The 52461-nt window shown below is 35.4% G+C and overlaps 2 protein-coding genes across 2 annotated transcripts; both read left to right on the top strand.

Annotated features, from left to right (window-relative positions):
* Positions 1–6514: 6514 nt before the first annotated feature.
* LOC132544061 (growth hormone secretagogue receptor type 1-like) lies at positions 6515–42428 on the top strand. Its single transcript, XM_060207627.1, has 3 exons — positions 6515–6854; positions 31074–31877; positions 42247–42428. Exons 1-3 carry the CDS (start codon positions 6515–6517, stop codon positions 42426–42428), a joined length of 1326 nt encoding a protein of 441 aa, XP_060063610.1.
* A 5722-nt stretch (positions 42429–48150) lies between these two features.
* On the top strand, positions 48151–51233 carry LOC132544060 (methyltransferase-like protein 27). Its single transcript, XM_060207626.1, has 5 exons — positions 48151–48276; positions 48983–49114; positions 49356–49494; positions 49971–50063; positions 51052–51233. The coding sequence occupies exons 1-5, from the start codon at positions 48151–48153 to the stop codon at positions 51231–51233; spliced, it is 672 nt and encodes a 223-aa protein (XP_060063609.1).
* The last annotated feature ends 1228 nt before the right edge of the window (positions 51234–52461 follow it).

The raw sequence follows: 52461 nt of genomic DNA, 5'->3' as shown, positions 1-52461 counted from the left end.
CCCTTCAAAAAGGCTAGCTCCTATATATAACCCCTACCAAATGGCTAGCTCCTATATATAACCCTACCAAATGGCTTGATCCTATATAAAAAACCCCTACTAAATGACTAGATCCTATATATAACACTACCAAAAGGCTTAATCCTATATATAACCCCTACCAAATGGCTTGATCCTATATATAACCCCTACCAAATGGCTAGCTCCTATATATAACACCTACCAAATGGCTAGCTCCTATATATAACACCTACCAAATGGCTAGATCCTATATATAACCCTACCAAATGGCTAGCTCCTATATATAACCCCTACCAAATGGCTAGATCCTATATATAACCCCTACCAAATGGCTAGATCCTATATATAACACTACCAAATTGCTAGCTCCTATATATAACACCTACCTAAAGCCTTGATCCTATATATAACCCCTACCAAATGGCTTGATCCTATATATAACCCCTACCAAATGACTAACTCCTATGTATAACACCTACCAAATGGCTACCTCCTATGTATTACACCTACCAAATGGCTAGATCCTATATATAACCCCTACCAAATGGCTAGATCCTATATATAACCCCCACCAAATGGCTAGCTCCTATATATAACCCCTACCAAATGGCTAGCTCTTATATATAACCCCTAGCAAATTGCTAGCTCCTATATATATATAAAACCCCTACCAAATGGCTAGATCCTATATATAACCCCCACCAAATGGCTAGCTCTTATATATAACCCCTACCAAATTGCTAGCTCCTATATATATATATAAAACCCCTACCAAATGGCTAGATCCTATATATAACCCCCACCAAATGGCTAGCTCCTATATATAACCCCTACCAAATGGCTAGCTCCTATATATAACCCCTACCAAATGGCTAGATCCTATATATAACCCCTACCAAATGGCTAGCTCCTATATATAACCCCTACCAAATGGCTAGATCCTATATATAACCCCTACAAAAAGGCTAGTTCCTATATATAACCCCTACCAAATGGCTAGATCCTATATATAAAACCTACAAAAAGGCTAGCTCCTATACAAAACACTACCAAATGGCTAGATCCTATATATAACACTACCAAATTGCTAGCTCCTATATATAACACCTACCTAAAGCCTTGATCCTATATATAACCCCTACCAAATGGCTTCATCCTATATATAACCCCTACCAAATGGCTAACTCGTATGTATAACACCTACCAAATGACTATATCCTATATATAACCCTACCCAATGGCTAGCTCCTATATATAACACCTACCAAATGGCTAGCTCCTATATATAACACCTACCAAATGGCTAGATCCTTTATATAACCCCCACCAAATGGCTAGCTCCTATATATAACCCCTACCAAATGGCTAGCTCCTATATATAACACCTACCAAATGGTTAGCTCCTATATATAACCCTACCAAATGGCTAGCTCCTATATATAACACCTACCAAATGGCTAGATCCTATATATCACCCCTACCAAATGGCTAGATCCTATATATAACACTACCACATTGCTAGCTCCTATATATCACACCTACCTAAAGCCTTGATCCTACATATAACCCCTACCAAATGGCTTGATCCTATATATAACCCCTACCAAATGGCTAGCTCCTATGTATTACACCTACCAAATGGCTAGATCCTATATATAACCCCTTCAAAAAGGCTAGCTCCTATATATAACCCCAACCAAATGGCTAGCTCCTATATATAACCCTACCAAATGGCTTGATCCTATATAAAAACCCCTACTAAATGACTAGCTCCTATATATAACACCTACCAAATGGCTAGATCCTATATATAACCCCTACCAAATGGCTAGATCCTATATATAACACAACCAAATTGCTAGCTCCTATATATAACACCTACCTAAAGCCTTGATCCTATATATAACCCCTACCAAATGGCTTGATCCTATATATAACCCCTACCAAATGACTAACTCCTATGTATAACACCTACCAAATGGCTACCTCCTATATTATACCAAATGGCTAGATCCTATATATAACCCCTACCAAATGGCTAGATCCTATATATAACCCCCACCAAATGGCTAGCTCCTATATATAACCCCTACCAAATGGCTAGCTCTTATATATAACCCCTACCAAATTGCTAGCTCCTATATCTATATAAAACTACCAAATGGCTGGCTAGCTCCTATATATAATATAACCCCTACCAAATGGCTAGCTCCTATATATATAACCCCTACCAAATGGCTAGATCCTATATATAACCCCTACCAAATGGCTAGCTCCTATACATCACACTACCAAATGGCTAGATCCTATATATAACACAACCAAATTGCTAGCTCCTATATATAACACCTACCTAAAGCTTGCCTATATATAACCCCTACCAAATGGCTTGATATATATAAACCCCTACCAAATGGCTAGATCCTATATATAACCCCTACCAAATGGCTATATATATAACCCCCACCAAATGGCTAGCTCCTATATATAACCCCTACCAAATGGCTAGCTCTTATATATAACCCCTACCAAATTGCTAGCTCCTATATATATATAAAACCCCTACCAAATGGCTAGATCCTATATATAACCCCTACCAAATGGCTAGCTCCTATATATAACCCCTACCAAATGGCTAGATCCTATATATAACCCCTACCAAATTGCTAGCTCCTATATCTATATAAAACCCCTACCAAATGGCTAGATCCTATATATAACCCCTACCAAATGGCTAGCTCCTATACATCACACTACCAAATGGCTAGATCCTATATATAACACTACCAAATGGCTAGCTCTTATATATAACCCCTTCCAAATGGCTAGCTCTTATATATAACCCCTACCAAATTGCTAGCTCCTATATATATATGTAACACTACTAAATGGCTAGATCCTATATATAACCCCTACCAAATGGCTAGCTCTTATATATAACCCCTACCAAATTGCTAGCTCCTATATATATATAAAACCCCTACCAAATGGCTAGATCCTATATATAACTCCTACCAAATGGCTAGCTCCTATACAGCACACTACCAAATGGCTAGATCCTATATATAACACTACCAAATGGCTAGCTCCTATATATAACCCCTTCCAAATGGCTAGCTCTTATATATAACCCCTACCAAATTGCTAGCTCCTATATATATATAACACTACCAAATTGCTAGCTCCTATATATAACACCTACCTAAAGCCTTGATCCTATATATAACCCCTACCAAATGGCGTGATCCTATATATAACCCCTACCAAATGGCTAGATCCTTTATATAACCCCCACCGAATGGCTAGCTCTTATATATAGGCCTAACCCCTACCAAATGGCTTGCTCCTATATATAACCCCTACCAAATGGCTAGATCCTATATATAACACTACCAAATGGCTTGATCCTATATATAACCCCTACCAAATGGCTAGATCCTATATATAACACTACCAAATGGCTAGCTCCTATATATAACACCTATCTAAAGCCTTGATCCTATATATAACCCCTACCAAATGGCTTGATCCTATATATAACCCCTACCAAATGGCTAGCTCCTATATATAACACCTACCAAATGGCTAGATCCTATATATAACACTACCAAATTGCTAGCTCCTATATATAACACCTACCTAAAGCCTTGATCCTATATATAACCCCTACCAAATATATATATACCCCTACCAAATGGCTAACTCCTATATATAACCCCTACCAAATGGCTAGCTCCTATATATAACACCTACCAAATGGCTAGATCCTATATATAACCCCTTCCAAATGGCTAGCTCCTATATATAACCCTACCAAATGGCTAACTCGTATGTATAACACCTACCAAATGGTTAGCTCCTATTTTTAACCCTACCAAATGGCTAGCTCCTATATATAACACCTACCAAATGGCTAGATCCTATATATAACACTACCAAATGGCTAGCTCCTATATATAACCCCTACCAAATGGCTAGATCCTATATATAACCCCCACCAAATGGCTAGCTCCTATATATAACCCCTACCAAATGGTTAGCTCCTATATATAACCCTACCAAATGGCTAGCTCCTATATATAACCCCCACCAAATGGCTAGATCCTATATATAACACTACCAAATTGCTAGCTCCTATATATAACACCTACCTAAAGCCTTGATCCTATATATAACCCCTACCAAATGGCTTCATCCTATATATAACCCCTACCAAATGGCTAGCTCCTATATATAACACCTACCAAATGGCTAGATCCTATATATAACCCCTTCAAAAAGGCTAGCTCCTATATATAACCCCTACCAAATGGCTAGATCCTATATATAACCCCCACCAAATGGCTAGCTCCTATATATAACCCCTACCAAATGGCTAGCTCCTATATATAACCCCTACCAAATGGCTTGATCCTATATATAACCCCTGCCACATGGCTACCTCCTATATATAACACTACCAAATGACTTGCTCCTATGTATAACCCCTACGAAATGGCTTGATCCTATATATAACCCCTACCAAATGGCTAGCTCCTATATATAACACTACCAAATGACTAGATCCTATATATAACCCCTACCAAATGGCTAGCTCCTATATATAACCTGGCTAGATCCTATATATAACCAAATGGCTAGCTCCTCCACTATATATATAACACTACCAAATTGCTAGCTCCTATATATAACACCTACCAAATGGCCTTGATCCTATATATAACCCCTACCAAATGGCTAGCTCCTATATATAACCCCTACCAAATGGCTTGATCCTATATATACCAAATTGCTAGCTCCTACCAACACCTACCTAAAGCCCCCTAACCTCCTATATGACTTGCTCCTATGTAACCCTACCAAATGGCTATATATAACTCCTATATATAACCCCTACCAAATGGCTAGCTCCTATATATAACACCTACCAAATGGCTAGCTCCTATATATAACACCTACGAAATGGTTAGCTCCTATATATAACACTACCAAATTGTTAGATCCTATATATAACACCACCAAATGGCTAGATCCTATATATTACACCTACGAAATGGTTAGCTCCTATATATAACACCTACCAAATGATTACATCCGTACAACCAATCAAAACGCTGTTCATTTGAAACTTCAAAACTCTGCTTCTTCAGTGCAAACTTACAACCAAATTGAACTCTGCTCGGTGTAGACTTACAACCAATAACAAAATCACAAATGTGATTGGTGTAAACATACAACCAATTGTATTTGTGCTCAGTGTTTGCTTACGACCAATTACAGCTCACAAGGTCATTTTATGATCATAAAACGTGGGTATTTCTTGGAGGATGTTCAGTTCAATCATAATTTTATTTCCTCAACAATTTAATCATGTAATTCCAGTATGACACAATAATTGTCTACTCTGCACATTCTTCAGCAACACTTTATGAAAGAAAACACAAATCAAGTGAAATTCTATAAGAAATGTTCCAGTTGATGAACTTGATTTTATCCCCATCTCGTCCATCATAGTGTGCCACCACAGTACAGATAGATTGGCTGTTGGTGAGTTGGTACCGCGGCAGTAAAGCACTGAGGAACTGTAGGATGGACCTCGGCGCTGGTGCCGTACAATGAACATTTGCTATGTGTTAGATAGGTTGGATTTACTTGGTGTCGTGCTGTGTAAATGCATCTTATTAATTAATTAGGAGAAATATGAATACTAACCACATCCAGCACAATCATGACTTGGATTATGTACTAAAGGAGAACGTGAGGCTTTCCTTGTTAAATGTTTGGCGTCATTGCAAAGCTTGTGTTAATTAGCTGATATTGTCATACCGGCCGCTTGATCATTGGAACTATGTAAATCACTAATATAATGTAACAAACTACAGTACTTGTGTGGATGGTATTACATTTCCAGAAGAATTACGTGTTTTGTTTTGTGGAAGTTCCATTCAGCTGGATTTCATCTCCATTACATATATTTCTAAATCTCGGAGACATATTCCACTTAACAGTGCTACCGTGTCTTCACGAAGTGAATTTCTTTGATTTTTCCATTACAGTATGTTCTTGGAGTATATCTTCACAACCATTTATATCGCGTTACAATGTGTTTGTGAACCAAACGTCCAGTCCATTGTCTGCTATATTGAGATATAGCGTGTTCTTCCTATCGCTTACTTTGTGTAAGAATATTCATGGAGGAATGTCCAATAAGGTAGGAGAGTTCGTTATTTCAAGGCTTAAGTAAAGGCATACTGATACGTGCAACCTTGATAGCGTTCTTAATAAGAGCTGTACAATTTGGGAGAGTTGAAATCCAAATAAAACCAGCGATATTTGCCAAAGAAGTTTTAAAGAGAGAGGTTATGGAAGGTCAGTGGGGAGCTACAATGAATTGATCGATCAATATCTAAATTGTGCTAAAGTGTAATTATGAAAAAAACAACTTTTGTTTAACAGGTGACATCTGATTAACAAAAATTGTTATATCAAGATCATGAATCAGAGTCTGAACTGGCAGAGGAACATTGATAGTCCAGTGGCCGCTACTGTGCTCACTGAAGCGGCCAGCAACTTGAGTGGAGCGGCATTTGTGGAAACGTCCATGTATATATATATTTGGGTAACAATAGTCAACGGTATCATCTTCCTTACTGGAGTCATCGGCAATGCAATGGTTATTGTCGTGGTCGTTAAGGTCCGGGACATGCGCACAACGACAAACTACTTTCTCGTGAACCTGAGTATAGCGGATTTGTTAGTCCTCCTTATCTGTCAACCGTCCGCACTACTCGAGTTTTACGCCAAGGACCGATGGTACATTGGGAAGGCGCTCTGTAAGTACTCTCGTTATATACAAAATTATAAACGTTTTCGTCCTAAAAGGACCTCTGTTCTGTCCGAATATTGTCAATAACTTGAATCAATTCATTCTTTTCTGTTGATCAAAACTAAATCAATGAATTATTGGTTTTGAATTAATTTTATGTGTGTGGGTTTTTTTTTTTTTTTTCTTTTTTATTATTTTATTTATTTATTTATTATTATTATTATTTTGTGTATATTTTGTGGGGATTTTTCGTTTGTTTGTATGTGGGAGTTGGGTTGGGAGTTGGGGTGGGGGTTTGGGAGTAGGGAGGGAATTGCGAGTGTTTGGAAAGGAGAAAATGGCGAGGGTTAGGGAAGAGGAAGACGGCGAGAGTTACGAAAGACCATGACGAAAAACGGCGTGGATTAGTGTAGACAAAGACGAAGACGATGATGGTTAGATAAGGCCATGACGAGGATTGCAAGGGTTATGAAAGACGATGATGGTGGGGTAAGGCCATGGCGAGGACTGTGAGGGTTAGGAAAGCCAAAGACGGCGAGCATTTAACTGGGTGAAACTTTAATTTTTGCAGTAAATACTCACATTGATGACACTTAAACACACATATTTATGAATATGAAGTATTACCATCGTTTACAGATTCTTAGTGGCACTGCAATAAACATTATTGCACCTCGGACTAGAATGCATTGATCTGATTGGACGTTGCTTGCCCCCTATAAATCTATAGGGGGCAGCTGAATATATAGGGGGCAATGGCCGCCATCCATTATCTCTGAAAGGCGTCACTTCGTAATTTCAAATCACAGATTGGCGATATTCACATTCTGTTCCGTGTCGGAATATTGGCTAGAGTGAATCCTAGAAGTTGCTATTATCTAGTACGAGTTGTTTCCCCTACACGAAGCACCTATTTGACTCGGATCAAAAATGGCTGGGCGGTTCGGGCAGACGACAGCTGCAGACAAGGAAAAAAAAACGCCTGGCACTTAACGCTGATAAGACGTTAAAAGCTAATAAGTTGGCCGCTAAAGTGTTCAAAGATTATTTGGTGGAAAAGCAGCAAAACCCAGATTTTGAAGATTACGATGTAGTCCGACTGGACGAATGTCTTGGCCATTTTTACATGGATGCCAGGAAATGTGATGGGACGTATTATACATATATTTAAATGGGTCCTTGGTGCAATAAATTCGTTATGTAGTTTGCTAGTGAAGCCCGAATCCCCCTACCAATCTGACTGAACCCCTATATTCCTGTAGGGGGTCACTAGCAAACTACATAACTAATAATAAACGTTTCAACAAAGATGCGAGGTTGAAATGGCGACAAAACTGTAACACTATACACCAGTAAAATAGAAATACAATAGAAGGGAAGGCGGTACGAGAAAATACGAGGAGAGAGAGAGAAAGAGAGAAAGGAAGGCAATACGAGAAAATACGAGGAGAGAGGGAGAAGGGAAGGCGGTACTAGAGAATACGAGGAGAGAGGGGGGGAGGTGGTACTTAAGAATACGAGGAGAGAGAGAGAAGGGAAGGCGGTAAGAGAAATAGAGAGAGAGAGAAGGGAAGGCGGTAAGAGAGAGAGAGAGAAGGGAAGGCGGTACTAGAGAATACGAGGAGAGAGGGAGAAGGGAAGGTGGTACTAGAGAATACGAGGAGAGGGAGAGAGAAAAGGGAAGGTGGTACTAGAGAATACGAGGAGAGAGAGAGAAGGGAAGGCGGTACTAAATACGAGGAGAGAGAAGGGAAGGCGTTACTAGAGAATACGATAAGAGAGAGAGAGAGAGGAAAACGGTATTACCTATAACCTGACTTTGTGTGTAGTAAGTATTAGGACACTATTACATACGACAGGCGAAGTCGTCAAATACCGACAGCAGAAAGCAACAAAATTACTTGATTTGTCGCCGTTACCTCGGGATATTGATTCCAAATATTTGTTTGCGAGAATAACTTTAATGGTATAACTATCAACGTCAATGTTTTCCTGCAGGCAACCCATTAGGATTATCTAGCTATTCATTGTGATTTAAGCGCTGAATATTACATCATTTCTGCTTTGTCGACTTATACTGCAATCTGGTCTCACTTTATCGAGGCGTTCCTTTCGGAGGTTTAATTAAAACATTTAAGACACAAAAGTGAAAACACCTATACCACAAAATTTTAGAAATAAAACCAGTAGTGCCAAATAATAAACTTAATCCCTCACAGCTGTATGAATTTCTAGGACTCGTCAGTGATGCTAAATACCTAAATGTTAAACCTAGCTAGAGACTGATGAAAACCGAAACTGATGTCAAAAAAGGTACACAAACCCAAAAATTTTGTAAATTTCATAACTTTAAACATATGCTTGTGTTGTAATGAAAACATGACGGGACAGGTTACGAAAAACCTCTAGGATAAAAGCCTTACTACAGAGTCTACCAACTGCCATCTCAAAGAATTGTACAAAAGATAGCGTTCAAAGAGTATCTATACATTGTACTTCAGATACCATATCTATCGCATACGAAATATATAAGGTATTTCATTGAGAAATCTGTACAGAATGTATTGATATTATATTACAAGAGATAAATAAAGCCATTAAAATATATGTAAAAGTGCAATCGAAATATAAATATATAAAGTTTTTAAAAAAGCAAAGAATATATAATGTTATTTTAGACAACAATAAAGCAATAAAGATGTTTAGATACAAAAGTACAATCAAGAAAAAGAGATATTTAGATACAAAAGTACAACCAAGAAAAAAGAGATATTTAGATACAAAAGTACAACCAAGAAAAAGAGACATTTAGATACAAAAGTATAACCAAGAAAAAGAGATATTTAGATACAAAAGTACAACCAAGAAAAAGAGACATTTAGATACAAAAGTACAACCAAGAAAAAGAGATATTTAGATACAAAAGTACAACCAAGAAAAAGAGACATTTAGATACAAAAGTACAACCAAGAAAAAGATATTTAGATACAAAAGTACAACCAAGAAAAAGAGATATTTAGATACAAAAGTACAACCAAGAAAAAGAGACATTTAGATACAAAAGTACAACCAAGAAAAAGAGATATTTAGATACAAAAGTACAACCAAGAAAAAGAGATATTTAGATACAAAAGTACAACCAAGAAAAAGAGACATTTAGATACAAAAGTACAACCAAGAAAAGGAGATATTTAGATATAAAATTACAATCGCATAATCAAGAAATATCGAGATAAAGTAAAACAAAAGGTAATCAAGATTTAAGTGAAAGGTATCTTTTGAAGCGGTCACAATCGACAATATGTGTCATTGACTATGATATAAATATTACGCTGTACTTTATGTAATACACAATCGACAGTATGTGTCATTGACTATAATAGAAATATTACGCTGTACTTTATGTAATACACAATCGACAATATGTGTCATTGACTATGATAGAAATATTACGCTGTACTTTATGTAATACACAATCGACAGTATGTGTCATTGACTGTAATAGAAATATTACGGTGTACTTTATGTAATATACAATCGACAGTGTTTCTCATTGCTGACTGAGTTTTTTATATACATGTTTTATATGTATATAAAAACATGATGTAAACAAACAATGCATAAAAGACCCATAATTATACAGTTAACAAAGGTCAGGTATTGCCAAAGTAAATATTTAGACTTTGACCTTGAAGAATTACATGATTAAATAAGACCAGATGGCGAGGGTCTAATCGCTTTATTGTCCCTAATCTTGTGGAGTGGCGTTCATAAAATCGGTTCAGAAGTGACGACTGGGCTAATGGCGCTGTCATTGTATTTCGTATATTTCAACAATCCGTCCGTGGTACCCCTAACCGTGAATTCAAATGATCACGTGTTGTTGGAATTAATACCAGCAGATCAATCGCGCTATATATTTTCACGAAACTAATTGTCCAAGAAATAGTACAAGTTTAAAAAAAAAACTACGAAAATTGATCCTCACAAAAATAGATGTGACAGAAATATATTACCAAGATAAAATAATGATCTGGTTATTTACACTCGGTCAATACCAACAAAAATAATTCCTGTCGTTCACGCTCCATGTACAGATCTACAATGTTCTTTGTTGATCATACTCTCTGGAGCTCCTTAAACACAGTCGACAAGACCAAACTGCATTAACTCCACACAAATGACTCGCTGGTTCCAAACTATCACTGGCTCAGCAATTCTGATTGAAATACGAAACGACATTTTATAGTCGGTCTCTTTATATTTGACAAGACTGTTAACATTAGCATACCGTATTTAATTCCTCGTTTAGTATTAGTTTAAATCTGTACAGAAGGTCAGATAGGTTAATTTGCAATAGAAAAGATGTCCATTACATATTGATTGAGAAGGATTAATGTTCCATCTCTGAAATCTAGTAGCATGAAAGTTCTTATAAATGTCCTGCAAATCATTGATAATATAGTCTGTCATAGGAGGCAGGGTCAGAGGTCATACCGACAAGGAGGCATTCATTTTTTTCAGAAGTTTTCGTAGAACAATATATCAATGCATGTTGCTGACGTATCTGTAGTGTTAATTTTGCACTAATGTTAAATCAACATAGGAAAAGTATTACATGTACTGTATTACCGAATTACCCGAATCCTTTATTACATTTTAACATGAAAAAACTCCCACCGTTTTGCAATAAAATCGTACTCCAAACTCAAAATCGATGGAACCGGAGTTAACTGAGAAAAACACCCACAAAATACAAAATAAAAAATTATTTACACAGAAAAAAGAAAAAAGTAAGAAGGAAAATAAGACCATGGCAACAACCTCTCCCTGTCTGACAGGTAGTCTTAATTAGGATTGATGTCATCACAAGAAAATTACTGTTAACAACTACAGGAATATCATCATGTCTGTAATTCTGTTCCTGTATTTGTAACTGCCATGTCTGTAATTTTATTTCTGTATTTGTAACTTCCATGTCTGTAATTCTGTTCCTGTATTTGTAACTTCCATGTCTGTAATTTTGTTTCTGTATTTGTAACTTCCATGTCTGTAATTCTGTTCCTGTATTTGTAACTTCCATGTCTGTAATTCTGTTCCTGTATTTGTAACTTCCATGTCTGTAATTTTATTTCTGTATTTGTAACTTCCATGTCTGTAATTTTATTTCTGTATTTGTAACTTCCATGTCTGTAATTTTATTTCTGTATTTGTAACTTCCATGTCTGTAATTTTGTTACTGTATTTGTAACTGCCATGTCTGTAATTTTATTTCTGTATTTGTAACTTCCATGTCTGTAATTTTATTTCTGTATTTGTAACTTCCATGTCTGTAATTTTATTTCTGTATTTGTAACTTCCATGTCTGTAATTTTATTTCTGTATTTGTAACTTCCATGTCTGTAATTTTGTTCCTGTATTTGTAACTGCCATGTCTGTAATTTTGTCCCTGTATTTTTAACTGCCATGTCTGTAATCTTATTTCTGTATTTGTAACTGCCATGTCTGTAATCTTATTTCTGTATTTGTAACTGCCATGTCTGTAATTTTGTTTCTGTATTTGTAACTGATATGCCTGTAATTTTGTTCCTGTATTTGAAACTGCCATGTCTGTAATTTTGTTTCTGTATTTGTAACTGCTATGCCTGTAATCACCCCTATGGGAAATCGAATAAATCGGTTGCTCGCAGCTGAATTTTCAAATGGAATTATAATGATGAATACAGAGACATAGTACACACTTTAGGGCGATGGTTGATGACAATATCAGAGATAGCTTACGACCTCTAGTTACTACACCACGTGGAACCTCTGGTAATAACCAATAAAACAGACATCTTTCCTTGTTTATCCGCTGGTTAACAAACTGTTATCATTGGTGGAGTTGAGATAGGTGGTTCTCTTACCCTGCTCATGTGTGTTTTTCTTATCTCAATTCTTCGAATTGTTGACGTGATTCGATTGTTCTGACATGGAAATCCCCGTCTCAACCCTAGGCTGAGATAATGAAATACCATAGCAGTAAAAAGCACGGATTTACCTGTCTAGGGTAAGAGACAGATATATCTATTGATGTCTACCAAAACAATTAATTAATGCTTAACAATGAAGTAAATTTATAAAACTCATTACGGTGAAAAATTAGGAAGAAAATAGTGACCAGGATTTAAGAGCATAGACATAATAACAATATCCTAATTCTAGTCCAGAAACGATAAGACGATATCACCAAGACTCTTGAAATAGAAGGTCAGGAAGTAGCTTCTGGTTCATTAACGACACCTACCATGTCTACTCACTCAGTGTCACGTAAAACCATTAACTAGTTCTAAACGTCAGAATTTTCAGTAAAGAAATCAAATTTCCCTGTGATAATGAGGAAGACCATGCATCATGCTTATGACTTTCGTGAACCCAAATCTGCTTGAACGTTGCGTTAGAGTATGTCTATCAGCTACAAACGTCTAGGACAGGAATCGTGACGTCACAAGTCATTAATGTTAGCTGGTGTGATTTGAGGTTTATAGATGGCGCTTGTCATCAGTTAGTTGGTGTGATGTGAGGTTTATCGATGACGCTTCTCGACAGTGAGATGGTGTGATGTGAGATTTATAGATGACGCTTGTCGTCAGTTAGTTGGTGTAATGTGATGTTTGCAGATGGTGCTTGTCGTCAGTTAGTTGGTGTGATGGTATGTTTATAGATGGCGCTTGTCGTCAGTTAGTTGGTGTGATATGAAGTTAATAGATGACGCTTGTTTTCAGATAGCTGGTGTGATGTGAGGTTTATAGATTGACGCTTGTCGTTAGTTTGTTGGTGTGATATGATGTTTATAGATGGCGCTTGTCTTCAGTTAGCTGGTGTGATGTGAGGTTTATAGATGGCGCATGTCGACAGTAAGTTGGTGTGATGTGAGGCTTATAGATGACGCTTGTCTTTAGTTAGCTTGTGTGATGTGAGGTTTATAGATGACGCTTGTCAGTTAGCTGGTGTGATGTGAGGTTTATAGATGACGCTTGTCGACAGTAAGTTGGTGTGATGTGAGGTTTATAGATGGCGCTTGTCGTCAGTTAGTTGGTGTGATGTGAGGTTTATAGATGACGCTTGTCGTCAGTTAGTTGGTGTAATGTGGGGTTTATCGATGACGCTTGTCGTCAGTTAGTTGGTGTGATGTGAGGTTTATAGATGACGCTTGTCGTCAGTTAGTTGGTGTGATGTGAGGTTTATAGATGTCGCTTGTCGTCAGTTAGTTGGTGTGATGTGAGGTTTATAGATGGCGCTTGTCGTCAGTTAGTTGGTGTGATGTGAGGTTTATAGATGGCGCTTGTCGTCAGTTAGTTGGTGTGATGTGAGGTTTATAGATGGCGCTTGTCGTCAGTTAGTTGGTGTGATGTGAGGTTTATAGATGGCGCTTGTCGTCAGTTAGCTGGTGTGATGTGAGGTTTATAGATGGCGCTTGTCGTCAGTTAGCTGGTGTGATGTGAGGTTTATAGATGGCGTTTGTCGTCAGTTAGTGATGTGAGGTTTATAGATGGCGCTTGTCGTCAGTTAGCTGGTGTGATGTGAGGTTTATAGATGGCGTTTGTCGTCAGTTAGTTGGTGTGATGTGAGGTTTATAGATGGCGCTTGTCGTCAGTTAGCTGGTGTGATGTGAGGTTTATAGATGGCGCTTGTGATGTGAGGTTTATAGATGGCGCTTGTCGTCAGTTAGCTGGTGTGATGTGAGGTTTATAGATGGCGCTTGTCGTCAGTTAGCTGGTGTGATGTGAGGTTTATAGATGGCGCTTGTCGTCAGTTAGCTGGTGTGATGTGAGGTTTATAGATGGCGCTTGTCGTCAGTTAGCTGGTGTGATGTGAGGTTTATAGATGACGCTTGTCGTCAGTTAGTTGGTGTGATGTGAGGTTTATAGATGGCGCTTGTCGTCAGTTAGCTGGTGTGATGTGAGGTTTATAGATGGCGTTTGTCATCAGTTAGTTGGTGTGATGTGAGGTTTATAGATGACGCTTGTCGTCAGTTAGTTGGTGTGATGTGAGGTTTATAGATGGCGCTTGTCGTCAGTTAGTTGGTGTGATGTGAGGTTTATAGATGGCGCTTGTCGTCAGTTAGTTGGTGTGATGTGAGGTTTATAGATGGCGCTTGTCGTCAGTTAGTTGGTGTGATGTGAGGTTTATAGATGACGCTTGTCGTCAGTTAGTTGGTGTGATGTGAGGTTTATAGATGGCGCTTGTCGTCAGTTAGCTGGTGTGATGTGAGGTTTATAGATGGCGCTTGTCTTTAGTTAGCTTGTGTGATGTGAGGTTTATAGATGACGCTTGTCGTCAGTTAGCTGGTGTGATGTGAGGTTTATAGATGGCGCTTGTCATCAGTTCGTTGGTGTAATATGAGGTTGATAGATGGCGCTTGTCGTCAGTTAGTTGGTGTGATGTGAGGTTTATAGATGGCGTTTGTCATCAGTTAGTTGGTGTGATGTGAGGTTTATAGATGGCGCTTGTCGTCAGTTAGTTGGTGTGATGTGAGGTTTATAGATGGCGTTTGTCGTCAGTTAGCTTGTGTGATGTGAGGTTTATAGATGGCGCTTGTCTTTAGTTAGCTTGTGTGATGTGAGGTTTATAGATGACGCTTGTCGTCAGTTAGCTGGTGTGATGTGAGGTTTATAGATGACGCTTGTCGTCAGTTAGCTGGTGTGATGTGAGGTTTATAGATGGCGCTTGTCGTCAGTTAGCTGGTGTGATGTGAGGTTTATAGATGGCGCTTGTCTTTAGTTAGCTTGTGTGATGTGAGGTTTATAGATGACGCTTGTCGTCAGTTAGCTGGTGTGATGTGAGGTTTATAGATGGCGCTTGTCGTCAGTTAGTTGGTGTGATGTGAGGTTTATAGATGGCGCTTGTCGTCAGTTAGCTGGTGTGATGTGAGGTTTATAGATGGCGTTTGTCATCAGTTAGTTGGTGTGATGTGAGGTTTATAGATGGCGCTTGTCGTCAGTTAGTTGGTGTGATGTGAGTAGGCGCTTGTCGTCATGGCGCTTGTCGTCAGTTAGTTGGTGTGATGTGAGGTTTATAGATGTCGCTTGTCGTCAGTTAGTTGGTGTGATGTGAGGTTTATAGATGACGCTTGTCGTCAGTTAGCTGGTGTGATGTGAGGTTTATAGATGGCGCTTGTCGTCAGTTAGCTGGTGTGATGTGAGGTTTATAGATGGCGCTTGTCGTCAGTTAGCTTGGTGTGATGTGATGTTTATAGATGGCGCTTGTCGTCAGTTAGCTGGTGCGCTTGTCGTCAGTTAGCTGGTGTAATGTGAGGTTTATAGATGGCGTTTGTCGTCAGTTAACTGGTGTGATGTGAGGTTTATAGAATAGATGGCGCTTGTCGTCAGTTAGCTGGTGTGATGTGAGGTTTATAGATGGCGTTTGTCATCAGTTAGTTGGTGTGATGTGAGGTTTATAGATGGCGCTTGTCGTCAGTTAGTTGGTGTGATGTGAGGTTTATAGATGGCGCTTGTCGCTTGTCAGTTGTGATGTGAGGTTTATAGATGGCGCTTGTCGTCAGTTAGTTGGTGTGATGTGAGGTTTATAGATGGCGCTTGTCGTCAGTTAGTTGGTGTGATGTGAGGTTTATAGATGGCGCTTGTCGTCAGTTAGCTGGTGTGATGTGATGTTTGCAGATGGTGCTTGTCGTCAGTTAGTTGGTGTGATGGTATGTTTATAGATGACGCTTGTCGTCAGTTAGTTAGTGTGATGTGAGGTTTATAGAAGACGCTTGTCGTCAGTTAGTTGACGATGACGCTTGTCGTCAGTTAGTTAGTGAGATAGGAAATTTATAGATGACGCTTGTCGTCAGTTAGTTGGTGTGATGTGAGGTTTATAGATGTCGCTTGTCGTCAGTTAGTTGGTGTGATGTGAGGTTTATAGATGGCGCTTGTCGTCAGTTAGTTGGTGTGATGTGAGGTTTATAGATGAGTTAGCTGGTGTGATGTGAGGTTTATAGATGGCGCTTGTCGTCAGTTAGTTGGTGTGATGTGAGGTTTATAGATGGCGCTTGTCGTCAGTTAGTTGTGTGATGTGAGGTTTATAGATTTATTAGATGATAGATGACGCTTCTTGTCGTCAGTTAGTTGGTGTGATGTGAGGTTTATAGATGACGCTTGTCGTCAGTTAGTTGGTGTGATGTGAGGTTTATAGATGACGCTTGTCGTCAGTTAGTTGGTGTGATGTGAGGTTTATAGATGGCGCTTGTCGTCAGTTAGTTGGTGTGATGTGAGGTTTATAGATGACGCTTGTCGTCAGTTAGTTGGTGTGATGTGAGGTTTATAGATGTCGCTTGTCGTCAGTTTGTTGGTGTGATGTGAGGTTTATGGATGGCGCTTGTCGTCAGTTTGCTGGTGTGATGTGAGGTTTATAGATGACGCTTGTCGTCAGTTAGTTGGTGTGATGTGAGGTTTATAGATGACGCTTGTCGTCAGTTAGCTGGTGTGATGTGAGGTTTATGGATGGCGCTTGTCGTCAGTTTGCTGGTGTGATGTGAGGTTTATAGATGACGCTTGTCGTCAGTTAGTTGGTGTGATGTGAGGTTTATAGATGGCGCTTGTCGTCAGTAAGCTGGTGTGATGTGAGGTTTATAGATGACGCTTGTCGTCAGTTTGTTGGTGTGATGTGAGGTTTATAGATGACGCTTGTCGTCAGTTAGCTGGTGTGATGTGAGGTTTATGGATGGCGCTTGTCGTCAGTTTGCTGGTGTGAGGTGGAAGCGAAACGTTCCGAGATGAGAAATGAATTTCCACTATTTTTGACCAACCAGATTAAGTGATCTATAGTAACTAATTCGTCACAGATGAACCCGAAGTGTACATAAAAATGAACGATTGATTTGTCGCGAGATTAAATTTCAGATAAATCAACGAAATTGTTATGTTCTGTACCAACAGGAAACAATATCACGGATTTCTGGTCTATACACAAAGAGTCTCTGTGGTGTAAATGACGCTACAGTGAAACTTTTAGAAGATACTTTTGCCGGGTAATGTTTTCTAGTGGATATAATTAATGTGTTATATTTATAACTGGGTAATGTACGAGATAACGGCCCAATTATTGACAACAGGAACGGAAGCTAGATTCAGAAGATGGACTACAATCCACAAGCTGCATTTATCAGCTTAGAAACACTGTCATTGATAGCTTTGACAAATTGCTGTATACGTGTATCATGCATTAAAAGCATCGCTGATCAATTTCCATACTGACACACAAGTAGAGTGGCTCATCCAGAAGATTTAATAACTTTTTTTTCTTTTTATCTTTTATCATTTTATTATTTTTTATCAATTCACAGGCGGTAATCTTGATATTATTGTCAAAGCATAACGTTGTGAAATTTTACTAGCGTATAAGAGAGTATTCATTAAAGTGACCTTTCCTACGTAAATAAATTCAGACCGTTTTTCATGCAGCAGCAGTGGTTCGGTGTCTCCTACACCATCCAATAACAGAACAATAGACTTATAGTTATATGGGTTATACAAGTAAACATGTACACTATCGAACCTGCTTAGATCGACAATATTTCTAACAAATTCTTGCTACTTTCCAAACTCTGAGATAAAATGTAGATGATAGTTAATTTATTTTGTCTCTGTGACAATCATACTTGTGCTCATTACAGAAAAGCGTTACATTTACCAGACATGTCTGGAAAACGTTGGTTCTGTTACAAGTAAAAAGGTAACTATCAAAATGCTATCAAACATCGTGATATTTCTTATTTCAATAAGTGGTTATCATGTGCCTGGCTAACATCAAGGTCAAGCCATCAGACTGTACGTCAACATATCGAATCAATTAGGGATTCCTACACGTGCTGTTCGCATCCACATGGACGTTCAGCTGTCTGAAGATGTCAAGAAAAATAGTTGGTGTGCATTTGTGTGGTAGACTCGTTGAAAAGGTTGTAGACCAAATATTGTACACAATCGTCTTAGTGTAGCTAAAGAATTCTACATTCTCGGATAACCACGGTATACTGCCACACTCATATTTCTCTGATGCCGAAACATTATTTAGCTGTAAGCTAATAAATTAACGAATATTTTTTTCAAACGAACTTTCAAAATTAATAACTAAAAACAGAGCTTTACAAAGATCATCTCAACTCCGGACATTTCTCGAAAAATAACAATAAAAAAGCAAAAATAAAGCGGATATATATATATTTTTTTGAATGCCAGAATTGGCGACATCCGCATATGATGACAACATTTGAATTCTCCTAGTTTATCCTAATATAATGTACTTGTTTGTGTCGTCCACGGAGACATTCTTACCAATCTGTGCCGTTTTTATGATAAATCATGTGATTAATGTGTGTTCAATATCAGGTTAATTTCGGTTTTTATCTTCATAGAACTACGATTTGTAAACAACCCAAGTTTCTCCAAAACTCATCACAACCGGCAGAGATATCCACGTACATATATCTCATACTGCATATTTCTGTTCTCTCGAGAAAGCACGGAATGAATCACATTTGAGAGTATTTTTGTAAATTAATGTTTCAATATCTTATGAAGCCTGTTTCCTGACTTAGCCTTTCCAATGATTACACGGGTTTACCAGCTACGTAAGGCGGAATTCAGTAAGAAGACTTCGTAGTACAGTCACATCTAATCACAGTTTACTAAAATAGTGATGAATCATTTTATTACATTTTCGCCAGTTAATTTAAGAGAAAAACCACGGTACAAAAATTACATAACCAGAAACCTGAAGGCGTTGTTTACTAGTAACACGACCTTCAATTCCACGGTAAACTTTCATTCCCTTGATAGCCAGCAAACAATACAACACATATTACATTATCAGAGGTCAATCCCAATACCCAACCGAACATATTGGATGTGGGGCTAACACGTTAGACATTGCAAGAGGATTCGTGCCATCATCAGCGATAGCTATAAGTTGCCGCCATATTTTCAGCCGCGTAGTAACTTGTCACAGGTTAAACTCTCTGAAGGTTTAAAGCAAATTCTGTCTCTTCGTGACATGACAATGAAATGTTTGTTTGTGTTTACATTTTTTAATCATTTCTTTAAAATTGACTATATTTCATCGCGCACTGCGAAGTTATAATGAGTGATATAATGACTATTAGACACACTTGAAAAATATATATGCTATTACTGAAGACACTATCAAATATTAAAATATTAAATATCCTCTGCATTCACATCGCCTTACCCTTCTCTCAGATCCTTTCACAAAACCTGCTCACAGGAAGCTAGAACAGGAAAATTCCACACCCATCACTTAATACATAACGCTAATTAGCGCGCGCTCCTGCACTTGATTTTTATGGCATTGTTCATTATTAGACAGATAATTGTCTCACTCAGAATTATCTTACTTCACAACGTAATAAATATCTGGTTGAGCCTTTCCTGGTACTTTATTTCCTAAATTTAGTTCTGTCTAATTCAATTTTCTTTTGTAATTCAAATGCATTTGTTGATTAATTGATTTTTGGCAATTTTAAAAACGTTTTGCTAAATCCTTATTTACTTATTGATTATCGTCTAATTAGTTCCTGATTAACTGACTGATTACAGTTAGATTAATGACTAATTGATTAATATTCAACTTATTTATTGATTTTAGATGATTTCAGCTGGTTGTGTTAGAAATAAATCACCCAAACTTGTTTTCTAGAAAAGTCGTGAAAAAAGTAAGAAAAGAAACGACATGGAATCTGCTGACCAATCAACGTCACACTAAAGCTTGAATTGTCAATTTAAAGTAACCGTTTAGTAGTAAAAATATATTTCCAGAAATCCTTGGAACAATTGGTTCTGCCTTTGTTTTATTTTCTTATAGATTCTTTAATGACAATAAGAAACTCGGCATGCCAAAACAAAAAAGATGGGGCAATACTCTGATACAATCGTTAAAATAAGAAATGGGAGATCTTTCCCGGGCTGGGTCGATGACTCTGGAAACAACCTTTCAGAACAGAAGACTTTAATGCTTTCTATGCTCTCGTTGATTTTGTGAGTCCATGTTTATGTTTTCGTGGTGTCGTAACATGGGATCTCCTCGGGTTGATAGACATCACAGTGGTATGTTTCCCAGTAGTACCGGCTGAGAGAGGAGAGGGATGACAGTGACAGAACCATATCTCAGCCAGACATGGAGTACATGTAATCTGGATGTGTAAATCTGCAGCAGATATACGCCACATACACTGTCCACACAACGCTAACGTTATACTGCTCTTCGACTGAATCATTTTCATTTTATTTCTTTGGCCCAAAATGTAACCCAATTTAGATTACTTCAGTGTTAAAAGCATGTACTTTATGCGTTCGTTATTGTGTTACATATATCGAATCTGTACAATGTCTTGGTCGTTTATCGTTCCCTTGTCTTCATCGAGTATAAACTTTACGATAAACAGTTCCTTTATAAAGAATTATACTACCCATGATGTGAACATTTCTTCATTCAAACCATTCAACAGACAAAGGGTTCAATTATAATATCAGAACATTAGCCTAACAATTGCGGATCCTTACGACAGGACAAAATAAACTAATATTTATTATATAACCAGTATTACATTTAATTCATATACTGTGCTATGTGAAATCGAGACAAAAAGTATATTTATCAATAAAGGATATTTAATCTCGGTTAGTACAGCTGAAGAAACAGTGACCAAATCAAAATATTGATTGTCATGCGGCATTTATTCTCGTGGGTTTCCATGAACTTTTAACATTAGGTTTAGTTAGCTGTATTTATCCGCAAAATCAAGTGTCCACGGAAAAGTCTTTCTGGTTTTTTTTTTTTTTTTTTAATCACGAAAATTAAATCCCGTGAAAATGTATGATTTGACAGTACATGTAGAGGTTGGATGATATGGCTGAAAAAATCCCATTTGTCAAACTATGGATTGTGGAAACGAGAATCGTATACTCACAAGACCTTATGTAGACACAGCATCATTGACACAAGGGCATTCTTTCTCCTACATAATGTTTTCTGAGATGTTCTATTATCAGTTGACATGTACGATTCGTCCGATATTCGTATAATTGATTGTTTCCCTGCCTCTCTATATATTGTCATAAAATACGGCCTAGAGTGATTATAATATACCATAATGTGACACTAATGACGCTGTTTACAGTTACTTGATAAAATGAGAAGGGTGATAAGGATAGTGTATAATGGAGAAAATGATCGCTACCATTGTAACAAGTTCAGACCGGAAGTTTGAACACCTCATACCATCTTCATTAAAGACATTAATAGAGTTTGCTAGCTTAGGGAGGACTATTCCTCTGTAATGGATAGCATAATCATCTATTATAAAATCTTACATCTCCTGCTTCGATAGCATCGTTGATGTGTTCAGTACTCGAAATTTACAGTTCTTAGTTTGAGAGCGTGACGTCACTCTTCTTGATTAAGATTTACATCAAGCTTAATCTTCGAACATCTTGTATTAGCAAATCCTTTACCATACAGAACTGATAAACTACATTGGCAGTATGTAAAAACCTTTTGTAGCATTCTTTGAAAGAAATTGATTTAAGAGAAAAATGCACTATCTGAAGTAAAAAGATTCAATCAGGCCGATATTTACAATAGGCAGGTATAAATATCAACATCTCATTGAGTAAAATCGACAAAACATTAAATAAATATACATACATTGTTCTTTGAGCTTTACAATTAGTGTCTTGACAGGATAAATACTTCTAGTAAGAGCATAAGGAGTATGTATGTCAAGTAGAGCATGGCAGGGAAAAAGCATCTTGTCGAGCGAGGGGGTATACATCTAGCAAAAATATTTCCGTAATGTTATAATCGATGGAAAATATTCAAGGTTCTTTTCATCATTCCACTGTGTATACACGAGGAAACATTAACATAACAATATGATTATTGATAGAATATATACACGGTTCTTTTCACCGTTTTACTTGTGTCGTGTTTTTTGTCAGAGTGGAAATATGTAGCAGTTTATACCAGTCTATCTCAGGACGGTTCGCCAAATTTTCTGTAATTTTTGATGTGAACAATTCTTTCTCTATGTGGAAACTTCAAAAAACATTATATTGTACTTTAGCTTGAAGGTTGTCATGCTGTTTACTTCTATTGTAAATAAAACATACATGAGGAACTTAATTGCCTTCAAACTGTTGTGATCCATCGTATAATGTTCTGATTAAAGAACAGCAGGTATCTACTGACAAATCGGACAATAATTTAGAATACGATAACAGACTCGACTCAACAGACGTTTCTCACAGGTTTTATTTGAAGGCTAATTCCTCAGTAATTCACATTTTAATGAGGCGGTCTCTCATGGGTAATTAGGTTTTACAGGACAACCCTTGGTCTATCCGTGAGGATTACAACAGTCAATAAAGGATATTTTTGGATTGACTAAAAGTAAACCCCAGATTTCGGATTGTGAAAACGGTGTGTTCAAGTATGTATTTTATACAATCCCGATCAGTATTCAAAAAGACACACAAGAGTATATCACCTTTCAATATAAATCTAAAACAAATTGTAACATACAGTTGTTTCCTCTGAACACTCATAAGTGAAACTAAGGACAACCCCTCCTCAAATGTGTGGCACTTGCCCAAGGCGACATATAAGTATTATTATGTCAGCGTCGTCATTGTCGGCGCCGTCGTTCACACAAATGGTCAAGGTCACGGTTACTATGAAAAGAAAACTATTTTTTCAGGATAACTTCAGTACCTTTTGTCCGATCGTTCTCAAACTACATGCAGTGCTTCTTTACCAAAAGTGCTTGCTTAGAATTACTTTTCAGGTTCCAAGGTCAAATGTCACAGTTACCGTTAGGAAGTTTTTTTTTTTCACGATTATCTGAATACACATTGGCCGAAACAAAGGACATTGTTTACATATATAGGAGATTAGTTTTCATGCGATAACTTGAGTTTTCTTTGAACAATTACACTCAAACATCATGCAGTGCTTCCTTACCAAAGGAGCTTGCTTAGGATTGCTTTTCAGGTTTGAAGGTCAAAGGTCAATAGCAATTGTTCCATAAGACTTATTTCCAGAAACCTTGCTGGGCAGGCGACACACCCACTGTATAATGCTTGTTGTAACCGTTAGATAAATTTGAACTCATTATAATCCCTTCATTATAATCCCTTCATTAACTCGAGGTGTACCTGTGAGAATATAGTCAGTCACTGACTGAGACATCAATGATGTGCCACGATCACCAGTGTACAGTATCATAGCTTCACTATGTACCAGATCTGAAAACAATTATGTTTCTTTCCCGTTGTACCAAAATGGAGAACGATGGCGATTTCACAGCGCTTTTATAAATATCACAATTAACAATTGTTAAATTATAATGTGCCAACAAAGAGAAGAATTGATTCCTTTGCCATGTTTCAAATAATGTTTTTTTTTTCCCCAGGGATTTAGAAACGGTGTAAGACGCAGAATTACTTCCCATGATTTGTTACAACAAGATCTACAGGGTGCTTATATCTGAGAACCCTAAATGACAAATGAAAAATATCATTGCAACATTAATAAAAGACAGTGATTTCATACGTGGTTATTGGTTGGTTTTTAGATAAGTTAATACTTACACTGCCTTAGGCTTACATATAATCGATGGAGCTTGGAAAATGAACTAACTAGCTTCCAAAAACGAATTAGCTTCCAAAACCCAACGTAAAATATGTTTTAGCTTTCACAATATCTCATTAAGATACGATACAATGAATTCTCGATGAGACAGTTTGCTCCAGGCCAAACACTTCGTGTTGATGTATTTGGAGGCTAAACGATGATTAAGTAAACAATGCTTTTATGAATATGCATGAGCAGGAAAATACTTTTCCTTGATCTTAAATATATAGTTAAGAGAGACGCAATTAACGCGTATTCAATCTATATTAAGGACTTGGTACCAGTTCCAGACTAACTACAAATGGATGGATCAATACAGTCACGTCTTATGGCTTTATACTGACTACATTTTCTTTTATTTCTCAATAACGCTAGTGATTTTATATAATTGATATTTCTAACTGTGTTTTGGGATTTCATTTTTTAGATATTTTGTTGAGAGCAATTATCCTTTCCATTCAAGGTATCGGAGATGTCTGTATCGGATATATCTGTATCGGATATATCTATATCTATATCGGATATATCTGTATCTTTATCGGATATATCTGTATCGGATATATCTGTATCTATATCGGATATATCTATATCTGTATCGGATATATCTGTATCTGTATCGGATATATATGTATATCTATATCTGTATCGGATATATCTATATCTATATCGGATATATCTATATCGGATATATCTATATCTATATCGGATATATCTATATCGGATATATCTATATCTATATCGGATATATCTATATCTGTATCGGATATATCTGTATCTGTATCGGATATATCTGTATCGGATATATCTATATCTATATCGGATATATCTATATCTATATCGGATATATCTGTATCGGATATATCTGTATCGGATATATCTGTATCTGTATCGGATATATCTGTATCGGTATCGGATATATCTATATCTATATCGGATATATCTATATCTATATCGGATATATCTGTATCGGATATATCTATATCTATATCGGATATATCTATATCTATATCGGATATATCTATATCTATATCGGATATATCTATATCAATATCGGATATATCTATATCTATATCGGATATATCTGTATCTGTATCGGATATATCTATATCTGTATCGGATATATCTATATCTATATCGGATATATCTATATCTATATCGGATATATCTGTATCGGATATATCTGTATCTATATCGGATATATCTGTATCTGTATCGGATATATCTGTATCTGTATCGGATATATCTATATCTATATCGGATATATCTATATCTGTATCGGATATATCTGTATCTGTATCGGATATATCTGTATCGGATATATCTATATCTATATCGGATATATCTATATCTATATCGGATATATCTGTATCGGATATATCTATATCTATATCGGATATATCTATATCTATATCGGATATATCTGTATCGGATATATCTATATCTATATCGGATATATCTATATCTATATCGGATATATCTGTGTCGGATATATCTATATCTATATCGGATATATCTATATCTATATCGGATATATCTGTGTCGGATATATCTATATCTATATCGGATATATCTATATCTGTATCGGATATATCTATATCTATATCGGATATATCTATATCGGATATATCTATATCGGATATATCTGTATCGGATATATCTATATCTATATCGGATATATCTATATCTATATCGGATATATATGTATCTGTATCGGATATATCTATATCGGATATATCTATATCTATATCGGATATATCTATATCGGATATATCTATATCTATATCGGATATATCTATATCTATATCGGATATATCTATATCTATATCGGATATATATGTATCTATATCGGATATATATGTATCTGTATCGGATATATATGTATCTGTATCGGATATATCTGTATCTGTATCGGATATATATGTATCTGTATCGGATATATCTGTATCTGTATCGGATATATATGTATCGGATATATCTGTATCGGATATATCTATATCTGTATCGGATATATCTGTATCTGTATATCGGATATATATGTATCTGTATCGGATATATCTGTATCGGATATATCTATATCTGTATCGGATATATCTATATCTGTATCGGATATATCTGTATCGGATATATATATCTGTATCGGATATATCTGTATCTGTATCGGATATATATGTATCTGTATCGGATATATCTATATCTGTATCGGATATATATGTATCTATATCGGATATATCTATATCTGTATCGGATATATCTATATCGGATATATCTATATCTATATCGGATATATCTATATCGGATATATCTATATCTATATCGGATATATCTATATCTGTATCGGATATATCTGTATCGGATATATCTATATCTATATCGGATATATCTATATCTGTATCGGATATATCTATATCTATATCGGATATATCTGTATCGGATATATCTATATCTATATCGGATATATCTATATCTATATCGGATATATCTATATCTATATCGGATATATCTGTATCGGATATATCTATATCTATATCGGATATATCTGTATCTGTATCGGATATATCTATATCGGATATATCTATATCTATATCGGATATATCTATATCTATATCGGATATATCTGTGTCGGATATATCTATATCTATATCGGATATATCTATATCTATATCGGATATATCTATATCTATATCGGATATATCTATATCAATATCGGATATATCTATATCTATATCGGATATATCTATATCGGATATATCTGTATCTGTATCGGATATATATGTATCTGTATCGGATATATCTATATCTATATCGGATATATCTGTATCGGATATATCTGTATCTGTGTCGGATATATCTATATCTGTGTCGGGTATATCTATATCTGTATCGGATATATCTATATCTGTGTCGGATATATCTGTATCGGATATATCTATATCTATATCGGATATATCTATATCTATATCGGATATATCTGTATCTGTATCGGATATATCTATATCTATATCGGATATATCTGTATCTGTATCGGATATATCTGTATCGGATATATCTATATCTATATCGGATATATCTATATCTATATCGGATATATCTGTATCGGATATATCTATATCTATATCGGATATATCTATATCGGATATATCTATATCTATATCGGATATATCTGTGTATATATATCTATATCTATATCGGATATATCTATATCTATATCGGATATATCTATATCGGATATCTATATCTATATCGGATATATCTGTGTCGGATATATCTATATCTATATCGGATATATCTATATCGGATATATCTATATCTATATCGGATATATATGTATCTGTATCGGATATATCTATATCGGATATATCTATATATATCTATATCGGATATATCTGTATCGGATATATCTATATCTATATCGGATATATCTATATCTATATCGGATATATATGTATCTGTATCGGATATATCTGTATCGGATATATATGTATCTGTATCGGATATATATGTATCTGTATCGGATATATCTGTATCTGTATCGGATATATATGTATCTGTATCGGATATATCTATATCTGTATCGGATATATCTGTATCGGATATATCTATATCTGTATCGGATATATCTGTATCGGATATATCTGTATCTGTATCGGATATATCTGTATCTGTATCGGATATATATGTATCTGTATCGGATATATCTGTATCGGATATATCTATATCTGTATCGGATATATCTGTATCTGTATCGGATATATCTGTATCGGATATATCTATATCTGTATCGGATATATCTGTATCTGTATCGGATATATATGTATCTGTATCGGATATATCTGTATCTGTATCGGATATATATGTATCTGTATCGGATATATCTATATCTGTATCGGATATATCTGTATCGGATATATCTATATCTGTATCGGATATATCTGTATCTGTATCGGATATATCTATATCTATATCGGATATATCTGTATTTGTATCGGATATATCTGTATCTGTATCGGATATATATGTATCTGTATCGGATATATCTGTATCTGTATCGGATATATATGTATCTGTATCGGATATATCTGTATCGGATATATCTATATCTGTATCGGATATATCTGTATCGAATATATCTGTATCTGTATCGGATATATCTGTATCGGATATATATGTATCTGTATCGGATATATCTGTATCGGATATATATGTATCTGTATCGGATATATCTGTATCTGTATCGGATATATATATATATATCTGTATCGAATATATCTGTATCTGTATCGGATATATCTGTATCGGATATATATGTATCTGTATCGGATATATCTGTATCGGATATATATATATCTGTATCGGATATATCTGTATCTGTATCGGATGTATCTGTGTCGGAGATAACATCCATAACATACGGAAATCCCACCTGAATATCGACATCCATCACGGAAACCCCTCTTGAATATCGACATCCATCAGGCAAACCCCTCTTGAATATCGACATCCATCATGGAAACACCTCTTGAATATCGACATCCATCACGGAAACCCCTCTTGAATATCGACATCCATCACGGAAATCCCTCTTGAATATGTCGGCATTGTAAAGAGCTTATGTTTTTTGTTTTCGTTGATATATAAAAATGAAGTAGCCATGTTTCAGACCATACATCGATTTTCTTTCTAAATTATCATTAATACTTTCTGCTGCTAATAAGAATATTTACACAATAACATAAATTGAGGTGTCATCTACAAAGAGGTCAATAAATATAGAGATACTTACACAATGTCATTTATATAAACTGAAAACTGGACAGGTCCTAAGATCACACCTTGGAGTACGTCTGCATCAATTTTCATTGATAATAATGACATTCTGTTTCCTCTCCGTTCGTTAGTTTAAAAAAAATCACTTTTCCATCCATTTTAATGTTAATCAGTGAATCAGGCTTTTGTGCCAAACGCGGTCAAACACCTTACCTATGAAACACAACACGTACTTCCCTCCCCGACTCAACTACCCTTCCAAAATCCTTACTTATATTCAATAATTGAAAAAAAAATCTCTTTATCATCCGCAGTGACATACTAGGAACCATTATATGATTGGTAGGATGTAATACGATTTATTAGAATTCCAATGAATAATTTATAATTTACTACACAACACGCGATGATATGATAAATGTATCACAAGCATTAATACTTTTATTACGTAAACGTCTAAAAATCAACCAATCGATAAACGTCTAAAAATCAACCAATCAGTAAACGTCTAAAAAATCAACCAATCGATAAACGTCTGAAAATCAACCAATCAGTAAACGTCTAAAAATCAACCAATCGATAAACGTCTGAAAATCAACCAATCGATAAACGTCTGAAAATCAACCAATCAGTACACATCTAAAAATCAACCAATCGATAAACGTCTAAAAATCAACCAATCAACTGGGGAATATTTTGTAAGATTTTTCAAGGAAAAAAATACGAATTGTAATGCACATCAAAGGCGGATCATGTAGCGTGATTAACACTGACTTGTTATGTATACAATCATGAGCAATATTTCTGTCACTTTCTTATGAAATACATTTTTGTTCGGTCGGTAGCATAATATCAAAACAAACAACATTAATAAGTTGTCTACGATAGGAATCATAATCACCAGAGGGACCAAAAAATGTGTAACTTATGTAACTCAGATGACATTGAAGACGAATTAAATCTTATTTTAATGTGCAACTTTTATCGTTACCTAAGATACCAGTTTATTAAACCATATTATTACAAAAGCCAATTGTTTTCAAGTTGATTAAGTTTTTTACTACTCAAAACATTAATGAAATGAACGGCTAAAAATCATTTCTGACTTTTAGTTTAAAACGTCGTAATGTTTAATATACATTCTAATAATACGAAAATGTGCTCTTTTATGTCTGGCGTTCGCGTACTGCACGATTAATGTCTTTTAATTATAAAACTGTATCAATTTATCGTTGTATATATCGTTGACCGACTTTTATAAACACGTCACAAGAAACCAAATCTTGTGTTATGCTTTCGAAGACAAAGTTAAAATATCATATCATTGATCGACTCTCATATTTCTCCTATGGAGATAAAGCTGAATCACCCCACTATTGATCCACCAATATATGTTACATTTGAAGACGTCAAAGCACCCCACTATGGACCAAATCTTATGTTTCACTTTTGAAAGCGATTTTGAAATACCCTACCATTTCCGAACTCTTAATTTTACCTTTGAAGGGGAAACTAAAACATCCATTAATGTTTAAACTTGGTAGGTAGAACCAAATTGTACAAGTATTGACTATGTTTTTTAATGTAGACAAACATAATTATTGTGTAAACAGAGACCAAGTATCCATATGATTTGAGCATATTACTACATTATATTCAGAAGCAGTTCATAAACATCTTCTAGATTGTTTTCGAAAGAAAACTACGGAGAGGAATGAGTAATGAGTGACAGAAAATCTTTATCGATTTGTCAGTCTCTGTTCTCTCTTTTCAGGTAAAGCTATACCGTTGCTGGAGAATGCAGTAGTTCACGCCTCTGTTCTGACCATCCTCGCCATCACCACAGAAAGATTCAACGCAATATGTTTCCCTTTAAAGAGAACGCTCAAGTTCAAAGCTCGTGTGGTTGCCAAGATAATAGGTGTGATCTGGACACTATCCTGTCTTACAGCAATACCTTTTGTCTTTATGACAACTGTTGAGGACGCGATCTTCTACGACGGGTCTCCGTGTCAGGTTTGTCGCACAAAAGTCGAGGAGGCATGGCAATATGGCTACCTCCTGTCGATGCTTTCCATTTTCTTTGCAGTGCCTCTGTTCGTCCTTGTCTTCATGTACGCCAAAATCATCCGATGTCTAATATACGACTCCACATCTATTCTGTCGCGTAAAAATCCAAGCTCAATATATAACATCCGAACACGTCATCAGGTGGTGAGAATGTTAGTGGCCATCGTATTGTTATTTTTCCTTTCTATGTTTCCATTGCGAGTAGTAACATTGTGGGTTATATTTGCTCCACCTAACAACGTGGAGGCACTCGGCATGGAAGGTTACTTCAATCTCTTAGCCTTTGTCCGGGTCATGTTCTACCTCAACAGTGCTGGTAATCCTGTTATTTATAGTCTTACCTCCACAAAGTTTAAACTGGCCGTGAAGAGGGTTTGGGGTACATACAGTCCTGCCAACGGACAGCCTCTCTACAGAAACACGCAGCACATGGATGGGAAAGACATCAGTCTGCAACGTTTTACGACAAACCAACTGGACGCCAACAGCAATAATTCACGGAGAATCTGTAAAGAAATATCTTTCCACTCGATTTCATAATATTTTAGTATGTTTTCATTGCTTTTATGGTATAAATACTTAACCTTCAATGGACACATCAACCATTATAAAAGATCGTTCAAATTACTGCATTATATCGTCTTCAGCATTTCTTACTTGTGAATCTGGCGAACTTGGCATGGGAGGGAGAATGAGGATGGGAAGGGACTGATATCGAGGGAGGCAGAATGAGGATAGGAAAGGACTGATATCAAGAGAAGGAGAATGAGGATAGGAAGGGACTGATATGGAGAGAGGAAGAACGAGGATAGGAAGGGACTGATATCGGGGGAGGGAGAATGAGGATGGGAAGGGACTGATATCGAGGGAGGCAGAATGAGGATATGAAAGGACTAATATCAAGAGAAGGAGAATGAGGATAGGAAGGGACTGATATGGAGAGAGGAAGAACGAGGATAGGAAGGGACTGATATCGGGGGAGGGAGAATGAGGATGGGAAGGGACTGATATTGAGGGAGGGAGAATGAGGATAGGAAGGGACTGATATCGAGGGAGGGAGAATGAGGATAGAGTGAAAGAAATTAAAATCCATTATTAAAGCGAATATATACTGTGTGTAGATCTTTCACTTTTCGTTTTTGATAATCCTGAAATTCCATGTAGATTTAACTGCAGGTAAATTTTAATTCCCAGATCTGCATTCTTTTTATAAATGGATGTAGAGATGTCTACAGGGACGATATTGATAATCGCTCTTTAGTGTACATAATTCCTTAGTCTGGCACATACCTTCTTTCGTTTCCTATCAGAAATTATTAATCAATGAGATGTTTTACGTTTAAAGTGTACGAAGAGACTTTATAAATCCTATCGTAGAGTAAAGGCAGAAAATGATATTAATTAGACAGTAGTTGCTGTATATGTGAATCTTCGCAAAGTAAACAGGATACAAAGAGGTATGGTAGTTTGGCATGAGATTGTTGTGAACTTTGTTGAAATTAAAAGTGACGTTTGTTTCTTATTTATTCTATAAAAGAGTGGCTCTTATCTATTCTCTTAATACAAATCTTCTGACTTACAAAAGGGGATGAGTACACAAGCCGATCCTGTCAGAAAGACATTGAACAAGGACATTAACAGCATCTGAAAACTGTATTCGGAGCTTTTTGCGATACCGTCTTCAGCATAAGAGACTTAATGGGAGAGAATGCGTCATGACAAATTGACAGCTGTTTATGTACTTTTGTCCATTCACTGAATAGTGATCTGACGTGAAGACTTTGTCAAATGTACTCTTTTCTCGATAAAACAAACAGACGTTAGCGAAAAGCTAGCAGCTTTCAGCCGCTGTTTGTGTGTTGACAATAAAAAACTTTTCAAAATACATCTCTACCAAACTATCGAATCTCATCCTGAACATCAATGATGACATTTCATTCTCCGTGTTTACAAGAGAAATTATCCAACGAAGAAAAACACGCAATAAAAAGTAAGTATGTGTCGTATGTTATTGAAATCATAGTGGTTTTCTTGTTAGGAAAAGAAAACGGTATTTCAACTGTCTTACAAGTATTAAGGAAACATTGATGCCGATCAGCCTAGCTTAGTAAGAATTTGGATGGCGTAATGCATGTTTTATAACATAACCTGATTAGTTACAAGAACATATTACCTTAAGGTCACAGACATTTTCGCAAATCAAATCAATCTTTAAAAAACAAAAACAAAACAAAACGAAAAACTGCGTAAAAGCGTGATCTTTTTTAACGTTATGACGGCTCTAATGTTAACTTACACGATTTATTGAATATTTTTATTACATTTTTCCCAGTGAAATATAGAGAAATATCTCATTTTTAAAAATGTATGCAAAGAAGCACTTTTTAAAAATTGTTTTTAGGTTTTTTCCACAATGTACAGCGTTAATATGAGGAAGTAAATCACAAAAATAGTCATAGGTACATTTACCTGTTCAGGTGTCATTGTGACTGAAATAAGAAATTAGTTAATGACACATTGCCATGGTCAAGCAGTACACGTATTATATAAGGTTTATTTGACAGTTTTCAACAAGAATATCTTATGAAAGTTAATTCTTCGTCTAAAAGGTTTTTTATACCAACATCTGGTTGAAAGTATCAAATTCCAGTCATACCTACATAAGCCAGTTAATTGTAATGTTCAGAAACCTATTTCTAAGATCCTTTAGCAATTGAACGTGGGCGATACCAGGATGTACCAAGGGAAGGAAGATATATAAGACCAATATTATTTTATTGTTAAATGTCAGTGTTATGCAGATATTCGTACCAAATTGATTAAGTCATACTATTTAAATAAGTCCAGTATGTTTAGATTAATTCAGTTACTCAAAGTCGAAAATCTAAAAGAACTTAAAAATTTAGGAAAGTATCTAACATCAGCAAATAAACGTAGGAAAGATTTATTGTCACAATTTAATTAGTATTTTCGTGGTTTTCACCAAAACTGTGACACCAACGTTATGAATGGTGACAAAGTGTGCGTGATGGTAAGAGTGTGAGTGTCTTTGTCCTTTTAACTGTTATTTATTCAATAATTGTATAACTTACGGAAATAAATTGAATGTACTATATAACAAGAGAGCAGGGATCACACCTGCCACAGAGGAGACCAGCTGGGTATAGGTAAATTTACCTTTGTTTCATTTTATCACACTGTACATAAAGATACTGATGAACCAAATTTTCTATAAAGATATGTTTTCTCATTTTGTAATTATATCAGCTTCATCATCTCAAATTGTATAATGTATGGATCTGTACAAAATTTGTATAACAGATATATGAGCCAAATTATTGATGACTGGCAGTTTTAACATCTATTGTACACATATTTAAAATAAAATCTTATTTTTGATAAAGGCATGCATTATATTTGTGTGACGTTTGCCTTACATAATCATGATACAATCATACTTACAGCAATCCTTCATTTCACACATTACTGTATGCGTATTTGTTCATGTTAGATCCTATCAATTTTATATAAACAGTGGATCGCGGCCCCTTGGGGCGATGGAGGCGGGGCCCATTCGGGGAAATAGAGCAAATTCTGTAAAATCCTACACCTCCAGTAGGAATCATTGGATTTTGCCCAAATTTGGTCAGAAGCGTCTTTGAGTGAAGGGAACTCAATTTTATATCAATGGGGGATCTCGAAAACAGTTTAAATCCCCATCCCAAAACCATGTATAACATTGCTGAGCCTAGAGAGATAAACACAATCGTGATGTAAGAATTGGCTGTGGGGTCTGGCCCCACCCCTAGGGACTTTGATTCCGTGTTATATCTTTGAAACAGATGAGATACACACACTTTATAAGACTGAAAGTGATCAAGGCTTCCAGGATGATGGATCCTAACCAGGGAAACTACCTGGTATTTGACCTTTAACATCAAGTGTAAAGGGAGGTATATGTGTGGCACAAGGTATGGGTATTACTGAGTTTGATGCAGAACATTTGAAAGTAAAAGAACATGCTGTATAGGGTTATCATATGCTCCCCTAGTATTTCAGAAAATGACACCCTAGATACTGTTCTGGTAGCCATCATAAATGTATCCCCCTTATTATGTAGCTGGTGTTTGTGCCCGAGATACTATTCTGATAGCCATCATAAATGAATCCCCCTTATTATATATTAGATAATTGTCCCCTATTTGATATTATACTATACTATACTTTATGTCTTCTTTCATCATTGCTATTAAGTGATGTATGTATAATCCTATATGCAGTAAACTTATATCAACACCCCCCCCCCCCCCCCCCCGAATTAATTGATTTTCTAGGTCTGTCTTCTAACATTCTCCACTCCCGTTCCCCTGCAAGGATATCTATTACGTATATATTATTGTAACCTGTAAATTTTAAAATGATATCTTTCATCATTGCTATTAAGTGATGTATGTATAATCCTATATGCAGTAAAAGTTGTATACACTGCCCTCATCTGAGAACGTAATATTGTTTACTAGGATTACAAAGATTTACATGATATGTGTTGTCAATGAAGCAGAAGACGCTTACTCTTACAGAACATCTGGTCTTATTTTCCTTGCTTTTTTATAGAAGTGTCCGTGTTTTTTCCTTTGTTTATATATGCCCTAGTTTTAATGAACTTGAGTGGATTATGATTCTGTTCATGTGCTGCTATTTTCATGTTGTCTCTGAATCCTCATGAAACAGAAGTTCTCTCTGTCTCTCTGTCTCTCTCTCTCTCTCTCTGTCTCTCTCTCTCTCTCTCTGTCTCTCTCTCTCTCTCTCTGTCTCTCTCTCTCTCTCTCTCTCTCTCTCTCTCTCTCTCTCTCTCTCTCTCTCTCTCTCTCTCTCTCTCTCTCTCTCTCTCTCTCTCTCTCTCTCTCTCTCTCTCTCTCTCTCTCTCTCTCTCTCTCTCTCTCTCTCTCTCTCTCTCTCTCTCTCTCTCTCCCCGCCCCCTGTATAGCATTTAAAACAACATCAGGAATAATTATAGGAGAAGACAAATCTATGACCGAAATCCTTTTGTGTTTTCTTCATAGGCGTTAGCCAATATGTTGGTTTCCCTTACATCACGTTTGTAATCATAACATTGATTATATACACCACCCAAATTAAGTTTGCACACCTAATGACTATATTGACAGTTTGTGCTTAACGGCGTTTACTGCTGCAGGAATCACTCATCGGACATGTGATATCAACGTTGACGCATCGTCACACGATCGTGTCATGATATGATGATGACCTAAGACAGATATATACGACAGGAATTCAAGCCTACTGATTCAGTGCGTGTAGGGAAGGACTTTTTCACTACACGTACAACCTTTGATTTAACCGTCGCCCTCACATTATGGAAAATGATATTCACGTAATGAACCCATTGCCTTTTGTAAAACAAATCGTCACGCCAGAGCATAAAGTTCAAATGAACAGTGGTGAAAATTTCAATTCGCTATTTACAAAGTTAACGATACTTCTACGTATGATGGGATACCCCAGATTATTAAAATAACTACATAAATATAACCACGACACATAGGGCCTGAAAACAACTACATACAATATTACCACGATACCCTAGAACAGTCAGATACCTACACACAATATGACCAGGATGCCCCAGTACAACAAATCACTCGAAATTGCCCTCATTACTTCAGAATACGTCGTTACACGTCCAGTATTTATGAGTTTTAAAAGAAATGCTCTTTTTACGATTTTTTTGTATTGGAGTCACATCGATCAAGTTTCTATTTCTAATCACCATGTTCTAGTCCAGCCGTTCGACTGAAAGCCAGTGTTCAGGTTTGCGGATCTCGATACATCAAATGAACATTTCATGTGACCTGTACATACTGATTTCCTTCAATCTTTATATATACTTTATCTAGGTCACCTGACAGAAGGACAGACGGACAGACATACGTCTAATGGTAGAGCGGAAGACGGGTAAATAAAGACACGAAGTAATAAGAGTAATTAATGTTACAGTGTACTTTACATCATTTAACTTTTAGCCACAAGACGACATAGATTGATTAGATTTACTTTACCTGAATCTCCATCTACACAATTCTTAATTTAGATATACTGTTACTTTCTTCCGATTACATTTCGTGTACTAACTGTAGTCGGTTTATTATGTTGTCCATTGTAACCTCTACAATGAATCATTAAACATTCCACTTGTCTGGTCTCTACACGTTGTTACAATGGCCGTTTTATTCTTCACCATCATTATACAAAGACCTAGTTATGTTACAGTGGATGTAATTGAAGCGACGGAGGTCACCACGCTACACCGTGAAAATGGTTGCTCTGTCTATGGGATCAATTCAATTCTATATTACCTTGAGCACTGCAGCTCCTCAGTCCAAAATGACATACATCATATACAGATGTGAACAAAAGAAAAAAACTTTCTCACCCAACACACACACCACCACCACCAAATACCTTCTCACACACACACACACAAATAAACAAACAGTCTATCTCCCTCTTTAGGTAGTACTAAACATGATACAATGATTGTCTAACATTGTCATATTTCACACTCCAATGTTTAATAATTTAACTACTGTTATTTCATAACTGTATATCTGTCTGTAAGATGAAATCACTTTTAAATTGGTAAAACTTAATTACCAATCCTTTTAACGTTCTAATATGACATTGAAATATGTTAAAATAAATTATTTGTTGCACATTTACACATTAATTAAGCTATTTATTGAGACATTGCTTAGGAATGACTTAGCTCAGTGACAACAAATGAGACTTAATAAAACGATAAACGTCTGTGAAATATTTATAACTGCGCATCCTCTAATCATCCGCTAACACATGACAAACAGTTGACATAAGTATTGACAGGGTAACACATGTAATATGTAACCTATTTTCATTAAACAGTGTAACATTGTTACGGCAGGGATATTTCTGACATGCGAGTGCCAAATGGTGCCCTTAACGATATCAATTCACTGTACATTCCTATGTAGAACAAAGTTTAACCCGAAAGTCAGAATATTCTCGATACAACTTCGAGATACTTTCTAAATAACACCAGTTCTCAGCGATGAGGATTAGCGTCAACAATACAATAATGAGATATTCTAAGACTCTAACGCTTAATAAAGCCATGTCTTGACATTAACAATATATCTGAAAGTGAAATTAAACAAGGAAAATCTTACCACTACACTCGATGAGGATGTTGTCAACCAGAAATTTGATCTTTTTTCTTTTCTTCTTTCGTATATTTCTACTTTGATTTGGGCTGTTTTTCATGAAATACACCTCAGTATAGGTCCAATCATAAATGTGTACTGTCGTTCACCTTTCTTGGAAATGAAAGCTTTTTTAAAAAGAGAACGAAGGCGTTCTTTCAATTTAGAATAGGGTATTGAGGTGTACATACTGGAGAAATCAAGTTCAACTGAAGACATTAAGGCAAAACCTTGTTGAGAGATTAAAGTCAAGAAAATTTTGTTGTCATTTATACTACTAAAATTTCGGGTTGTTATTATTATTTAATTACTGTTACCACTACTTCTGTTATAGAACATTGTATAACTTTAAAGTCAGATGACTGTTAAGTTCCGAGAGCCTCATGTTCTTTCCAGCAATGATATTGTATCAGGTCCATATCTATTTTACATGAGTCTTTTATAAACATGTGAACAGTCTATCATACGATAATGCCACCCCTGAAGAAACCTTCCAATGCAAAACTGTGACATATATTCGTCTTCAAAAACTAAAAAAATGTTTCAAAATTAAAAATTGAATACAGAAGAAACTGGTAATGATGTGATAAAAAAACTGTACATGCCAGGACAAACCAAGAAAGAGGTCAAGGATATTTACAACAGCTGGGTTGATACGTACGAAACTAAGTCATCAATAACCGCTAATCTACATCATCTGGTGAAAACCAAAACTCAATCAATTTTCATTTCAAACGCAAAATAATGTTCAGTACAAGAAGACGTTATACATCAGGCGGTTGTTCTATATGGTAGTTCTATCACTCGAGTTTGTTAATTTCTGTTAACAATCTTAACAATATAATGTGATATGTAGTGAAATGTCGCTAATTTAAAGAGATGGCAATTCCGTAATATTTGGTAACATTATAGTTTGTTTCATTAAATTTATAGGACTCTAGATTAAATCAAATGATTAAAACAACAATAACACAGTTATTTAAACTTTTTTTTTTAGTCTATCCCACGTGTGTATGCATATGTGTTTATAGTTATATTAATAATTGTTGCCATAGGAATGGAATAACATCTTATGTGATAGAAATTATATTTTCTTATTATTTCTTCATTTTTAATTTGAGAATATTCTAACTATAAATCTATGTTAAAAGGTGCTAGTGCCTTTTATACAATCTTAGAATATTCACGTATAAGAATTTCGGGTTTGAAATGCATAAATAAAACTGCTACATATTAAAGATGTAGCGGGTTTTATAGTTCAGCTAAAAAGGAAGTCATCCATTCTCCAACAATCTGTGTGTTAGGCGTGATGATTTACACATCCTCACTGTGAAATGTCCATTTCAACATCGTAACGTTGTGCTTCCCAAACCTATAACTTTACATGTCGCAGTTGATTCGTTGATAAATGCTTGAATTTAAATTAAAATTCTGTTGATAAGTATGTCGGTATTTCCTTTGTTGTTTTTCATGCAAAATTTAAACTGTTTGTTATGATTCAAACAAAACATAATAGATATGTAATTAGGAGAAGATCTTTGTTACTTCAATGAATTAGACTTGTATGAGCACAAACCAAGTCATCAAAAAGGTAAGCACTGTTTTTCTAACTATGAATTGTTATATATATATTGACATTGCTTTTTCGCAGTGAAAATGTTTCATGTACTCATGACACAGACTCAGATACATGTCAATTTATAGGATTTAAACCCTGGCCGATATCAAGGTCCGATACATGCACCCGTTAAATGCTGTGACGTTATACCAGAAGCAAAGTGGTATAACTGAGGGGTTTCAACTTGTTTTGAATTTAGAATTTTTGTGATCAGTTTCTATAAATAAATGTAACCACAAGATTAGAGAACAGGTAGGTTGATCGACAATGTAACACGTTTTTCGTTTAAGTCAAACTCTTATTTGAGCCATGGCCTTATACCATGACTCTGATCTAACTGTAAGTTTGTACATCTTGATTGGAGTTGTCACGACGTCAATGTAATATCAATCTGTATTAGTTTTATAGCTGTAGCTGAAAGGTTTCAGAAATCTTCATGCATTGGACCCATCAACAAAAATGTTAGAGAAGGCCAACACTCGGAATATTTATCGGAAACTCATCAACGAGTTTATATCGGAGAGGCACTGATCCAGTTAGAAGCTGGCATGTAGGTAATGGTGATTGGAGAATGGATTGCGTCATTCTTTAATCTGTATATGGAATTCAATTACACCAGTATTTAAACGATGAATTACAATGCTCTTTCTCTAGAAGCTTTTTAATACGCCTCGATATAATTGTGATTGTGTTGGTTCCTGAAGATATTGAATATCTCTCGATGTATGTATATTTACCAATTTAATCTCGAAAATGTATTCCACTTAGAACCAGCTAGTAAGAAGAGAGACATCACAGCAACGGATGAAAGTCAAGTATAAGAAACTGCTTTTAACTACAACTGAAATACTGATTTTTTTTTATTTTACAGGCGAATAGAAAAAAATATCATTCTTTAACGACAATATTCCTATTATTTAAGAGAAATACCGATATCTGGAGGAATGGGTCAAGGTCACATTCCGGTAGGTGCATTATGAGAGATGGTAAGAATAACCTGTAAAGGTAATCACTTTCTATGTTGTTTTTTTTCTCTCTCTCTTTTTTACCACCCTTGTAAAAAAAATCAATATTATCCCTTCTAGATATTTTGCAGCATTCCAGGACGAAATTGCTGTATGCAGTTTAGTTCATATTTTAGCTCTACTGTATCATCTATTTCTATTTAAAGGTGCTATTCACTTGTGCGTTTTTGTACAATTCTTTGAAATAGTATGTGGTAGACATTGCTGGTGGACTTTCAGTCCCCGAAATTTGCAGTAGCATGTACGCCACATTTTAATTCATTCAAATATTGGCACGGTTCAGAATATACACATGTATTTGACGTAGTTATAAGATTATCTGATAAATGGAAATCACAAAATGTATTTAATTATGGGATTTGTGCACCTTGTGCATTTTCTTGACATGTAGATAAATATATATGACAAAATTATTAGACATCAGGCAGTTATATTTAAGTCCTCTCTCATACATAACAACACAGTGGCATAAGACAAAATACATTGATATACAACATAGTCATTAAATGATAACATTGCAATATAACAGAAGGGAAGTAACTCCAAAATACCTGAGTTTACCTGATATATAAAAATTACAAAATTTATCTAATTTATTAGGCTAGTGAACCGCCGGTCTTAGGCCCTTAACATCACTGACGACAGCTGTATGATGTAGTTTTATCCATTTTTGGTTTATGTATTTCACTTATAATTGGTATTGAAAGATGCTATTCACTTGTGTGTCATTTATATAATCATCGTTAGACGCTGATCTTGTATTCTTTCTGTCTTACACATTCGATTTTTATAATTTTGTTGTGTATCATCTGTGATTATCCTATCATTTACTTCGGGCGCTACACCTAATCAAATGATATGTACTCAAATGAATTCTTCGCGCAGATAGTAACGTTGACCATTACAAACTTACAAACCCTTTTTGCCTATAATGTATTTCTTGTTATTTCTTCAATTTTGATTGTTGTATTTCAGGTGGATTTATCATCTTAGTGATGCGAGAGGAATACCTGAGACATCCGCGATATGACGGTATACTGGAAGTGTTGATGGAAAACATGGAGAAGACTAGAAAATGGAAAATAATTTTAAAAAGGATAATTCAGAAGTATTTTGCAGAAGAAGAAGGGGTTGCATTCGTATATAAGAAAGCATAACTTTTGCGTGTACAAAATGACTACTGAAGGAATATTTTTCACTAGTACTTAGATCGAAACTTCGTACGAAAGCAGGTAAGGGCCGCAGGAAAATATTATGTCATATCATTTGTATTATGAATATAGGAATATATTTTAGATATATCTGTACCATTATCATTTATCAGCAATATCATGAGTGATATGGAAAAAATACCGATGAAGTATAATGTTGACATTCTGTTATTACGTGTAAAGACATTGAGTATCTTTTTTCTTGTTACATGACCAGTGTGATAGAATTACCCTACTTTTCTACGGGTGTGTAGAACAAAGAATATATATCGACATATTATTTAACAGAGTGGAAAAAATTAAACAAAAATTCGAGAGGACCACAAAACCACATTGTGAAGTAAACTGCATTATGCAGTCGATATAGCATTTTTTTCTGGACGGTATAGGCTTTAAATTCAAAATCGATAAAATGAGGGTAGAACATTAACAAATGTAATATTTGTACGGAAGCCTTTCCAAAAATACCAGAAAATAACATTATGCATCCTGAAGGGACAAACGTCTTCTGTGTCATCTACGACCCATCAATCCAAGAAATGTAAAGTTCTCAAATAAGAAAAACAACAGTAAAACCACAAGGCATACCAATAAGACATTATCAATACATGGGCAGGTGGTAAATATTACCGGGAATGAAATAAAAGATTACTTTTTCTCGAAAAAAATTGATACTGTATTAAGAAAGTGATCGATGTATTGCACGATATACATGTAACACTATATCGTGTAAACTACAGAGGAAGTTAAAATATCTAAATATAGTTGTTATCCTTTTGAAAACTAAGATTCTCATTAATTGATTATTTCTAACAACATTTCCGTAAAAATAAGTTAAAATATGAACAAATGAGATATTTAAACGGAGACTTCTGAAAAGGTACAAGGAGAATAAAACCAGGTTTTCCGGAAGTGTAAGCGTTCTCTACTTCCTCGACCCTTGGTCAATCCAAGTACGTAATGTCTCGTTATCGAGAACAAGGTATATAACAAGGGAACCAGCAGGAAAACAAACGAGCACCAAATACTTTCAGCTTTATGTTGCACAAAGAAATAAAACATTCTCAATTAGATCGCTATGGCGACTAATAAACTTTTTTCTTGTGAACGTAACAAGAGAATGGACACAAATTATTGCATCTTTCGAAATGTCCTCTTGCGAAATAAAATACTATAAAATGCAAATACAATGATTGAAGACAACCAGGCTTTACAAACCAAATTCATATCCAATTTTATTCACCGGACTTTATGCTATGCGGGAAGTATTGGGTAGAATATTTACATATATGTTATCGACATTCATTTATATTTAAGTACTGCAAATTAAATTAGAAAATACTGCTGTTCTACAACTAAACCTATTTGCACTTAAGCAAGATACATGACCGACATACATACTGTAAACTATACAGGCAGCCATGCATGACTTACGTAAACCAGTGGGATGTCAACACATTTTAACAATGGACAATGGAAAACTGATACGCCTATATACTTCTTATGAACATCTCAGCCAGGGTTGGAAGAACCTTAGCATCCACCATCAAAATATTAATATTTCAAAGTTTAAATATTTTTGTCAGCCACATTTGTCGTTCGATCAAAGACTGATTGCATTCATGAGTTCACTTCTTGCCGCTGCCATCTTGGATTTTGGAACGAAATGTCTAAAACAAATTTTGACATGATCATCTATACCAAGCTTTCTTAAATCAGACCATCAGTTCTTTTTAATTATAGGTTTTTATTTTTAGATGTTCTATCCGCCATATTTGATGTCCGACCACATAAAATGAACAGACGAAAGCAAAATTCTGCATAGCAAACTACGCTCAAGCAAAGTTTTGCTTGAATCGGGCCGAAGATGTTTGAGAAATGTGTCGGACAAAGAAAGCGTGGCGGAATAAAAATAGTGATTATAATTAAATAAGTAATTATATAATAATACTAATTTTTATGTTAATGACTATATCGAAAGAACCAGAGCTCCTAAACGAATAGGAAGTTGCTCCTGAAATTAATCGTCTGTATCTTTGCTTTAGTCATAAGTTACTACCGAATAATTTATAGGTTAGTTACTTATGTACTGTGAAGCAAACAGTTGATAAATTAAGGGTACTGTTGTTCAATAGTTTATAACAGGAAATTGGTTATTGTTTGGCTTTTAAAGCTCAAACGGGACAGTTTTTATTTATTCATGTGTTATTTTCATAAAATTATTTTCTACACGAGTTAGATATTTTTAACTATGAACTCGTGAACACCAAATAATTTGTTGTACCAAAATTGTGTTCCAGCACAACACACTTTTTCTTTGTTTCACCACGACCGCTGTATCATGTGTGATGCCCAACATTTGGAGACATTAAAAACAACGTTATCATTTCTTGTACACATCTGCATTTTATACACACTGAAACGAAAATACTTAATAACGGGTCACTCATAAATATAATAATGGAGTAACGTTTAACAAGCGGAGTTGAAACAATGAGTCATACATTTCGTTCAAGTTCAAGATACAAACAAATGAAAAGCCTCATATCGCACCAGAAATTGAATATTTGAAAATGATATCATTATGACGACTGCAAAACGTCCATGTCATTTCGATCAACCTGCATACTCGAAACCTTGTGTTGTGAGTTTATAGATTTTGAGATGTTTTGCACAGAAATCCTGATATTGAGAAAAAGCTTTTAACCATCGAATAAACTGCAGCATGTAAACACTATAGGTTGGAGACGTGGAGATGTTGCTCTCCAAAATTCGAAAAAAAAAATGAGAATGACGACAATGAAACCACAAGGCATACCCACAAGATATCATCAATACATGGATAAGTGAAATGGCAGGGATTTGATACTGCCTTGATTTCATCTTCAGTATATTTCTTGGCTTTATACTATTTTTCATGAAATATCTTCCGATAAAGTTTACAGCTACATACTGGACAGCCGTTCACCATTCTCAGAAAAGGAAGTTTTCGTAACTACAGAAAACATGTGTTCCATGAGTTTGAGATGAAAATGTTATCCAAAAACTGAATCTGTAGATATCCTTTATACAGAGGATAATACAGGAAAGCACATTTTGTAAATTCTCTAAGTCACACTCCGCTGCATTTGACCTGTATAACATATCCGTTGCGGCGTTAATTCAAAGTTGCCAACGTGAAGAAAGGTGTTTGTTATATGCTGTCAAACAGAACACGGTAAGTATCTTTATTGATTATAGTTCCTGTTGAATGCGGTTGTTTATATTTCGGATTAATGTTAGTTAACGTTTTTGTGAGAAAACAACAGTTTTATTTTTCTATGACAGAATAGGGAAAATGCATTCCCGCCTAGCGATATGACAATAATTCAACCTATATTATCTGTCTTGTACACCTTGTCTACCGTATAATCCAGAGCGAAGTGTTTCTGTGAAAGTAAACAAAATGATAATTATTAACTACAATGAAGCAATTTTACATTTGTTCAAAAAGTAATTAAGACCAACCAATAAGGAGAATAAATGTCTCCATAAGATCAAACGTCTTTAAAATATTTTATCCCTTTTTAGTCTTTCTTGACGACATTATCAAGACAGTGAATGCTAGCTAGCTTTTCAAAATCAATATGACAAGGGTCTATGGAAATAAAAAACAGCAACTCAAGTAAGTCTATGGACTGGCATTTCATGATCTACATGCGTAATTGTAACTCAACGAAGCGTAAGTACAAGGCCTTCACATCATCTTAAAAAGGCTAAAATCCTTATGACATATGCCATTTATAAAAGTAAAAGTCACTCGACCGTGAATCAAGGTTGCTTTTTACTTTTTCTAATCCTGACACCTATTGTTATGGATTTCATTATCCAGCGGCAAACTGATATTCATATGGGCCCCGTTCGTTCTTACCTCCTGCCTACGTCTATCCGGATGCTGCTTTCCGTATGACATGTTTTGATGGACTGGTCGCATTTGATGAAACTCGGATGGTACACTTGTTAACTTATCCCCTGGTTAATTTCGATTAACAAGGAATTCCGTATATATTTAAGGAGATTGCTGTGCTGAACCAACTTTTACGTTTTTAATGAATTTCATTAATACATATTGGAAAGATCGGAACAGGCTTGCTAACGAGTATCAACGCTTCATATTGCACAAAGAAAAAACACCCACTAAAAGTATTTCTTACTGAGACCACCATGACGACAGTAAAACTTCTAGATTTCATTAGTTGGTATTTTTGAAACCCATGATTTACGAATCTGTCATTCAGTCAACGACTTCTTGTATGAAATTCGTGATAATGGGAACAACTCCTTGAACATCGAATCAACATTGACATGCAAACATCATAGGTTGAGGATGAAGAGCTGTTGCTATTCAGAAGTGGGAAATTCACAATAGGGAAATTGAAATCATCAACTTTTCCTACAGCTTATTGGAAAGTTGTCCATGTTGGTTTAGTCGCAGGAAAAGATCGATATAACATTCGTCGTGTCCTTATTTTTCAATGGTGATGGGTATATACGAGAGACATGGTCAATATATCTCTTGTTCTTTAAAGAGGACACGTCATGAAGTTATCTAATGGTAACATTGAAGGACTTAACAAGTCTTTGTGACCTGTTTTCATAATTGCGATTCAGCCTCGTATGGAAACAAGAACAAGTCAGCCAACAAAGGAGCACAGTTTGTTTCTATACTTATGTCAATTGTCCGTTGAAAGCTCCTGCCACCAAACTGAGACCATGTCTTGGCAGTGTAATTATTTGCTAATTCAAAATTTACCTTTACTGTAATTAGTACGTAACTTCATAAGTAATCTAGATAGGATCAAAAGAAAATATTATGCAGTCATAAAGACTTATTCGGTAGATCCATGGTTGTTTAACAAATGACACGGGTTCGGTTCTTGTCAGATCGCATAACATAATGTATTTCACTTATCGTTCACAATAAAGGAAGACTTTTTTCTCACGAATTACGGAATTTATAAATCACGGGATTGGTTTAGAAAGGTCCATGATGACTTTAATTTCCAATTCTGGGGTCTCTATATGGTTAAAGTGGTCAACAAACATTCTATTATTGAAAGACAAGATGTCGTCAATAAATCTGAAAGTGAAATTAAACAACTTGTCCTTGTGGCCTGATTTTATAAGTTCTTCGATAATTTTTTGAAAATATGAATAAGTCAGTCAAAGAGCACAGAAAGTTCACTTAGGTATGTCAATTGTCTGTTGGAAGATCTTACCACTTTATTCGATGAGAATGTTGTCAACCAGAAATTTGATTTATTTTTTCTTTTCTCCCTCCGTTTTTTTTTTTTTTTTTTACTTTGATTCGAGCTATTTTTTATGAAATACGTTTCGGTACAGTTCACAAACTGCCGTTTCTTGGAAATGAAAGCTTTTCTAACAGGAGAACGAAGGATTGTTACAGAACATATTGGATCATTAAAGACAATTAAACTGTTAGGTCCGTGAGTCTCTAGTTCTATCCAGCAATAATATTGTATCAGGTCAATATATATTTAACATGGGCCTTTTTAAACATGTGAACCGTCTATCATACTGCCACCCCTGATGAAACCGTCCAATGCGAAACTGTGACATATATTCGTCTTTAAAATCTTAAAGAGATATATTTGTTTCAGAATTTGAAATGGATACAGACGAAATTGGAAATGAGGAGGTGGTTTTCGATATATTAAAACAATTGTTCTCACCAGGACAAACCAAGGAAGAGGTCAAGGATGGTTACAACAGCTGGGCTGATACGTACGAAACTGTAAGTCATCAATTACCGTCAACCTAAATCAACTGGTGAAAATCCACAACTCAATCAACTTTCATGTTAAACGCAAAATAACAGAGAAGAAGAAAAGCCCTGCACAACAATCACTTTGTGTAACCTATTTCTACCACAATAAAACTGTTCAATACACAGGTGTGTAATGTTAAAAATATCAATAACATGATATGACATGTAGTGAAATGTTGCCGATTCAGTAATATTTCGAAACATTATAATTTATTACAAATCTTAACAAATATCTAATGAATGTATTATCTTTTTAGCAATAAATTGATAGAAATCTAGATAAAAGTCAAATGATTAAAACAGCAATAAATCAATTGTTTAAACGTTCTTAAAGTTTATCCCACGTATGCATGGATATTTCTTTATAATTGAAACAACTGATGCCATAGGAGTACTAAAACACCAGCCTTATATAGTAGAAATGAAGACATGTAAAGCGAGATCGAAATCGAACAAACAAATCATTTAACACTAAAACCCTTTGAACACAACCCAAGTCATTAAAAAGGTTGGCACGCAGGTGTACATCTAATCATGTGATCTGATCTGTACCTAGTTATCTGAAAAATGATGATATAAAACATGAGAAATATGCAGACGTGTTAGTGATATTTCTATTTTCGTTATAAAGAATATTTTATGTACTCAAGTCCAGACACATATCAATTTATAGGATTCAAACCCTGACCGATATACAGGTCCGATACAGGCAGCCATGGAATGCTGTGAAGTTATACCAGAAGCAAACAGAGAGGATGCCTTAGTGCTCGATGTGGCTGCTGGAACAGGATTTCTTGGCAACGAGGTATAACTCAAGGAGTTCAACATGTTTTGAATTTAGAACTTTTGAGATCATAAATGTAACAACAAGATTAGAGAACAAGTAAGTTGGTCGACAATGGAAGTTAACATGGGTTTTGCTTTTAAGTCAAACTTGGATCTTACCCAGGGTCTCATAATGTGACTCTGATCTAACTGTGGTGACGTACATCTTGATTGAATTTGTCAAGACGTCAATGTGATATTAATCTGTATTGGTTTTATAGCTGCAGCTGAAAGGTTTCAGAAATCTTCATGCATTGGACCCATCAACAAAAATGTTAGAGAAGGCCAACACTCGGAACATTTATCAGAAACTCATCAACAAGTTTATATCGGAGGAGCCACTGATCCAGGTAGAGGCTGGTACGTAGGAAATGGTGATTGGAGAATGGATTACGTCATTCTTTTATCTGTATATGGAATTAAATTACACGAGTATTTAAACTATTAATTACAATGTTCTTTCTCTAGCAGTTTTTTTAATATGACTCGATAGAATTGTGATTGTGTTGGTTCCTGAAGATATTGAATATCTCTCGATGTATGTATATTTACCAATTTACCAAATGTATTCCACTTAGAACCAGCAAGTAAGAAGAGAGACATCAAAGCAACGGATGAAAGTCAAGTATAAGAAACTGCTTTTCACTACAACTGAAATATTGATTTCGCGATTTTACATGCGAATAGAATAAAATCTCATTCTTTAACGACAATATTCCTATGATTTAAGAGAAATACCAATATATTACTATGATTAACAATAGATATTCTTACTTATGTATAATGGGATTGATTTGTAACTTTTTGTGAACCACTGACTATTTCCTTCTGTGCAGACACCTATGACATCGTCGCTTCATCCGGAGGAATGGGTCAAGGTCACATTCCGGCAGGCGCATTATGGGAGATGTTAAGAATAACCCGTCAAGGTAATCACTTTCTTTTTTTCTCTCTCTCTCATTTTTACCACACTTGTAAACAATTCAATATTATCCCTTTTAGTTATTTCAGTGTTCCAGGACGAAATAGCTGTATGCAGTTTAATTCATATTTTAGCTCTACTGTATCATCTATTTCTATTTAAAGGTGCTATTCGCTTGTGCGTTTTTTTTGTACAATTCTTTGAAATAGTATGTGGTAGACATTGATGGTGGACTTTCAGTTCCCGAAATTTGCCGTAACCTGTACGCCACATTTTAATTCATTCAAATATTGCACGGTTCAGAATATACACATGTATTTGACGTAGTTATAAGATTATCTGATAAATGGAAACACCAAAATGTATTTAATTATGGGATTTGTGCACCTTGTGCATTTTATTGACATGTAGATAAATATATATGACAAAATTATTAGACATCAGGCAGTGATATTTAAGTCCTCTCCCATACATAACAACACAGTGGCATAAGACAAAATACATTGATATACAACATAGTCATTAAATGATAACATTGCAATATAACAGAAGGGAAGTAACTCCAAAATACCTGAGTTTACCTGATATATAAAAATTACAAAATTTATCTAATTTATTAGGCTAGTGAACCGCCCGTCTTAGGCCCTTAACATCACTGACGACAGCTGTATGATGTAGTTTTATCCATTTTTGGTTTATGTTTTTCACTTATAATTGGTATTGAAAGATGCTATTCACTTGTGTGTCATTTATATAATCATCGTTAGACGCTGATCTTGTATTCTTTCTGTCTTACACATTCGATTTTTATAATTTTGTTGTGTATCATCTGTGATTATCCTATCATTTACTTCGGGCGCTACACCTAATCAAATGATATGTACTCAAATGAATTCTTCGCGCAGATAGTAACGTTGACCATTACAAACTTACAAACCCTTTTTGCCTATAATGTATTTCTTGTTAGTTCTTCGATTTTAATTGTTGTATTTCAGGTGGATTTATAATCTTAGTGATGAGAGAGGAATACCTGAGACATCCGGAATATGACGGTATACTGGAAGTGTTGATGGAAAACATGGAGAAGACTAGAAAATGGAAAATGATTAAAAAAAGGATAATTCAGAAGTATTTTGCAGAAAAAGAAGGGGTTGCATTCGTATTTAAGAAAGCATAACTTTTGCGTGTAAAAGATGTCTACTGACGGAATATGTTTTCACTAGTAATTAGATTGAAACTTCGTACGGAAGCAGGTTAGGGCCACAGGAAAATATTATGTCATATTAACGGCATAGTTACGTATGAGATACTCAGCCGTTAATGTGACATATACTTTATCCTGCGACCCTAACTACCTACCGTTACTTCATGTCTATGTGAATTAATCATATATCTATATATCTGTTTTCTTAACACTGTAACTAGCTATGAGACTTTTTGTATTGTGAATATAGGAATATATATTAGATATATCTGTACCATTATCGTTTATCAGCAATATCATGAGTGATATGAATATAATATCAATGAAATATAATGTTGACGTTCTGTCATTACGTGTAAAGACATTGAGTATCATTTTTTCTTGTTTAATGACCCAGTGCGATAGAATTGCCCTACTTCTACGGGTGTGTATCACAAGGAATATATATCGATATGTTATCTAAATGAGTAGAAAATAAATTTTATAATTAAACAACAAAACTTCAGCACTATTTCTACCTGTAAACGCCCGAGGAAACTTAATAAAAATTTAGAATTGTTATCCTTCTAAAAACCAACGAGTCTTATTGGTCGATCATCTGTAACGTCAATTCTGTTTGAGCCTCAAAGAAGCTTAACGATGTCCAATAATTGTGATTCAGGCAATGAATCCTATCGTGACTTGGCCGACGCCGGCAAAACTTGTAAAAATAACATCAAGAAAATACCAACATGGCAACATAATCATAACTCAAACCGAAATTCAATATAACTAGTGTAAAATATGAACAAAAGATAACATTACACGGGGACTCCTGAAAAAGTGCAAGTAGGATAAGACTATGTGTTCCGGAAGAGTAAGCGTCTTCTGCTTCACTGATGACACCCGCCATGTAAAATCTCATATCGCATCAGAAATTGATTATTTCAAAATGATATCATTATGACGACTGCAAAACATGCACGTCATTCGATCAACCTGCATACTCGAAACTTAGTGTTGTGAGGTTATAGATTTTGAGATGTCTTGCACCAAAATAGTGATACTGAGAAATAGCCTTTAACCATCGAACACGTTAACGCGATAGGGTGGACACACAAAAATTTTGCTCTCCAGAAATCGAAAATTTACATTGCTAAAAATGAAATCGTCACACGAAGACCTTGCAAAACAGGTCATATAATCATACTTTCTGAAGTGA

The sequence above is a fragment of the Ylistrum balloti genome, unplaced genomic scaffold, assembly GCF_031769215.1.
Source record: "Ylistrum balloti isolate Yb309-2 unplaced genomic scaffold, AGI_CSIRO_Ybal_v1 Utg369778, whole genome shotgun sequence".
Lineage (NCBI taxonomy): Eukaryota > Metazoa > Mollusca > Bivalvia > Pectinida > Pectinidae > Ylistrum > Ylistrum balloti.
Note: the sequence above shows the minus strand (reverse complement) of the source record. Positions and strands in the feature narration are given on the sequence as shown.

Excerpts from the sequence above, each read along its gene's own strand:
- LOC132544061 (XM_060207627.1), top strand. The coding sequence starts at position 6,515 with ATGAATCAGAGTCTGAACTGGCAGAGGAACATTGATAGTCCAGTGGCC. Across the intron at positions 6,855-31,073 it reads GTACATTGGGAAGGCGCTCT|GTAAAGCTATACCGTTGCTG; the intron begins GTAAGTACTCTC and ends CTCTCTTTTCAG. Across the intron at positions 31,878-42,246 it reads CAATAATTCACGGAGAATCT|GTGGATTTATCATCTTAGTG; the intron begins GTAAAGAAATAT and ends GTTGTATTTCAG.
- LOC132544060 (XM_060207626.1), top strand. The coding sequence starts at position 48,151 with ATGGATACAGACGAAATTGGAAATGAGGAGGTGGTTTTCGATATATTA. Across the intron at positions 49,495-49,970 it reads ACTGATCCAGGTAGAGGCTG|ACACCTATGACATCGTCGCT; the intron begins GTACGTAGGAAA and ends CCTTCTGTGCAG. Across the intron at positions 50,064-51,051 it reads GTTAAGAATAACCCGTCAAG|GTGGATTTATAATCTTAGTG; the intron begins GTAATCACTTTC and ends GTTGTATTTCAG.